At 28.4% G+C, this 71164-nt stretch overlaps 4 protein-coding genes, 1 long non-coding RNA gene and 1 other non-coding gene across 8 annotated transcripts in view; 4 read left to right on the top strand and 2 right to left on the bottom strand.

Moving 5' to 3' along the window:
• Positions 1–109, bottom strand: part of LOC114131096 (uncharacterized) — a 7809-nt gene extending 7700 nt beyond the window's left edge. The window contains exon 1 of the mRNA XM_027996240.2: positions 1–109. This exon is cut by the window's left edge and continues 82 nt beyond it. The gene's annotated coding sequence lies outside the window, so the exon portion shown is untranslated.
• Positions 110–5121: 5012 nt separating this feature from the next.
• Positions 5122–9279, bottom strand: LOC126550964 (uncharacterized). Its single transcript, XM_050203715.1, has 3 exons — positions 9269–9279; positions 6064–6281; positions 5122–5921 (listed from the first exon to the last, which is right to left on the bottom strand). The coding sequence occupies exons 1-3, from the start codon at positions 9277–9279 to the stop codon at positions 5122–5124; spliced, it is 1029 nt and encodes a 342-aa protein (XP_050059672.1).
• Positions 9280–17632: 8353 nt separating this feature from the next.
• Positions 17633–32122, top strand: LOC114131107 (protein lingerer). Its single transcript, XM_027996252.2, is given in 20 exon segments — positions 17633–17790; positions 18603–18805; positions 20261–20338; positions 20401–20505; positions 20588–20687; positions 20764–20925; positions 20980–21237; positions 22449–22663; positions 22725–22881; positions 22951–23462; positions 23698–24054; positions 24870–25008; positions 25136–25305; positions 25376–25549; positions 28046–28165; positions 30362–30470; positions 30473–30621; positions 31177–31347; positions 31411–31440; positions 31511–32122. Coding segments are annotated over 19 exon segments (3264 nt in total). The 5' UTR covers positions 17633–17790; positions 18603–18670; the 3' UTR covers positions 31634–32122.
• A 4206-nt stretch (positions 32123–36328) lies between these two features.
• LOC126551523 (5S ribosomal RNA) lies at positions 36329–36447 on the top strand. Its single transcript, XR_007605456.1, has one exon. It is a non-coding gene; the product is annotated as a 5S ribosomal RNA (ribosomal RNA).
• Positions 36448–40557: 4110 nt separating this feature from the next.
• On the top strand, positions 40558–41358 carry LOC126550963 (uncharacterized). Its single transcript, XM_050203714.1, has one exon. It carries the CDS (start codon positions 40558–40560, stop codon positions 41356–41358), a length of 801 nt encoding a protein of 266 aa, XP_050059671.1.
• An 8481-nt stretch (positions 41359–49839) lies between these two features.
• On the top strand, positions 49840–70217 carry LOC126551194 (uncharacterized). 3 transcript variants are annotated; one of them, XR_007605061.1, is made up of 6 exons: positions 54577–54766; positions 54851–55035; positions 55418–55514; positions 69345–69529; positions 69604–69734; positions 70060–70217. It is a non-coding gene; the product is annotated as an uncharacterized LOC126551194 (long non-coding RNA). The 3 variants fall into 3 exon arrangements; XR_007605062.1 differs by having other exon boundaries at positions 69604–69739; XR_007605063.1 differs by lacking the exons at positions 54577–54766; positions 54851–55035 and adding an exon at positions 49840–49987.
• Positions 70218–71164: the final 947 nt, after the last annotated feature.

Here is a 71164-nt window from a genome sequence, read left to right as displayed (position 1 = left end):
TTTTAAAAATCATACGAAATAATTTGTTTATAACATAAAATGCAATTTTGGGTATTTATTTGGTATTTAATATTTGGTTAATACTTACAAATTACGAAATATTTATAAATGATAATATATAATAGTTATCTAGCATATTATTATATAGTAGTTATCTAGCACTTGTGTTTGAATATGATGATTATTATTTGGAAATTATAAGCAATTGTACAAATAAATATATAACACGATTAGAAATCAACAACGCAATTGTTCTAGACATATTTTTACAAAATTTATTAAAAACATAAAAATATATATTAAATTTGTTTTTTTAGTGTAATTTATGAGCTTAAAATATTGTGACAAAGAATTTTTCATTGCAACGATCACTTTTTGCAGTACTATTTCAACTAGTTTATCAATATTTTTAAAATATTGGCTTTAAATATTTATTAAATGTATCATAGATGGATTGTGTTTTACAAACACAAATATCATTTTATCATTATTACATGTACATGATTTTTGTCATAAATTAACCACGTGTCCGCGAAAAATTGGTACACTTTATCACTTGTAAGTAGCCTGTAAATATTTTTTAATTCTGTTTTCAGCACATCTAACTAGACTAAAGGATCATAAATTTCTATGATTTATGATAATTTTTAAAATCATGTATTTTATGCATTCACAACAATAATTCGTTATTTTTATGACAACACAATTACTCCTATTTTAAATATCATTTTTGGATTAATAGATTTTTTTCAACTAATTTTGATCTATATCAACTTGTATTCTAAATCCAAAATTGAAGAAATTAGAACTAGGTAGAAAAAAATGATTGCGTTTATTTTCCTTCTAAACAACATAATTATACATGTTAAAAACCAATTAAATTACTTTTAATAAAAAAAAAAAACCAATTATTATATGAATTATATTATTATAATGGTAGGTATTTAAAATTAAAATAAGTACCTACATTTTTCCTTAAATGAGATAGGCTACATGTCAAAATGGCCAAATGTAAACTCCTATACTAATAAACTTTTTACATTTTTACCTGAAAATCAAAGATACTGTAATCTGGCTATCGAACGATTTAGAACATTTAAAATCAATAAAGAACTTACCGCTGACCCCAAAAAAACCCCAAAAACAATACGATTGAGAACGAATTTACGTGCAACGTTGCCATATTATTTATTTGGCTTTTGAAAAACTTAGTATACATACACAAAATAAATATTCTTGGAAAATGTCATTAATTAATAATTATGATCATATGCAAATAAGCGCCTAATAATATGTAATATATAATATGAATAAAAAATTTAAAATATGTAGTACTTATAAAAATGTCTAATACCTGTATAGTATAATACACACATTAAGTGTATATGTATAAAAAAAAATGTAAAATAAGCAGAACTTATAAAATTATGATATTTATATGTATAAAAATGAAATAAATATAAAATTATGTAATGACAAATTAATTACGTATATGTATAAAAAAAATCATCGTGTCGTTACGTTTCCGAATAAAACGAAATTTATTACTGTCTAATAATATTAGGTTTTAGGGTTCACTTCTTATAATTTTAATTTCGTTATTTTCCATTTTCAAATTAGTATATTATATTATTAAATAACGAATAGATTGTACGAGGACAGTAAACTGCAGAACTGCAAATCGAATATTACCGTAAATCTCTTGTATCTGGTATCTAAGTTACTATTAACATCCAGAAAATCCGATAAAAATCCGATAAATATCAATAAATTATTGTGCTCATATTATCGATCGATTGCATTTGGCAACGTTGGAAAAAAATAAAAAAACATGAGCGTTCTTAATCGTTTTACCAAAAATAACGTTCTCAATCGTATTTTACCGTGTACATGGACATTTTTCCCTTAAAAAAAATATGGTTTAAATTTAAAATTAAGTCTCTTAAAATACAATGTTTATTATTGTATATTATGTATATATATTTTTATTTATATTCTGTATTAATAATTAATATATAAATAATAGTGCATTACATAATATAATGTATTACGTTCTTTTTAAATTACCTATTGTTTTATTTTTTATCTAAAATGTTTACTGAATAAATATAATATATGCCTACATTTAAACGAGAACAATATGACAATATTGTCATTGTTAACTTCAGCTGAACTCTAATATTTAAATGCTTTATTATTATTTTTTCTAAGTAAGCTTCAGATTAATGTTTATTAAATCATAAAACATTTTCCTGTTTAACCGACAGCAAAGGAGGCTCTATCTTAACAATAAATTATACTCCTTTGCTGCCATCATTCATTAGTGAATTAAATTCATAAATGCACACAATATATAACATACAAATACATAATATACGAAAGTAACATCTTTCGAATGCAGATTATGCTGCATTATCTTACAGTATACACAAATAGATGTCGGTTTCTTGTTAGTTGATTTTATTACCGGCCTGGTCTTGCACGCACCCACGAGCCTGGGTTCCAGTTTTGCTGTTTATCCTTAGATTGCCTCTTACTTCAGCCTCGGATAGCCTAGATATTTAAGGTACCTGAAAATTGAAACACAAACAAAATGATAATGCTTATTTTAATATTAACTTGTCATGTTATATTTAATGACTAATGTCAGACTTTAAAATAAAAATCAAATACAATATTCAGTTAATTGTTGATTTTCAAATATTTCATTTTGTAAACATTTAAAGAAATGTTATTTTAACTTTAATTAAATATTAATTAAAGCATTAATATTTAAATATTTATGTATTTAAACAATACGTTTTATTTTTTGAAATTACAAAATATTTAATGGGGTATGATTAAAGTAATAAATTATTTACCGGTAAATATGACCGGCCATATCTTATAAATTATTATTTTATTTTATTGTTACACATTATGAAATTACATTATTTTTTATAAAACCATGTGTTTTAAAAAAAAAAATTCTAACTTTCTATTTTTTAACAATACTAGTTATGCATTTTTATTCATAATTACAGAAATCATCTATATATAAATCATTCAATAAATTGTTCGAAGGTCCTTCCGTTGTGTACGATGCCACGTCACTTCACTGTACTGATCAGTAGTTGCTACCAGTATTTGATTTTCATTTAAGAAATTACACGCGTTTGTAATTTTATTTTTTAAATCTTGAATATTGATTGGAGGATCAGTATATGCAACATTTTTTAAATGTTCCCACGAAAAAAAATCTAATGATGTAAAATCAGAAGATCTTGAGGTTCACTTTACTGGCCTGTGTGTTGTAATACAATTTTACCAAATCGTATTTTCAAAATATCTTGGACAATTCGGAAATTATGATCAGGTGCCCCATTTTACTGATAATTAGGGCTGGGATTTATATGTATTAGAAAAACCAAAATATGTAAATATATATTGTATGTGTAATAACAAATTGCTTACATGATAAAAAATGAAAATAAAAAAATTAAGACCAATAATTGTCTTTTCAATTAATTAAAACTATTTTGAAATTTATAACTTTCATCTTTATCTCGAAAACAACCATTTCAAAATTCCAAAGTTAAATGATCTGCGGTTTGGTCGTAACACAAATTTGTACAAACTAAAGGAGAAAATATCGAACATATTAAATCGACCATAAATTAAGTTCATTAATTAGTATTATTTTGTTTACAACTTTTGAAAACATGGACAATATTGTTTGTATTGAAAAATACAACCGTATGTAATTAATAATAAATTGTAAATGAAAAAAATGTCCAATAATATGTAGGAAAAAATGGAATTATTGAGAAATATATAAGAACATGTACCTATTTATGACAAAATAATATAATATAATTAATTTCGTTGGAAATCACTTGAAAAAAAATTCACAGTAAAAATATGTATTTACATATAAATCCGAACCCTACTGATCATAGGCGTGTTCAAACTTTGGTGGCCCAAGGGGCACAACAAATTTTTAAATTATGAGACCTATTTTTTTTTAGACATGAAGAAATATTCATTTTTTATGTTACAAAATTCACAACGTTAGGAATATTTTTTATTATAAATGCGTAACTAAAAAAATTACAATTAATTAAAATCTATAGATACTGCAAGGTACAGACCACACGACTTTTTTTTTTATCTTAGCATGATTTTGTTGGAGGCCATGCGCGCCCATTAGGAAGGGTAAGATAGGCACTTTCTTCCCCCCTGGACAAAAAATATTATGAACTTGTAGCTCGATAAATATTACCATAATATTATTATTATCTATATTATCTTACATTAATTGAGATTTTTTTTATTTTGACCCCCCCCCCCCTAAAATGTTAACTATGGGCGCCCATGTTGGAGACACAGTCTGCCGGGGGGGGGGGGGCAGTACCCATCAACACTCCCATCAACACGCCTATGCTACTTATATAATTAATATTTCTATGTGTAACCATTGGTTTTAGAATATACGGATAAGAGGAGATATAGGAAGATTCAGCAATTAGAATAAATTTTGTTCACGATAGAAATCGTTGTAGTATTAAGTATTTACCTACTGTAAACATTTATTTATTTTTATTGAACATTTTCTATTTTTATTGATAACTTAGTGAATTATGAGCATTTTCAAATATTTAGTATTTTTTATACTCATATAACTCATTTAAAAATTAAAATATTGTAAAAAACCAACGAGAAAATACAGATAAAAATTTTTTTTGAAATTATTTGACTCCTGACACCAAAAAGGTTGCCGACCCCTGGTCTAAACAGTAGAAATTTATTCAGTGAAAATCCATATAATTATGTGCATTAACTAAATCAGATTTAGTTTAACCATTTCTAGTACTTAAATGCAATAAATTATTTCAATGATCGTTTAGAATTAATAGTAAAGGTAAAGTAACTCGCCCACCTTACTTTAATGGATTCACTCAAACTATAAACCGAGTTTTGAGGTTTTTGATGATGAAAAAACAATAACACACATTTCCAATTTCAATTTTCCGACAAAAAGACACGTATAAAAAGAAATCCTACGGCGAAAACAACCAGAACTTCATTTAGAAGTACATGCGTATTTTCCTTACATGACTTCAAAAAGTATTAACTGTGAAATTAATCAAAATATAAATGATCCTGTCTTAGTACAAAATGTGCATGTTCACATTTTATTAATTCACCATCTTCAACCCATTCGTGTATATTACTAATATGCTTCAAAATAGAAGTAAATTTCTTCACTAACAAATCTCCATCATCATGGCATGTTTGCGCTGACCACCATAAATGGTTGCTAATACTGGTTTTCCACAAAAACGCATCAGGATATTTTTTGTCTAATGTTTTCATACGTTTCATTAAACTTTTAGAAATATGCCATATGTCGAACTCATGTTCAATATTCGAATGATTTATTCTCATGTCACATCGAATACCCTTATGTCTATCGGTAAGAAAAATATCTATTTTGCAATTTTCTTCATTAACTAATTCGTTAAGTAACGATCCACAAGCATAACGTTCTAAATCACCTTGAACCATTAATTGTTGAACTAATTTAAAACCAATTATTTTTCCTGTCTCCACGTCCATAATTGAATAAGTACAATATTTTGCACAGAATCCAGGAGAGTCAAATTGTCCATCGCCCGCAAGCCAAATCTTATTAGACCCATTTTTAAGTTCTTCTAAATTTTTTTTTTCCTTTTCCCAAACATTACAAATAACTGGCCCAATATAAAGTTTTAAAAATTTATCATATATAGTTCTCGTAAAAAAGTTAAGTTTTAAAGTATTACAAAATGCAGTCATTTGATTGAAAAGAATTCCCGACAGTGTTAATGAAGCAGCTATTAATATATTACCTTCTGGTTGTTTACCATTCTTTTTTTGAGAATTCCACTGGAACGTATGTCCTTTTTTTACATTTTGTTGTAATTGAGAGTAATGCACCTTGAAGATAATGTTTTTTTGCCACTACGGAAGAAGAACATTTACGGCACGTGTCAAATAATTCAGATGAACACTCCCAAAATATAATAAAGCATGAATTATTACTAATTTTATTTGAATTATCTGTAAGTTGTTGTGATTGGTCATTATGATCACTTTCAGAAAATTCCTCAAACTCTTCATCTTCTTCTGACAAATCATCTTCCGATGGAAGATCAAACGATAATTCATTTACGTTGTCACGACGTAAATAGTCATTTTCGATGTCACATTGTATACCAACATCATTTGTACCAAATTTTATTTTTTTTGATTTTATTGTACTTGTAGAAATGTAGAAGCATTATCAAAACTGCCGTCTACAGATTCACTTTCTGATATATATGTTTCGATGTTATTGCATGAATTGTTATTTTTTTTCGGTGTACTTGTTTTGGCAGTTACTGAATTTACCATATTTTGCAATTTTGTTCTAGAAGAACGTTGCGAACGGTTTAACGTTTGATTAGAATCCTGTTGTGAAAAAATAGTAGGGAAAACACCAGCATTTAAATGAACAAGGACCTTAGAATTCGGCATAAGTTTTTGACGAAGTAAATCAGATTGATTTAAATCATTTTTGTTAAAATATTTTGAACATATTACAGCTGATTTTCCTGGAACGAAATTTTTTCTTTTACAGAATTCACTCCATTTTTTAAATCGTTTAGGAGATTTTTCTCTTTTAGGAAATGTAAAAAAATGTATTTTTTCTGGGCCTGTTTTAACACCTTCTTCACTATGATTAGAACAACCATAAACGGAACACAACATTTTAATAGGTGCAATCTTTTATTTTATTGTATAAATATAAACTATACTGCGCATACGAAAACTAAACATACGATTACACGAAACACGATGAGTACGGGACTCGCGACGTACGACTGAGGCCTAGACGACTAGACAGTATTATTTATATTAATTATTACAGTTTTTATTTTGATACACCACTGGGCAAATATTGTTATTTATATAACGATAAACACAACATTATACTAAGTTAAACAATACTGTAAATATTATCTACAAACATGTATAAATAATAAAAATAGTTACATTTACACAATAATAATACGGTGCACAACAGTCCTAAAATAGTCTACAGTCGTATAAATAAATGTTTGTTTAATTTTTAATTGAATCATATGATGAACTTATTATTGTAAAAAACATGCAATAAAAGAAAAATTTGTGAACTTTAAATTATTATAAAGGTCTACATCAATAAATTGAGTATTAGCCGACTTATAAGCGTATAAATAGCGAGAGTCGTATTACTCCCGTAAAATCGTGTACACAGTAATCGGCGGCGGCGAAATTATGACGTCACGCGTATTTTTCAAATGACTGCCGCAGGCTAAATAATAGTTGTAAATATATTTTAATGGTATCTCTGTTTTTATTTCACTTAATACTATATTTTAAAATAGATTTATTTTTTTGAGTGTTATGCTCCTTTAATGAAGGGTCAGAAATCAGAATCGTGTTTGGGCACAGTGTCGTCGTCTTCATTTTCCTCACCCACAAAAATAATATCAGAAAAATGTAACATAAAAAGATAAATGAAACTATTACGTAGAAGATTGTTCTGTTACATATTTTTCAGGATAACTAGCTTATAAATGTATTAAATAATTTAATTGCATTGAATAAAAGATAAATCTTATAATAGAAAAAAGTTTGAGTAATAAGAATCAAATACTGTTAATTCATAAAAAATATTCTGATATCAAAAAACATACAGGACTCATGGCGATGTCGGATCAATTAAATCACTAAAATAATTTTAAAATAATTTAATATTATATATATATGTGAATATAATACTGTGTTTCAAAAGAGACCAAGTAATAATTGGTTGTAAAATGTAGATAAGATTTTGTGCCACCACGAAGCGCAGCGCAATATATTTTAGGTATCAATAAAAATAGGAAATGTTCAATAGAAAAAAAATATAATTAAAAGTTCACAGTAATACTACAACGACTTCTGTTGTGAACAAAATTATAGACACCGAATCTTCGTATGATATGACACCTTATCTGTATAGTATTATTCTAAAATCAATGACAATATTTTAAACACTGCAGTCATGTACCTCTTTTGCCTATAGTATACGCCGGCCAATACTTTACGTTTGTGAAAATGATGTTAATAATAACAGTTTATTATTAATATTTATATATTATACAAAATTGAAATTTGAATTGTAGATTTGTTTATTTTTTATTTAATAATATTATAACACAATGAATTAAACGCTTAAAAAAAAAAAAAAATAACGGTGAGTACAATACTCTAAATATTTAAATAGCGTACATGGAGCATATAACATACGAATTTAGCTGGACGTCCATTTTATTATCTATAGTCACATAGTCACATAGTATTACTACAATCGTTGCATATCAAACACATTATTTTCAAAAAAATAATCTTCCTCGATCAACAGGTGTGGTTTGGATTGTTGAGCTAACACCGCAGATAAGTATAGTACTCTTCGGTTATACACAACCAAATACATAAGTTCATAAAATACTTTGCATATAATCAAATTTATACTATAGAGTGAAATTATTTCGATGAATGAATTCAATAGATTTCAAACACATAAACTTATTTAAAAAAAAAAAAAATATTTCTAAATTTAGTAGTATATGTTTATAAGATATTATATTACCTATAGAATATTGGAAATTTTAATTATGCACCTATAGGTATCCATTTATCCAGACCAGGAGCTAAATTTTTTAATTTGTGAAAATAATTTATTAAAATAATATTATTATAATACAAAACGTGTAATCTTACAAGAATATTGTTCTGTCCATATTACCTAATGACAATTCACTCAAGTATAATATAAGTATAGTTATACTTCATAGTTCGACTATTCGAGCTAAACTAATGTTAAAATAAATTATAATATGTTTTTATTACATATATTTAAAGCTGTATATAGAAGCAGTAGATGAGCTATTCGAGTTGCTGTTATAAGTACAAATACAAATCAAGGAGTATTATTGGTTAATTAGAGCCACTGAGCTATGCATAAAATATATTTACTATTTTACTGTATTTATTTATTCCATAAATTATAAATTGACTGTTGGAATCTCATTCACGATAACAATTTTTTCAGGCCTGTTAATTTTTTAGATTTAATAAGTAATAGATTTCAAATAATTTAGAATAAATTTTAAAATATCAAAATACACTTAAATCGTGTCAATTGCTTTTTTTTTTTTTATTTGCTTTTTTCAATTACCTTTTCCCCATTATTCAGTATGATACACGTACAACGGGCCTAATACATCGACAAGACGCAGACGAAAAATCTACAAATGCTGATATTTAATATTTATATAACTATATCAAGTGTGTGTGTGTGTGTGTGTGTTGAATCTAGAAAATAAACAACACTACAATAAACGACAAAATAAAAAAAACGTCAAATGCATTTTACTTTAAAATTCCAAATATTAGTTTAAGTCTAAGTATATAATAAATAAATTGTTAAGTTAAATAAGTAAATAATAATAAAAATAAGTCATATAATTATTAATAGTATATGCTATTGCTATTAAATAATTTGGTAAATCTCTTTTTTCACTTAAATATTCTGCACATAATATTTATACATAATTCTTTTTATTCCAGATTTATTTCCAGATATTACTATACCTCATGGCCTCAATCTAAAAATAATTACTTTCGGTATAGGAAATACCGGTGTAACCGCGAAAATGTACCTCAGTGATATTTTACCCCACTGAGTTAAAATATCACTAGCGATTATTTACTCCGGTAAAATTTCACTAGCGATTATTTACCCCAAGTAAAATCTCGCTAGGCATATTTTACCCCAGTAAAATTTCACAGGTGATATTTTCAAAAGTGAATATTTACCCCGGGGTAAAAATCCACTAGATTTAAAAAATTAAGTATTCGATTTAGAAACAATATGTTTAGGTATTTATAATGTGTTTAAATTCTTCCTCTTACATTCATAAAGATTGACACTATACTAACAATTTATGTAGGTAGACAATACATAAATCTTTTACTTTAACTTAACTCAATAAATTAAAATTGTAATAATTTATAAATTACTTTTAAAAGACAACTTATAAACCTATGTCTAACTTACAATGGTGGGCATTAACTTATTAAAAAGTTAAAGTTAAGTTAAAAAGTTAATTTTTTTTAACTTAGCTTTTTACAGTTAATTATCATTATTTTACAGTTAAGTTAATTAATTTTTTTTTTATCACGTGGAACCATCAGACAAAACTTGGTTATTCTTTCGATTTTGGTAATTTATTTTTCAAATAAAATAATATTATAATATCATCAATTCATAATAATCAAATTATATTTTAATCAATAGGTACTTTAGTAAATACTAAATAGTAATAATTAGTATTCTATCTATTGTATGGACTGGTTATTTTCATGAATTCTATTTAATGATTTACTCGGTATTGAATAAATCGATTTTTGTTTTGTCTAACTTTCCAATTAATGTAGATCTAAAAACAGGTTTAAAAATAAATAGCATACCTAGTTTTAATGTAAAGTTAAAATTGGATATCAATTATATAATATAATATAGGGATTAGGTACCTCTATTGGTATTTGGTAAATAGTAAATACTAAATACGACAATTCTAAAGGACAAAACAAAGTCGTCCGAGATATATATATTTTTTAGATTTTTATGGATAATTATAATCGTTGTGGTGGTTTTAAGTTTAACACTTTTAACTTAATATATTATATTATATGTTAATTAATATTATATTATATTATAAAATATAAAAGTCTAACTAAGATAGTAGAATGATTGATTAATGAGGATTAAGGTATTTTAATATCATTGATTGAAGTATTTAATAGTGTCTTGGTAAATGTTTTTACAAATCAAAATACTAATGCAATTTATGCCTAGAAAAAAAATTAACTTTTTTTTAACTGAGTTAAGTTAATTTTATTTTCCATCTTAACTTTTAACTTATCTAGTTAATTTTTTTTTTTTTGTTAACTTTTAACTTTAACTGAAGGCAATTTAATTGAATTAACTTAACTAGCCACAGTTAATTATTTTCATTAACTTGCCCACCTTTGCTAACTTACAATATAAGTGGATCTAGTCGGTGTCTTCATTTTAGATTCTGAGTGGAGAGATGAATGTTTTGATATTACAATAGGTTCATTATTTGGTTTCCAAAGCCTTTTTTGTAACTATCAGAAAAAATGCAGCTTCGGTTTCAATTTCAATGCATTTTTTAAAAACAAAAAGTTTTTGACAAAACCGATTTTAGTATTTTTTTGTATTAATTTTTTTGAAAAATTGTGTTTATTAATACTTGAATATTTGAATTTTTACCAAATATAGATAATATTTTTTAGATTCTATTGGTAAATATTATAACTTACAAATATTTTTATAGACATTTGAAGTTTGATGGGATTTGATATTTAAACTTAGATTTACGATTTTAATAATTTTGTTAATTGTTGTACCTAATTCAAAACATATTATTCATAGACTTGAAACTTTTCACCATTATGTGTATTACTATTAACTTAATAGGTACGTCATTGAAATTTTCAAAATATTTATATACATTTTAAACCATATATTAATACAGCTTTATATATTGAACAGTACTAGTATTTATACTTATTATTTACCATTTTTTCCCCACTTTAACCTGACTAAATTTCATTCCCTTGCACTAAAACATTAACTGTGAACACATTCTAAAGATTATGGCTATTTAATAAGTATTATTGATAATATTACTTAATACGTCTTGTATTATTATAGTGACTAGCTAACTGGCTTGGTAGCAATTACCTATATAAAATAATAAAAATACGGCACTAATGCACTATACCACGGGTTACGTTATATTAGTAATTTAACTCCATAACACTCACCATCGGTTATAAAAAATATTTAGATACCTATAAATGTAATATGTATCATATTCATTTATATTTCACAATAATTATTATCATATTTATGTTTTGTGGCATGCACTTTCAGCGTACGGATTACAAGTTTGATAACAGTTGAGAACTGATACTCAAATTGAGTATAATAAAACTATTATAGTTAGGTATACTATAATAGTATAGATTAACTCATAGAGTATATAGAGGCGCCCTAATTGAAATAATAAGAAGCTTTATAATAGTATAAATATATGAATTTGATCTAGAGAATTTTTACCGGGGGAATAAATATTCCCTAGTGAAATTGTACTTGGGTAAAATATCACTTTGGCAATTCACTGGTGATTATTTACTCCCGGTAGATATTCGCTAGGTATATTATATCCCCGGTAAAAATTCACTAGGGATATTAAACCCCACTGGGAAAAATTACCTCCGGTAAAATTTCGCTAGTGTAAATTTACTGGGGGGTAAAATTTAACTGGGTCAAAAAACACGGTTCCACCGGTTATAGTCCGGTGTGTCACCTTCCAATAATGGGCACTTAATAAAATTCATAATTTTGGTTTCTGTTCTAAGCTAAAATTTTGTATTTATTATTTTAATATTTGATGTTTAATTTGTATTCGATGTGTTATCTAACCTTCCGTTATTCCCTTTAAATGTTAATTTAACGATAATTTTGTTTTTTACTTACTGTTCCTATACCTCTTGGGATGTTATTTATTTATTTATTTAATAAATATTTATTTTTATTATTATTATTAAAAATAGAATTCATGAATATTGTGTGTTATGTAATTTGTGTGTGAGAGAGATTTGGCCTGTTGACAACCAAATTTGCCATACTATATTTATATTTAATGTGAGTCGTAATAGGTAATAAATAATAACATAACCTAAGTTATACATTTTCAAGCAGTGCCGCGTTAAGCTATTTTGTCGCCTTGGGGCAAATTAAAATGTGCTGCCCTTAATTTTTTATTTTATGATGATTCTCAAAAATTTGCTACCTTATCAACACCATACAATTTGCCGCCCCGGGGAAATTGCCCCCTCTCTCCTCCTGTTAAATACGGCTCTGTTTTCAAGTATATATAACTAGGTATGTATTTTGTTTATTAATATATTATCTGCTGCAGTGCTGTAGGGTTATTGCAATTGATCTATTGATTTTGAAGTTTGAACAACACAAATCATAAATAATATAAAACTATTCATTTTACTTAATTTTTTTAATAATCATTCAGATACAATATAATATAGTTTAGATATAATATAAGACAACATTTTTGGTACCTATTGAATTAATTTAATTTCTACAACTAACGAGACATAGGTATTTTATAGTTAATCTTGCAGATGTATTTGAATAATCATAAAATTATAATTTTGTACAATTGTACAATTATCTAAATAAATAAAACTGACAAAAATAATACCCATATCACATACTATCATTAAATTAGTGTAAAGACAAATATTTATTTTTAAACATTATTCATTGATTAAGAGTACAATTTTTAACATTTACCAATATTAAGTAAATATTGAATGAACAAAAATGATCTATTTACTTATTTAATATTACTTATTTATAATTAATAATTGTAAACTTATAATTAGTTAAGATTTTTTTTTATCAATATTTAGTACATGTATATTTAGTCAATATTGACTTATATGTATCTAACACTATTTTAATATATTGCATTACTGCAGGTGTATATTATATTTTTATTTATTAATATTACTCAATCATTTTAGCTTTTAAATTATTACTGTTCAGTCTGAGGCGGATTTATCTTTTTTACTCCTCTAGTCAGTAGTCAGTTAACATTTTTGGCTCCTATAATAGGTAAACAATAGTTATAATACCACCTTTAAAATATTCTAAATATTTAATATAATAGACAATAGTAACTATATAAATTCGTTTGAATTTTTAGACATTTTTTTCTGACTTTTAGTTATTTAGACTACTTTAAATTTAAAACAATTGTTTAGAACATTAAATTAATTATTATAACATTTTTTATTATAATAGGTAAACAAAATAATAAATATTTTTTATAACAATATTTTCAATTAAACTAAGTTGACGTCTTTCTTTTTGATTTGCAAAAAAATTTATAATATCCTTATATGATAATAAAAATTAGTAAGAAGGTTTGATTCAATTGTAAGAATTGACATACATTATTTTTTTTATATACATATGTATTATAGTAATAGGTATAGTGTGGGTATTATTTTTGGCTATTCTCCTACTACAACAACTATAACAAGATAATTATAAATTATGTCATCCTGCAGTTGTATTTGTATAGTTTAGTAGTATCAACATTTTGTACAGAAATGAATAACAAAAGCAATTATTATACAATATTATATAAAGCAAGGGTGGCCAAACTTTTTTTGGTCACAATCTACTAAAAATATACATCACCTTTGGGCTCTGGCTCTCTGAGGATCGACTTCCATAGAACATTTTTTTCATTATTGAATACCTAACTATAATTATTAAGAAACATTAAGGGTGAGTGGCTCTAAAACTAAATTTTAACATAATTGACCGGTCGATCGTGATCGACTGTTTGCCCGCCCCTGATATAAAACACCTAAAAAAGAATTAAATGGTTAGACATTTTATCAAAATTATCTATTGGTTGACTGAATAATTCGTATAGTGTAGTGAAATTAGATCGCCAACATTTTCGCTAATAGTGTCGTTATGATTATGTAATATAATAATGTATACGGGATAAAATTAAAGTCTATACGTATAATATGAACAATAGAGTACCTATTTAAAAATATGAGGCGGATTAATTTCGATGTAGTGTTTTAAGGATGAGCAGGCCACGCGAAATTTAAAGGATTGTTTGGTTGGATTCTTTTAGACGGCATCGTGAGAAGGCCGTAGCCCTTTTCCTCCAAAAACGAGATACCGTTTTCCTCCACTGTCCATTTTCCTCCAATAAATAAAATAATAAAATCGTCATTCGTTATCAGAGTGTTAAATTAAAAATTAAACAACAAATCAAATATTTAAAGAATAATTATAATATAATAATATACCGTACGCGTTGAATTTGCAGGCAAATGGCTAAAAAGAGAATTAATATTATAATAAAAAAGTACTCACGCAGGCCCGTAGCCAGATCAAATTTTCAGGTGGGGCAAAGTAAACTTTTTTTGGGGGGCAATATATATAAAATCAATGTCTTTCTTATATTTTTAATATTTTTAGGAGGGCAACGACTGGGTTTAGGGGGGACAATGCCCCCTCTCACCCCCCGTGGCTACGGGTCTGTACTCACGTCGATAAAAATGCATCAATCAATAAATAAAATAACGATAAAAAATTAGTTAATGATAAGGGATTATCACCAACTGGACAATATGTAAAACATAAAATAAAGTAAAAAGAGAATGAATATAATAAAAAAGTACGCACGTCGATAAAAATGCATCAATCAATAAATAAAATAATAAAGTAATTAATAATAAGGGGTGGCAAAATGTGATCCTAGCCATAGTTATTCTATTTTTATAATACTCAAAGCAACACTACAACACTGACTAAAATATTGGAAGAAAATATACATAATTTTATTCAAAAATAATGTGGAGGAAAATGGAAACCAACTTTTTTTTTTGAAGAAGAAAATGGACTGTGGAAAAAAATGGTCCTGCCCTGTAAGACATGAATATAAGTCCATAAAGTTATTATCGAGGTATCTGCGGTTAAAAACAAATGGCCCTACGATACAATAAAACGCAAAATAGAGACTAGGATTTATTTCTGCAAGTTCTGTGAAAAGAGGAGCCTGAGGAGCTGTCATCAATTTGTGTCGTCTCAATATTTTCTCAAAAGCAGAATAAATGGTGAGTGAGAATAATATACTAATTTCTATTTTCTAGTAGGTAGGTATTCAATTGTGTATATCTACCGGTATGTCGCGACAAATGTATGCTCTTTTATACGATGATTTTCTTCTGTTGAAAGTTTGAAATATCCCAGCAATGTTATCATGGTGAAGCTGTTCCATTAATTAAAAATTCTCAAATATCGATCTAACCAGGTATTAAGTAAATGTGATGGATAAATTTAGTCTTCAGATTTTTTCTACAATTTTGCACTGATTTACGTAATATGCTATCTATTACAAGCGGATGGGTACCTACTGTATTTGTGTGTGTGAAATAGGTACTGAAATGTGAATGTGAAACAGTTTATCTAGTGTAAGTGTAATACTACAGTAATGCAGTACCTACTACCTAGTGACTAGTACCTACCTATATTTATGTAGGCGTGTAATTCTTGTTCAAATGTTTATTTCATCTAGTAAAAACACATTATAAAATACTTAGGATCTAATATTTAAGTAATTACAGATTGCCCCATACACAAAAAACATAATATTTACATGACATTGAATGTTTGTTAGTCTTTTGTGTATAAGTAGGTACTTAAAAGCTAATGAACAGCTTTCAATAAAAGTTATATAAATATATTCTCCACTCTGAGGGCATATTTTATAGTTAGGTATTATTTTTTAATTTCCATAAAAGTTAGTAATTGTTAGTATTATAGGGTTAGGGTGGCTCAGAGCCTCAAACATGAACCTAGTATGAGCTCACGAAAATCGAATAGTTTTTTGTTATAATTTGTTACAGATTATAAAACAATTATAATAAGTAGGAATAGGTCATAAAATGTAATACAAATATATTTAAAAGTAAAAACAAATAGGTACTCGTAAACACAATAAATCACGATGATTACTTTTATGATCGTTTTTTAACTATTGACATATTTCTGAAGTATTTATTATCTAACAATATAACATTATACGCAAAACACACTAACACACGGTAATTGTAATTGGATAGGTTAGTGCAAAAACGTTGTGATTGTCTTCTTTTATTGAGTACCTACTGCGTATGAGCGCACATCATACAGTACACTACGACTAGGTACAGTATAGAATAACAGCAAAGCATAGCATAGTAGCATACCTTTTTAGTTTTTAATGTATTATTGTATTATTGGGTTTACCTTTTAAATGTTAGGTAATGTTACATAATAATAGCCATTGTTCATTAGGCAGTCGTGGTGTACCTACTGTCAAAACTCAAAGTGTCAACTGTCAATAGAGTCGGTGGGCCTGTAGCAGCGGTATCTCCATCTGGCGCTGAATGCGCGGACTACCGACAGTGCAACGAAAACTCTACCGTCAAAAATTGAAATGTAAACATTAATATCGCCAAAAATGTTCATCAAATCACGGACCATATTCTGCTTTGGCCGTTCGGCGCCTGATTCACAATTAATCGACAGAGAAATAATATTATATTATAGTAGAATACTAAAGTGTTCAAGGAAACACCGCGGGCAATGTTCCTTAGCCCCCGTGGAAAACCGGTACAGCTATTGGAGCCATAGAGGAAAAAAAACATAGTCTTCCTCGAACACAATACAAAATATTATTGTGGTGGTATCCGGGTCGTGGTTACGTCATGGCGGAAAGAGTTGGTACAGTCTGTGGCGGCAGCTTCGTCGTTTCTTCCACGGCTCATCGCGTCTCTGTCGGCCCGACGGCCGGCCGGTTCGGTCCGTCTCGTTCTAGCCGGCGTGCACACGCGCATCAATGTTGCGCAGACGCACGCACTCACTCCCACTGGCACACAAACACACACACCAATGTATTTTTATTTCATTATTTACATTTTGTGTACAAAAATAATGTTAGTCTGATACCGAGGTTAAATGCATCGATCGCGTTCCCGTGTTTAGTTTTAAATGTGTATTGTATTTTGGTAAGTACGTCTCAAAACATATTATTTCGTCTACCGACGGGCTCCGCTATCGCTGGGCCCGTCGATCGCGGCACCGGCGGACGCCGGACCGCGGGTTTTCGCCGATTTCTCGGTCGTCGGAATGGCGTCGTCCGTCGTTCGTCTCTCCAGCACGCCAGTCCCCACCACATGTTTCACGCGCTGAACGCCGTCGCGTAATGTCCGCGTTACGCCGATCGACCCGTTGCCTTGTGAAGATGTTTGCGCATCGGAAAACCGCGACGGGTTTGCGATTTTCCGTTTCTTTCCCGGAATCGGGAAATTCCGTAATTATCGCGCCAAACTGCACATATGCTCCCTTAGCGTGTTTTTACTCCCTCCCCACCCCCAACCCCATAACCAATACCACTGTCGCAACGCTCCTCACCGCCTCCACCCTTGTCGCTGTCGCCGCCGGTGTGTTTCACACGTATAAATAATATGAGAAAAGAATTTTGGACGTGTGCGACAAAGGGAGTCCGGTCGGTTTTTCACATTTTTCGTTTTGTATCACAATATATACATGTAAATGTTTACATTATTGTTTATGTTTAATGTTTTTTGTTATTATTGTAATAGTTGTAGAGTTGATTGATATTCACCGCTTTATCTGTATTATTATAACCTGTTTATATCTTTTTTTTGTCGCTATTGATGGGGTGGGGAGAGAGGGATGCTTGCAATGTTTGTCGTTTGATCTGTCGTTGTTCAAACATATCGCTTATTTACCGATTTATTCTTGACCTTGTAGCGATTGCGTCAAGTCTATTCAACCGTTTGTTTTGTGATTTCAGATTACCTTGTAAATACCGTTGTACATAAGGAATAGGTGAACCATTAGTGAAAATATAAATACATTATAATGAGCAGCGTTAAAGGTGTTGTAAATCGCAACGCCAAGACGTCTGGTAAGAATAGCACTACCAACACAACTTCACAGAACGCTGATACAAAAGATGCAGTACCTAATAAAACACACGAAAAAGAAAAATTACAGGTAAATTTATTTTGTCGCTTTCATCCTCTTTTATCTATTGAACCTATATTGTATTTGAATGCTTTAAATAATAATTATATAGTATGAAACATGCTAATTATTTGTGTCATTGTCTAAACACTATTGTTATTAAATGTATTTAAATTTGATTCCAACTAGTATTTTATATTTAAATGTATTTAAATAAGTTTTATTGGTTAAATATACTTGTAAAGTTATTAGGTCTCTATCATTGATTACCTATATCTTACAGTATTTGTTAGATTATGTTAAACCTAGAATCTAAAGAAATAATATTTAAATCACAGTCAATTATTTATAAAATGTTTAAATTATTGTTACCAGATATATATATATTATATTTAATTGAACATTATTTATAAATTATTTTATCGTTTTAGATTGTTAATTAATTATTGGGGTCATTTGTGACATTAAAGTTAACCTTTAATATGAAAATGTTATCATTTCTTGTTTTCTCGAGTAATACTTTTATTTGCCTTCAAGTATTGTTATAAATAATAATACCTTCATTACTTTTTTTTTTTAAATATTAAATGAAGACACTTAGGTTATTAGACAATTAAGTATCTATTGTCTTGTAATATAATATCTAATGGAATTAAACTGCTTTTCAATATTTTATTCATAAATAAATTAGGTAATAGTATTGCTTTGTATGATCATTAGTTTTAATCCAACTTATTATGTCCTTTTTCCTTATAGTTTCGTACACACTGTTTAGTGTTTATAGTAGTTAAGATCACGTTTCACATATTTATGTATGTATGTGGTATGTACAAAATAGGCTTGTTATAGGTTGGTTAGACATGTTGAAATAATTATTTGCAAAATTGCAACTTTTCTAAAAATACCTATGTATTGATGATATGGTTAAAATAATATTTTTATCTTATTTATTAGAAATCAATTTATTACAAACATAAATATTGTAATATTATAATAAATAATAATATAGTTAAGTAGGTGGTACCTACTTATAAAATTATTTTATTGAAAACTTTTCAATGTATTAGAAATACAAAGATGTTTTTTTAAATGTTAAGAACTAAACAAGAACAAATGTAGGTGTTCTTAATTTTTTTGAATTCCTTGTGTTTTATAAGGCAGTAATCGAAAAGGAAAAGAACATTATAAATTATATAAGTTTAAGTGATTGTAAATGTATTTTTTTATGATAAATAAAATGTAAAGAAAGTTTAGTAGTGAAAATGTAATTAAACTTCTAAATACTTACTTTTCAAAAACTTTTAATACTATGTAGGTATTAAATAGTAGTTAGAATAGTAAATAGTTTCAATCGAGGTTTCAATATTTAAAATAATGTCAAATAACAGAAATATAATTAACAAGTATTATTAATTTAATTTTTTTAAACCATGTTATACTTATCATTTAATTTTTTAAATATTGTAAAATAAATTTTTATTTCAGCCAACAGCAGAGCAACTCAGAATTGCTAAAATTATTGATCTTAAACCTGATGAAGAAATAAACAGCAAAATAAAACAGGTGTGTGGTTATTTTAGTAATACGATTAGTATATATATCATAAACATTTTTTTAATTGTTAGGTGATGCAAATAACTCAAAAAACAGAAGATGAAATAGTTATTGCACTCCATGACAATGCTTTAGATATTGCATTAACTATTGAAGCACTTTTGGAAGGACCACAGGTATACTTCAGTGTAAATTATAAATCATTATTATTGTATTTTCCTTATTAAACCTACATAAACTATCCATATGTGTTTTTAGGAATCATGGTCAACAACAGGCAAGAAGAAGAAAAATCGTGCTAGTAGTGTAAACAAAAAAGAAAAAGACGATGTGATGAAAAACGGTGAAGTAGATGGAGGTGGTTATTAATATTGTTATTGTTAATTAAATGTATCAGTTAATTTCATATTATAATGATTATTTTTCTTTACTAGATGCTGAATGGGACGAAACCATTACACAAGCAGCCAGTACAACTGCCCAAAACAATGGTGGATTTAGTGAAAGACGGGGTCGTGGCCGTGGAGGCCGAGGAGGTTTTACTAATAGGCCTAGACCAACCGAAGGTGGTCAGAGATTTGGAGAGTCACGTAAATGTTAGTGTAATTTTCTCTTGTTTTGAATACACTTATTTTATTTTATGTTTATAGGGAGAGAACGTGAAAACAAAGAAAATGAAAAGAATTTAACTGAAGATGGTGCTAGTGGCGAAAATCGTAACTTCCGTTCTGATAGCCGTGGTTCAAGAAGAGGCATGAATGGACCTCGTTATAATGGTAGATCTAGAGGTACTCGTATGTTCCAGAATAGTGAACGTGGTAATTCAGGACCAAGTGGTGGCAACAATAGTGGATTTAGTCAACCAATTGATACTTGGTATAATCCTACTGCCAAAGAATCTAAGAAAGGTAATACATCAATTAAATAAAATAATAAATTTTGATATAAATTAATCAAGTAAATACACCGTGCATAAACTTTATTAAAAATAAAAACTTGAAAGTTGTTAATTTTTCATGGTTATAATTATTAATAAATTATTCAATTTTTTATATCTTTTAGTTTAATTTTTCCTTTTATGGTTTAACTGTTACATAGCAGTCTATACGACTAAGCTATTGAATAAGTTAAATATTGGAGTTTTTAAAGTTAATCAATAAAATTTTTACTGTTTAGAGATACCTATATATTATAAATATTAAGTTCTTTTGGAAATAGTATTCATTTTTCTAAACAACAAATTAGTTTTATCATGATATATAGGTATATAATAGATATTTAAGCTGAATAATTTAATATTAAATAATTTATTTAGTATAACATCAAACTAGTTTATAAAGTATTTATGTAGGTACTTCCAAATCAATTATAAATAAGTATCTAAATAAAATAAAAAGCAATAGGTAATCTAGGATGCATTTATAAATGAAAATGAAAATTTTTATTTTTTATTTCCCATAAACATTGCTTTCAAAGTATATTTGTTACCTACATACATAAAAAAATTAATTAAATGTATTTTTTTTGAAATTATTTAAATTTACCCATGTAACAGATAAAAGGGGGGCTACGTAGTAGTGCAGTAGTCTGCAAACAAAATTGTCACATCTAGGTAGATATATATACCCGAGTTTATATATATAAATTATGTATATTGTTTTTCTTGAGAATAATAAAAATTACATTAATGTTAAACTACATTAATTGAAATAATATAAACAGATTTTTATTTAACATTATTTAAAAAAAATTATTATTGAGTTCTTAAACGATTTGTTGTTGGTGTATTAAGTATAAGTTATATTTTTAAATGTATTTTTTTAGTACATTTTTTTTTCATTTCCAAATGTTGCTTTTTTAACAAAAAACAACACATTTTTTTAACAATCCTAATTATTTTATCATGTTTGAAATTATGTTATTCTATGATTAAATCAACTTTTAAAAAACTTGGAAATATTTTAATCTATTAATTTAATGAATCTATTCATACTGTTTTAAATATATGTTGTATTGATTTATGTTTAAAACAACATTCTTCTGAAAATTAATATTTTAACTAATGATTAGTTCCTATTTTTTTTTTTTTAAATCTTTAATTGATTGATTTATTTGTCAGAAAATTGGGGTACATTTCCATCACCTGAAGACTGGGATAATGAAGAATATACTGGTTCATTAGCTGACACTAAAGTATTTACACCTAGTGGTGGTACTGAGAGTACTGTTAATAATGAAGTTGAAGTACCAAAACCAAATGAAAATGCTTATTTAGAAGTAGAAGATTGGAACGATGCTGTGCAAGCACCAAACCAGCAAACAGCAGCTGCTAATGTAGTTATTCAAAAATATTTGTATTATTTATAAAATTAATTTTGCTTTACATTCATTTTAGAATGCAGCATCTGAAAAACTTGCTGCATCAATTGCAAACAGCAAAACATTGACTCCTGAACAGTCTCAATATTTGTCCTCGTTAACTCAAGAAAGTCAACAAAAAAAAGTAGTTACTCTTCCACCAGCCACAACTTCTTATAATTCTCATCCTCCAGGTATAAATATATTAAAAAAAATAACTATTATTTAATAACTAAACTAAAATATAAATTTTTATGGTTTAGTGGAATTCGTTTCCTCACCTTTTGAAGAAAATTCAATAGGTCCAGGGAAAAAACCAACCTTACGTGCTCGCATACCCCCTCCATCTAAGATACCATTAAGTGCTGTTGAAATGCCACCTGATGACCCTAGTGTCAATATCAACTTCTTAGATGTATCGTTTGGCGCAGTTGATCTATCTGGTGATGTACCTCAACTTTGTGATCCATCACAAGATCAAAATTCATTGCCACCTGTTGTTAAATATGATGACTCAGTTGCTCAGAAAGTAGATTCTGTACTAACACAGACTGAATATTCAACAATTTCTAATCAAGCTTCAGTCCAGACTCAAAGATCACCTCAAGTAAATCAAGCACCTCAACCATCAACTAAAATTGGGCCACCCCCTGGTGTTCCTCCTCCTGCTGATTATTTAACTAAACAAAATGCAACAGTTGCCAATCCTTACCAAAATATTAATACTGGACAACCGACATCAATTTATAATTCAGTTTATTCTAATAATCCTCAAGTATGTATCTAAAACTTTTAATCTTGGTTTTTGGTTCCTGTATTGTTTGTTTTTGTTTAAATTTTTACTAATAAATTCTTAACTAATCTTTAAATTGCTAATTATTGCAATAAACATTTTTAATCAAAAACTAATAACACAGGCATAGATTAATAGTGTTTTATACTTGGCCAAGTAGAACTCAGAATTAAATTATTCTTAAATTTTTTGTAAAATAATTTAAACAATGTTTTAGGGTTTGTCCAGCCACACAAGTTTGTATGGTACAACTGCATCGAACATTGGTGTAAATAGTACAAATCCCCACATTCCTCAATTGTCTCAGTCTAATCATTCAATTTTAAATGCTAATTACCCACAAACAGCAGCACAGCCTCAGTTCCCTTCTTATTCATACCCAAATCCTCACTCATATCAGGCATCTGGAATTTCCTACCCTCCTATTGTTTCAGCTGCCAATTTAGCATCAATGTATACCCCTTCAACATACTCTAACTATATACACCAAAATTTACATCAAACTGGGAATACAAACTTGTCTAAGTCAACTGTTTCATTGACTTCAACTACTAATTCTACAAAAGAAAGTTTGGTAAGTAAAAATCAATATTAAAACAAAGAATTTTATTTTTACTGTTTTTATGGTTATACCTATTTAGTTTTGAGTGACAGCATGTGCTTTTAGTTGAATTCATATTTTACTAAGTAAAATATATTTTTAGTGTTCAAATATATTTTATAATAATTGAATTATTTATGAAGAAATAGTTAATTTACTAGTATTAAAAGTTTAAATAGGTGAATGATGTAAAGTGCCCCAAAATATGTTGATTGTTGACTCATTTTATTCACCTAAACTTTTAATACTTTTAACCAGAGTTTGTAGGAGATTAAAATGATTAAGATAATTGTAATCATATTAATGTAAATAAGAGACACAAGCTTATTTAAGTTTAAAATACTGTTAAATAAAATTTCAAATTAATGATATGTTTGTTTGTAATGCCTGCCCAATTATCAATATTTCATTCTATAGAGTCAAGTAATAATAATAATATATTAATAACAAATAATACTACATAATATAAATAATTATTTATACAGCCTATGTAAACATATACAATTAATGCAAAGTATGAATATTCTTTTAGCTAATTTTACAATTGATTTTACAATTTTTACGTGTAATCAATTGTAAAAATAATATAAAGCAAATTCATTAACTTGTTGTAATAAATAAGTATCAATAACGCTGCTTTTTTTTATAACTAAACTACTTATTCAAAATTCAATTTTTACTTATAAAAATGTTTTTTTTAAATTCTATTTTAGAATTTAAGAAAAATTTGAAAGGTTTTTGATAAAGCAAATATTTCACGATAAATTATTATTGTTTTGTTTTTTAAGTATGATCAGACTCAACCTTCAAATAACTCGCTGACATCAAGTGCTAGTAATCCAAATGGAAATAATATAAGTGGTACAACGTCAAGCATTGGACTTGCACAGAGTACTTTATTAACTTCAAAATCGACTACACCAACAAGTAAATTAAAATTGTTTAGTTTGGTCTCTTTCTATTTGTTTGTAAATTCTCTTTAGATTTAATCAAGAAATCAATTTAATTTTTAATATAAATTTAAAATCAATCATGTTTTACAAATTCATTTTAGCAAATAAAAGTGGTGTACTATCAGGAATGCCTCCTGGTGTTGCTCCGCTTGTTGGTGCTCAGTATATATTAAGCCAACAGGGTATTCCTGGATACTATCACCAATCTCATCCTGTAATGTATAGCGAGGAACATTTACAAATGGTGCAATCAAGGTTACCTCATCATATGGTAAAATATATAGCAAATAAGAAGACATTTTAAATTTAAAATACGTATTATGTTGTATTACTACTTTTAGACTAACTTTTATTCGCCTGATCCAATGTATCCTAATGTATCATCAAGTCTGACTGGAAGAGAAACTGCTGGAACTGGTATTTCAAACGTTGCAGGTTATTCATCATTAACAGATTCTAGATATGCACGTACAGACAATAATGCTTCACCAGTATCATCTACTCTTTCACAGCAGGTAATATATTTATGACTGAATATCAATTATATTATATTATTGAAGCCACTTTTTTTTGTATATGTTAGAATTAAATAATAAATATAGTTCAAAAAATAGAACCATCTTGTTTCCTTGAAAATGTTTGATAATAGTTAATATTTTTACTTTAAGAAATTACTAAGAAAATGAATAATGAAATGGACTATTTTTATTTATTTTTTAAAGTGCCATCTGTAACTTTAAAGTTTAGGATATATAATAATACTAAGAACAATAATACATAATAGTTTAGGCAGTATACATAATTGTATTTTGTATAAAACAAATCTCATCAAAATTCAAATTTATAAATATTAATAAAAAAGATTAGTGAACATTTAATTTTAATCTTTTTAACTGATATAAGAACAATCTGTGGGGGATATTGTATTATAATAGTACCAAAAATAAACATCTTATCACTATAAAATGAAAGAAAGGTGGTCAAGTAGGTAACGCTCTGCTGTAGGTACAGTAGGTATCGAGCGAGTAAACCTTGGTCATTGAGCAGGTCACTATAACTTGTGTGAAATTTGAATCCAATGATAAGTATCATTGTATACAAAAACCATTCTGAACAGAGATGATTTGTCAGTGTAGGATATATTTTCCAGTGGGTGGTGAAAAAAGTGGTTTATGTAATAATCACCTGAATACCCAAAAATTAAATTGTGTACAGAAAATGATAATTTAAACAATAGGTGGTGTATATTTCAAGTTTCTACAACTAATAATTTTTAACTATAACAAAAATTTAAAACTATTTCATAATAAATCATTATTTTATGAGTGAATTTTGGATTTTGTAAAAATTTAAACTAAGGATAAAAATTTTTTAATTGGCCAACATTCAAGTCCTTTTATAATTAATTATAATTAAGCCGACTTTATGAAAAACTTAGTATTACATTTTCAACTCTAAGCTACTTATACAAATTTTTTTATAAATATTAACTAGGTGCAAAATAATTTGCAAATATTCATGATTTTGACAAATTTTTGTAAATATGTGAATTTTAATCTCTTATAAAATAAAATTCTGACTAACGATTTTTTTTAAAAATTTTATCGACATTTCAAAAAATTATGCTTATAAAAATCGAAAATTTCAGTTGTCTGTATATGGCTCAAAAATGCCATAATATTTTGAAAATTTAGCTGTGTATAAATAATACTAATTTAAACTTGAGTGAAAATTTCAAGTATTTCATTGATTTTTGAGTTACAACTACATAAAAAAATTGATTTTGTTGAAAACTGGTTGGTTTAGCCTAAACATTTCCGTTTTTCCGTCACTTTCGTGTAGTTTTCCCTGATTATTTTAGAAATCTAGATCATTTCTCACTATTGACCTCTATTATGTACCAAGGATATTCTCATTGCCATCGAAAACCACTCCTGAAGTTTTAAATTGTAATATTATTTAAGTAATGTTGTACACAGACACGAAAAAAAAAAGCACAGATCATTTGTGATAGCAATTCATTCATCACTTCATTCAGAATCTACTATTTCAACTTTTTAATAAATATTTAATAAAATCAATTATATTTTACAGATAATTTTATATTTGTCTAATCACAGTCCATTGATATATTTACAATAAACATTATTCTGTGGTAATAAATAAGATATAAATTAGTTATTAATTGGTAAATGATTTTTGATATTGATGTGTGTTATAAAATCAATAATCACATATTCACATATGTATGTGAATGACTAATTTAGTTTCAGTATTTTTCTCTTCAATACTCTCTTTTTTTTAGTGTTCAAATTTTAAAAACTTATATTGAATCAAAACTTAGTAAAGTATATATAATATAAATAAAATAAATAATTACAAAAATATTCCCTGGTTATTACTATACCCAATTCAAAATAAAACAATGATTTGGTGGCGACCATTTTTCATCCGCGATGGTGAGATGTTTAGTCCCCACCTAGTCTAACAATTTCAATAGGGTATGCAAGCGCTGCGGAACAAGGCCACGCCCATATGGATAACTTGGCTGCCAAGTTACAGTCTTATTTTGAATTGGGTTTATTACTAATTCATATTTTAAGTACTGTGTAATAATTTTTAAAATAAACATATAATATACATCTATTATTGATACAAAAATATCCTAGAAATAATTTGCAATATTGAATCAAAATACTGTTATTATTTAAGATCCTTAATAAATTAAAAAATTGGTCATTGTCTTTACTAGAAAATATCAATCATTTTTAAAATCAACATAAATACAAAATTTAAATGTTAATATTAATTGTAATTTTTACAAAGAAGTACTCTTTATTTGTTATATTTTTAAGCCATAAATATTTATGAACTAACTAATTACTGTTGTTATTTGTATTTGGAATGAGTTAGTATGTTGATATTAATTATATCAACTATTTGTTATAATTAATATAAAATGAATTAATTAAATTACATATGATATTAATTGTTTTTGAATTTATTTTTAGTCTGGAACTTTGGCTCATCAGCAAACATTATTGAATCCACCCATTACTCCCAGTTATACATATTATTATGGACAATCTGTCATACCTGCTAATCCGTTCCAGTATGGTACAATGTACCCGGTAAGTTAATTAATTTATATTCTAAATATTATGAATAATTTTTTTTATTTTTTTATAAATTTAATTTTCAAGATCACAGAACTATTTTGCTTCCTTAAATTATAATTTGAGTAATTACCTAATAAATTTATTATTATTAACAATATTGGTAATCTACCTCATCTGTTATAGTTATGTTAAAAACAAAAAGTTGTTAAAATATAACTGAGTAATTATTTTTATATTCTTTGATATAAACTGCTTATCTCATGATAATTGTTTCAATAATATACTCATATAGAAATGCACTTAATACATTTTAATTCTATTTATATGGCATCATCTAAAGTTATAAACTATCTATTACCTAATAGTTATAGAATGCAATAACATAATATGAATGTATGAGTTGTGTTTGCTCTAAACTAATATGAACTAATTTAAACACTAAACATAATATTTAAGTTGGTACATTACTATTGGGGTTATATCAATGTTTAAAATTATCCTTAAAAATGTTAACTGAGTTTTTATAAGAAACAAATATTTGCTTTAAGTGTAAAATCAAAATACTTGTTTAAATATTTAAAACAAACTGATTTTTTAATAAGGTGAGGGTGTTGTTAATATATTATTCTAAAATTTTTGTACTACAATTTTTTTTTAATCCTAAAATTGCATGGTGATAATTGGGTGTTTGAGAAAATATTGTTTTATGTCATGTAAATTAATATAATATAAAGTAATTATTGAATATTTTTACAGTAGTCTTGAATTCTTGATAACTGAAAATCTACAGAAAACAATAATAAGTCTTTCATTTTTATAATTTATAATTAAATATTTTTAATATTATTTTCTTTTTTTGTGATAATTATTCGATATTTTAAATATATTTTTATTACTTTTTAAATATTAATGTCATGTTTTTAAAAATACCTTGTAATAATTATTTAAAGATTTGGTTGTTTGTGTGTCTTTATTTCTAACTTTTAATTAAACAATATATATACTTTACAAACAAGTAGTCTTCATTTCTTCTTTATAATAAAAAAAAATCTTTTTTAAACTAGTCCTTTGAGAATCTCACCTAACATAAAATATTCACTCAGTTTTTTATGATTTGTTTAATTATTATTTTTATTTTGGCAAGTTAGGCATTTGGAATGAATCCAAATAATCTCAATTTTTCAAGTTATTTGTTTTAGTTTTATTAAACTGATTTTACAAATTATTAGTGTCAATTTTTTTCATCATAATATAACATTTCATTTATATTTTCAACATAAAAATTAGATAAATATTTACTGTTTATCATACTATAATATTTTATATACTTTGCAGAAATTCTTTTTTTTCTAGTTAAACATTCTTGAGACAGAAATAATTGAGTTGAAAAATACCTCTGTATCTATTATGTTTAATGTAAGAAGGAACCTCGACAATCTGTTTATGTATAAATGCAGCTGGTGGGCGTGGCATATCATCTGATTTAATACCATTTAACAGTTTGACAACTTATAGTCAATGAGTTTCCTTCTCATATTGAACTATTGAGTGTTCATACATTATATATATATTAAATCTTATCATATACTATTCACTTACCAAATAAAAAATTATTAACTCAATATATTTATTAACACATTTTAAGGTTCAATTCTAAGAAACAGATTTAAGATGTAAATAAGGGTGTGTATTTGAAATCACCACTTTAATTTTATTGCAACTTCGGTTCTTAAGCATATTTCTGTATGATTTTTTCTTTTTTTCTTTTTGTTAGATCTATTGCTACACAACGGAAGAACAAAATACTTGATGAATGTTTAATCATCCAAATCACCTTATCCAGTTTCAACTTATTTTGACATCCTTTTCCTTAGTATTAGTTGTAAAAACATTGAATCAAAAATTTCTCAGGATTTGGGGGAGCAAACATTTTGTTTAATCCTTTTTCATAAAACCAAAAACAGTAATAAGTGTATATATACATAAATAATAAATATATTGCATATAATTTTTATATACATATATTGTATATATATATTTATATTTATGTATAAATATATCATTTTTTTTCTTTTTGGGTTACAAATTCAAAAAAAGTAAAAAAATAATATCAGTATAAAACTCTTATGAATGTTTATTTTGATATATAAAATAAATAAATAATAAAATGAAACACTGAAAAAACACACCGACGCGGTTCGTTATCAGATGGCGCCAGCAGCAAGTGCAACCAGTCATGGCACAGGAGCTACAAATACAATGTCCGGGTACAATAAGACTGCAGCTGCACCTGCTGGTTATAACAATGTTTATGAAACTCTGGATCATCTTCAGTCACTGGTTCAAGCAATGACTATGGAAGTTCAAGCAAAGTGGGCGTGTCCGGTCAACAGACTTCTCAAGCTCAGGGCAAGACAAATTCGTCTGATCTCGCTGCTATGTATTCGAGCAAGTCAACATTAAATAAGGTTAGTATTAAAATAATATACTGGGCGTTTCATTTATCAAACCACACTATTAGTTAAAATATTTTATGTTTTTATAAAAAAATGTTAGCAATACTTAAACATAACTTAACATTATTTTCAATATAAATAATACAACATTAAAAAATATATTTTTTATCATATTTAATAATGTTTTGACTTTCTTACTTTTTTGTTTGTCATATTTTGAAGTAGAATATTTTAATATTTTAAATTAAAATTTAAACACATAGTTTATAAGTGTTTAAAGATTAGGTAAATGGTGCCCCTCCCCTTCAATAAAATGTTGGGTTTCTATTTCGCTTATCTAAATTTCTAGTACTTTTACCTCATTAACACTGTATTCAAATTTTGATTTTTATGTATTAAAGTATTCTGAAAATATTATGCTTCAAAAAATGAAATTATAAATGTATGTTTCTTTCAAAAATATTAATATATATTGAAATAATGAGTGTTGTCCAATAAATGAATCATTCTGTATATTTTATATTGACTGAATTAAAAAACATTAAGACTAAACAATTTTTTCTTTAGCCTTATGACAAACAACAACAGTCATTTCAATCTCCGCCACCATTTTCCGTAACTTTAAATAATGGCGGAGTTGGCGGTCATCATAGTGCCGGTAGTTATGCTCCAGTATTCATTTCTCCTCTGCCTCCTGGCAACCCACAACCTCATCATATCGCACCCTTGCATCATCAGGTTTGAATTAAAAATATATCTATTATTTTATTTTGTATTTTAATTTTTATTTGTTGTTATTAGATTGATATGAGAGTTTCTAATAGGCAGGGGGTAAGTTAAAAAATATTTAATAAATACATTATGGTGTTAATTACTTATTGTTTATTTTGTATGATTTTAGCAAGAATTAAGCAATGGAACAAGCAATATGAGTCGTAACCAACCCGTGAATCCTACAGCTAGCAAGGTGAATGTTAAGCAGAACTATAGCCAAGGAGCTACTCCCTACTGGAACTCCAACTGACTTATGTCGTGTGCATTTACACTTTGACGACTTATCTATAGTCGTTAATGAGCATTACCCATTGGGAGAAAGGTGATCATACAGACGTATCATTTTCTCCTTTTAAATCCTTAAATCCTTTGTTTATTCAATAGTATCAAATATCATTTTTTTTTCTGAGTAATGTTTCATTTTGATCATAAATACCAGATGTAATAATTTATTATTTTGAGTTAAATATTTTTTTTTTTTTTTTTTATGTTTATTTTATACAAAATGAAAAATGTATTATATGCTCCCCCTCCCCTCCTAAAATAATTTTTTTTTACAATTTTTTTTATGTTTAATTAAACAAAAATGTAATAATATTATATGGGAAAAATGATTATGTTTTTAATATGATTATTTACATCTATATATCTTTTCTTAATTGTAACCCATGGGTGGATAAATAATCATCTGTCTATATGTAGTTAGTACCTTCATTAAAATATATGTATTAAAAATGAACCTAATCGTATATTTTTTTAAATAATTATATATACATGACATATTGGTTATAAAAATGTATATATTATGTCAAAAAATCAAGAATATGGAATGTTTTATAATAAACATTTAAAATAAAAATTAACAATTTTAATCATACAAATCTATGAACTTGAATATAACAAACTTTATAGATAATTTAAAGTTAATGCAATATGATTTGATTGAGTTATCTCGCCTATACATTGCCACTGTTAGTAAATAGTTCTTATTTCTGTAATAACCATTAGTGTGATGAACACTGAGTTTTTTATGATTAATATATAATGTATTTATATTCTTTAAATCAATTTCATAAGTTTTTTTAAAGTAGTCCGTTGCCGTCATATAAAAATTACAAGTGATAGTTGCTCATTCATCTGTTTTGACTATTTATTCTTAGTAAGTATAGATTATAAAGGTTTTATTTTTAATTCTTGGTTGATTTAAAAATTAATTGCTTTATCTATTTTTATATTTTATTTCTGACAACATTGAAATGTAAAAATAAATGTTATCTTAAGAGAATGATGCACTCGTGTGTGTTGTTTCCGTCTTTTACATGTATGACATACATTTTTGTTCAACAGTTTCAATAGTGTGTTTTTAGTTTTGAACTGTGTTAATGAGTGAATTGACTGATTATCAAACTTAGTTAAGAATATTGTGCGTGTTCTCTCGTTGGCTTTTTACGATATTTTAAATTTTAAGTTAGTCACGAATATGAAAAATTTTAAGTATTTGAAAATGCTTATAATTCACTTGAAAATTAAAATATCCATGGTTGAAATATACAAAATATACAACTAATATTTCATTCATGAAAATATTGTAATAAACCTACGAAAAAAATACTGATAATGTTCTTACTTAAAAGTTTGATAATAGGTCAATTCACTCTTAATATCAAAACTAAAAGCACTTTATTGAAACTGGTGAACAAAAATTGTTGTGTCAAATGTATGTAAGATTAAGACAACCCCTCGGGTGCGACATCCTCTTTGATAATATAATCGTTACAATTTATTATTTATAGATACAAAAATAATACATATTCTTCAAATAGCTTTTAACAAGGACTATTGATCAGCCATAAGTTAAATGGCTGTCTCTTACGTTGGGTATTTTAATTTTAAATACCTAACACACCTAATTATGATTAAATGCTCTTTATTGATAAAAAATTACCGTTTAATGAATTTTTTTTTTATATACACTTTTTTAAAATCTAAAAAAAAAATCATTTTGGCTAATTTATACAATAATACAGCTATTTATTTTACCATGTATTGTACCTACTTAATATACAATTTAATCATATAAAATCAATTCCTAATGTTATTAATCTTTTTATTCAACTTAAAATATTAAACATTCACTAAAGGTTGTATGAATTTAAGATTTTATTTTGGATAACCAGTACTTAATTAGTGTGCCTACTTCAAAATATGTACCTTTGATTTTTCATGTCTATAATCTTATATACTGTATAATACTTAGTCTATGATCATAGATAAAATTATAATATACTTGGTTCGTTTAATCTTTATTCTAATATGATAGTCATTGATAGGTATTAAAGATCATGATCAAATTTATTTTTATTTTATTTTCTTTCTGAAAAAAAAATAAATTGTAAATGATTTAATTTAATGGAGAAAATTTTTATTGACTAGAATACTTTTTCATTATTTTTTTAAAATGTTTAACCTTTGTTGAATTTCGATTAAAAACTTTGGGACGTATGCAGGTATAAGGATTAAATTAAAATCGTTTAAGTTTTTCCTAATTCAAATTTAGGCAATTACTTAACGTCCATCTTGTTATTAAAAAAAATAAAAAAACATACAAATATAAATATTATAACAGGTATCAGGTATGTTAATATGTATAATTTATAAATAACTAGATTAACTATAACTTATGGGTAAGTTATGTAAAATTTTATTTTTCAAAAACGTTGTAGATAGATAAATGAGTGTTGTTTGATAAAATTAATCATTATATATTTATATAACATTGACATATTATAAACATTAAATTTGTATTACTTACCTATTACAAACTTATAGGTACTTGGGTATTATCTATAAATAATAATTTAACTGTAAAACAGTTTTCAAAGATATGCGGCATTGTGAATCACCGGGTGGATGAGTAGGGACTAGGGGTACATGATGACATAATGGTTGCAACTTACAGATGTCGTATGACAATAGTTTTAATTTTCTAGACCACTTTAGGTCACATACTCACATTTATAACGAATAACGAACTGATGATTTGATGGTTAGGTCCCCTAGTGGACGAGTGCCACGAATACGACTGACGAAATTCAAAATTTTCCAGATGATTTATCCAGCTGCAGAAGGGTAAGTTTATCAGAATTAATCGACTAGAAATAGTATTACAGGATCGTTTTTTTTTTTTAATTGACCATTATTATTGAGATATAATATAATGTGAACAAATTATTTAGGACAATATTATTACCTACGTGTACCTATCTATACAATCATTTGCTTCAAAAAAAAAAAAATCCCTCAAAATCTAAGAAACTATGATGACAATAATATATTAATTGATAAACATTTTTTTACGAATAATGATTGCTAGGAAGATACGAACAATTTTAACCCCATCAACCAACTTTAATTTTGGTAGTTTATCCAAATTGCTGAAAAAGTGATAAAAAGGAAATATATGTGTTAGGCGTTCGCGACTAAACAACTTACAAGGTTTTTATTAAATTTATATCCTCATTTAGTATTTTTATACTACTATAAGACTACAAACCTAATATTCAATAATTTGAGGGTTTTTGAAAATGACTTCCCCCCGTAGACAATGGTATACACTGTATGTATATCTGCATTGTTTCATCGATAGCGTTTTTAATAAAATTTTATTCAAGACCCCCTCTCCCCGTAAATTTGTTCTGGATTCGCGCCTGCAGTACCTATCTAAAGTAATTAGACTACCTACTTTTGTCCAAGAATAATAAATTAATAACGGCCCATCGAGATTTTCTCGGTAGCTCATCGGTTCAATCTGGGTCTGTATAGTTATAGGCAAAGAACAAACCTATAGGTATAGATATAAAAAATATTGATGGGAAATTTATCCGTAATTAGGAAATACCTATTGGTAAATAACTAGTATGTATTTATGGTACTCGGAAAAAAAAGCCCCAGAAAAAAAATACGGTAAAAAAAGCCCCGTCATAGGAAAAAAAAGCCCCATATCATATTATGATTTATACAATTAATTATAATCATAATATCCATAACCATTTTTTTTTTTTTTTTTAATGTAAAAATGTAAATAAGATGAATACATATTATTAAAATAAATAAAAATATAAATTAATTATATCACAGTTAAAAATATATTATTAATTGTAGTTTGTTGTTTGTTTATATTTTAAAAAATGTTTAAAGGTAAAAAATTTAGTAGCATTGCTTTCTAATGTGGCTAACAGTCATAAGAAAATCTAATATAGGTACTTATATCATTATTTTTGATTTGCATGCATACATTTTTTAAGCGGTTTTCGGTTAATTTTTTTGTACCAAGTTTTGTACTACCATAATCTCCTACATTACTTAACGCCAATTTTGCTTGGTCTGCAGCAACTTCCATTTTCATTTTACCTAACCTACCATACCCACATAGTTGCCAGATAGTGTCTACAATAAAATATAATACTTTCATCATTTATAAGATAAAGTCAAATGACAATAACTTACCTACTTTTATTGCTGTACCTATGCTTTAATCTTTTATATTCCGAATGTATATTTATACCTACCTATATAGTGTAAAATATTATATAATAATATAGATAGGTATATTGTTTAAAAATTTAAAATTATAAAATGTACACTATTATAAAAAAGTAATATGTATTTCGTAGGTATGGGGCTTTTTTTACCGTATTTTTTTTCTGGGGCTTTTTTTTCCTAGATTCGTATTTATAGTAGATTTCTTACCGTATTAATAATTGATACCAATGTAGGTAGCTGGTATAGATGTAATATTATAATTGAATTTAATTACACAGTTGTTATAGTAGTTATACAGTCATAATTTATTGAGGACTGTATTGTGTGTGCATTCATTGCGATAGTTATAAAAAATATTAATGATAAGTACTTTTTAAATAATTTAATTTTTCACTTAGTATTCGCCAACGACCATACCACGTTGAATACACCAGTTCTCGTCCGATCACTGAAGTTAAGCAACGTCGGGCGTAGTTAGTACTTGGATGGGTGACCGCTTGGGAACACTACGTGCCGTTGGCTGTTTTTGTTTTTTTTTTTAAATTAACATTTTTGAAAAAAAAAGAGTAGCAGAGAAAATGCATAATAACGTTTAACCGATTTGCAAAGCGAGGAAGCGGTATGTATAGATTTTGACTGTATATAATATTGAGCATTCGATTAAACAATAATATGTAGGTAGTAGGTATAATTATAGCATAAAGATAAATTATTAACTTATAATATTTCATTCTGTAGACTCATAAATTAAGTAGGTAGGTAGTATTCTAAAATACGCGTATAAAAACTAGGAAATTTGCACGCCCTCGTAAGGCCGTGGTTACTGCGGATATAGGTACATACTAACTATAAGTTGTTTAAAACTGCTTCTTCTATTATGATAAATATTTGATACTGAAGGTTCTGTGATATTTTTTGGCTTGGAAATATAAATTTAATTGGTGAGGTGTTCAAAATTCTCTTTCTTTCCCTTTTTTTTTGTAAAAAATGTGACAACCGTTATATTGTGCATATATTTTGGTAAATAAAGTAACAAATTGCAGAATTTTCAAAAAACAATGATGAATATGATTATTGCAATAAGATTTTACTTTTGAAACTTAAAACATTCTACATTTAATATATATAGGCTATAAGCCTATAACTATAAGCTCCTTGTAAAGCGTTTTGTTTTTTTTATAATTTTTTGATACAAATTAAAAGCTTTGAATTTATCTTTATTGGGTGAATCTCGCAATCAATTTTTAATAACTTTAAAATTGAAAACAAGTCTTGCACTCTTGCTAGCCATTTAATTTTCAACTAGGTATTTAGTTTTGCAAGTGTATTATATTAAAAAGTAGGCAAGTGGGTATAGTGGGTACTGTTCTGCTGTACATTAGGTGTCGAGTGGGTCACTTAAATGAACAATATGTTAAATTTGAATTCAATTATTTATCACTGTACGTATAAAAAATCGATTCTGAGAAGATACGGTCTGCTAGTCAAAATAGTATATGTATTGTGAGTAAATTTCATGGTATTATGTTTTATAGATAATATACCTAACAAAATGCCAATGTCATTTATTTCACTTTTAGTACTACGGTAGGTTAGTTAACTTTTTCTGAAAATATTACATTTGTTATATTATTAATATTTAGTTATTATCATAATACATATTTATATCGTGTTACACTATTATTATGTGTTATACTTATAACTTCTGAGTTAGTACCACCTTATCGTAAAACAGTATAAATAGATAATTTTTTAAGTTATAATACCTAACTGTTTTAAAATTTAAATCATCACGAATTATGTTTTTGAATTATAACAAAATAATTAATATCGTTATTCATTGTTAAAAATATATGTAATCTCGTCAAAATTTGAACTTCAAAATATATCTATAAAAATATTATTATTAGTATTTAGTATTTATAGATATTATATTTTGATGTTGTAGCTGATAACCAATTCGGCGATGCTGCATACTTGCGTATTCATACAGTTCGGAAAACACTGAAGCAGGCAATAATTATAGGGAATGTAAATTACGAAATTCCATTTCGTGTGCATTAATTAAAACATTCCGTCCAATAGACACTGTTAAAATTGCTGATGTGTTCCGTTGATTGGCGACGATTCTAAAGAATATTTTTTCGAGTGTTCAGCTAAATTTGTCCTGAGCTAAACATAATATTATATATTCAGTGCTTGAATATTTCGTGAGGACGTGCAGAGGATGTGGACGAAAACTCTTCTTTTTAAACAATATTTATGTGTATCCTTTATTATTTTATCTTACTCGATAATACATTTTAATATTCAAGTACGCATATTTTTTATAAACTTTTGCATCTCCCTTTTAATTTTTTCTCGATTCAAGCACTGTATAGTTTATGTTATATTATATACCTATTGGTAGACTAGTCGTCAGTTAATGTTTTCACAGATATTTTGAAGTGAATTAGTACCTATATATACTTACCTTATGTAATGGGATAATGATTATAAACTCATTAGTGAGCGGCGGAAGACGGTATTATAACTACAGATGAATTGTCGTCGAGTTAGCAACTGGGAATAACTACAATAGGTACCTTTGCATTTCCCCTTAAGTTCCAAGAATTAGATCCGTTAGGATAATCTATAAAGGATGTCTGAAATTGTGAACAATGAGATTGTTGCATTCATGATTCCAGTATATTGATATTGTATATTGACATAGTATATAATACATAAGTATTTAGTAATCTTTTAGCACAATTTATCAGATTGTTGCGCATCTCAACTTAGCAGCGTATATTGTCAGTAGTGTACTAGTGTAGTATGGTGGAAGAAAGTAGATAACATTGATTGAGAATCTCTAACGATTATTCCAAATGTAATTATACCTAATAATATTGAATGGCCCTTTTGGCCACTGTTTTCTAGGGTCATTATTATCATTAAAATATATATGCTAGTCCGATTACTCTGGTCAAGTTAGTTTTAAATTTTAATCATTAATAAAATACAATTGATTATTTATCGAGACTTGAACTAGTACGAATGAGTTACACAATATAATATTAAGTACAGTGATTTGACAGGTATGTAGTCTAAGACCTAAGTGACCACAAAACGAGGGACAATTAAAAGTGAAGTGTAAAATGATAAGGTGTTACCACCTATAATCTATTTATATTTACACGAGTAGCTGCAGCTAGACTGCATCTTGTTTTTTCTATAGTAAATATTGCAAGAACATGAGAGTATAAGGAATAACATCAATTATTCAACCGAAGACGGATTCTTTCGGCAGTTACGTTCAAACATTGGTAAGTAACTTTTGGCTCAAAAATATTAATATAATAATATATAATATGTTTTATCTCACATATTAGTTATTACTAATTACTTAACTGTGTGTAACTGCTCGGTGTTACAAAAGTGCATTTTTAATATGATTTTTTGCAAAGTAAAATCATAATAGTTTTATCTAACCGGGTAATTGATTTCAATTCGACAGCTATATGAAGATATTGAACATTGTGAACATAGTAAAATACAATAGAGGTACCTCTGTATGTAACGTTTGATATTTTACTCTTGGATCTTGGGCGGTGATGATTACCATCAGTGTCATATATGGTTATAGCCTATAGCTTTTATTGGTCAGTATGTATTAATACGAATGTGAACATTAAAATAACTTACATTATATGAACAACAACGTAATAATATGTTAATTCTGGAATGAAATACAATCATTTCGAGTTTTCTACTGTTTATTTTATTTTTTGATTATATGAAATAGTTTTTTTCATTGTTCATGATTTCTTTGGAAACATTGATATTTATTATTAAACTGCAATATTAAAAAAAAAAAAAAAAACTATACATTTAAAAATTTGGTCATATTATATATAAACACGACCACGACTATACGATATCTGCATACTAATTGGGTGTTATAGTTTTATTTTTTGAATCTATTATTGAATGCAAACACAAAACGTGAAAATGTTTAAACAAAATCGAAAAATAAGTAATAATTATTGACGAACTATATTTAAGATGAATATTATGGTTTCGGTCCGAGTGCTATAGCTTTTCCGGGATAAAGGTCGGCACACCGACGTGATATCGGCAGATATGTCGTTGCAGTAAACGGAACAACAAACACAAATATTCAATCATCAAAAAGTATTCTTTAAAATTATATAAAACCGTAAGACTTTGTTTTTTGTTTTCCGTCCTCTTAAATAGTCACTCCGTTACACGGCGCTGATTATACTTGTGGCGACGTGAACAATACACAACGAGCCGCCCAAATTATTTACGATGTCGACAGCGTACAATAGGAAAAACCCATGTTCTAGAATATTCCACGATGGTCTCGCTAGAGTATACTCGGGGATGTTCTAGAACAAAGCGGAGCCTATAAATACCAGCTGATCAGATGCTCAATTTTCATTCCGTCAGTGACTACGTATCGCGACTTACCGTGTTGTTCAGTTCGCAGTAATATTGTACGCGTAATTGGTATTTGTTTGTTATATTTCATTCTTGTACATACATATCACAGTAATATAGTGCTTAATATTTTATAAATTGTGAGTGATTATTTATTACCATAAACCACAAATTGGTGACCTCGACGTGATGGAAAACAATGAATCGTCAGTAGCAAGAGTCGCGGTGAAAATTCCCGAGTTCATTTCGTCGGATCCCGAACTTTGGTTCGCCATGGTCGAGGGAAGTTTTGCCAGCGCAGGTATCAAGATCGACAGTACGAAATTTGGGTATGTTGTCGGCGCATTACCACCCAAATATGCGGTTGAAGTGAAAGATATCATAATGGCACCACCATCGGAAAACAGGTACGTAAAAATTAAACAAGAATTGGTCAAACGTCTCAGCGCATCCCAAGAAGAAAAAACTCGCCAACTATTGGAACGGGTCGAAATGGGTGATAGAAAACCATCGCAATTTTTACGCCATCTTCAAAGCCTAGCTGACACCTCCATTCCTGAAACACTGTTAAAAACGCTGTGGATGGGCCGACTACCGAAAAGTATTCAGGTAGCGCTGGCGATCGTCAAGGACTGCGAACTCGAGGACCTCGCAGCACACGCAGATAATATTGCAGACGCGTCTGGTCCTATGCTACCTCAGATCGCGGAATCAACTGTGAGTAATACTCTGGAAGCTACGTTAAATCTTAAGCTTTCACAGCTAGCGCTAGGGATTAATCAGGAAATCACGGCGCTGAGAAAAGAAATCGCTGAGATCAACACCCGTCCTGCACGTGGGCGAAGCCCCGATCCTAGTGCCCATCGTTCAAGATCTCGATCACGAAGTCGTAATTCACACGGTGTCAATGGAATCTGTTGGTATCACTGGCGTTTTGGATCCAACTCCCAGAAATGTGTAAAGCCATGTACATATAAGTCGGAAAACTAGAAAGGCAATCACTGATGGCGGCCAGTGAGCCAATGTCATTTCCACGCCGCCTATTTCTAACCGATCGTGTCTCACGAATACAATTTCTTATTGACACTGGAGCCGATTTATGTGTATACCCACGCAGTGTGGTTCAAGGTCAACGAGATAAATCGGACTACTCCCTATCAGCAGCCAACGGGACGACCATTGCTACGTACGGAACTATTACACTTGCTCTTGATTTCGGACTTCGTCGAGTTTTCACTTGGAGATTTGTGGTCGCGGATGTATCCAAGCCTATCATTGGTGTGGATTTTTTAAACCATTATAATCTTCTGGTAGATATACGTAATCAACGTCTCTTGGACGGTCTCACGCAACTCACTGTACAGGGTCAAGCTGCGAAATGCGACATACAATCCATCAAAACAGTTGTCGGAACGACAAGGTACCATGACTTATTACAGGAGTATCCTGAGATAACCCGACCTGTTGGAGTAATCAAGGACATCAAACACAACACCAAACATTACATCCAGACGACACCAGGATCTCCCGTCGCGTGTAAACCAAGGCGTCTAGCCCCTGACAAACTCAAGGGAGCCAAAAAGGAGTTTGAGACTATGCTAAATTTGGGTATAGCTCGACCTTCTAAAAGCCCTTGGTCTTCACCACTCCACCTGGTTTCAAAGAACACTACGGACGCATGGCGACTCTGTGGAGATTATCGTGCACTTAATACTCGAACTATCCCAGACCGCTACCCAGTTCGTCACATCCAGGATTTCACACACTTCCTTCACGGAAAAAACATTTTCTCAACAATCGATCTGGTAAGAGCCTATAATCAAATTCCTGTAGCAGAGGAAGATATCAATAAAACGGCCATAATAACACCATTTGGACTTTTCGAGTTTCCTTTTATGTCTTTCGGACTCAGAAACGCAGCTCAGACGTTCCAACGTTTTATTGACGAAGTACTCCGTGGACTTGAGTTTTGTTTCAGTTATATCGATGATATACTGGTAGCTTCTACTTCTGAAGAAGAACATATCAAGCACTTACAGATCATTTTCAATCGGTTACGTGAATACTCTCTAGTAATCAACCCTTCCAAGTGCATTTTCGGACAAAAAGAAGTCAAATTCCTAGGTTACCTTATTTCCACAGATGGCACACGTCCTTTACCTGACAGAATCGACGACATCTTGAAATACAAGAAACCGACATCAGCAAAAGGGTTACGACAGTTCCTGGGTATGATAAACTTCTATCGACGTTTTATACCCGGAGCTTCAGAAGCACAAGCACCATTGAACGTCTTACTGGTTCCCAATCTCAAAGGCAAAACTCCTATCAACTGGACACCTGAAGCTACTGCTGCTTTCGAAAATTGTAAAGAAAAACTTGCCTCAGCCACGTTACTTGCTCATCCTCGCGACAATGCACCATTGGCCATTGTAAGTGATGCTTCTGACACCGCAGTGGGCGCGACTCTCCAACAATTCGTCAACAAGGGATGGCAGCCTCTCGCATTCTTTTCAAAAAAACTTTCAGTAACTGAATCTAAATACGGAGCCTACGATCGTGAACTCCTTGCTATCTATCTTGCTGTCAAACATTTTCGACACATGGTAGAAACTCGCAATTTTACCATTTTCACTGACCACAAACCCATCACTTTCGCCTTTCAGCAGAAACTTGAAAAGTGCTCACCACGCCAATTTCGTCACCTAGATTATATCTCACAGTTTACTACAGACATAAGATATGTGCCAGGTAAACAGAACATCGTGGCCGACGCTCTCTCTCGAGTGGAAGTTCTTTCGGATACACTGGATTATACTGCCCTGGCTAAATCTCAACAAGAAGACGACGAATTAAAAACGTATTTACGAAGTGACACTGGACTACAGCTTAAGCAAATTCAAATGCCCGGCATGGATGTTCCTGTGTTTTGCGACACCATGACACCAACCGCCCGACCTTTCATTACAAAATCTTTTCGACGTGCTGCTTTTAATACTGTCCATCGTCTTTCACATCCAGGCATAAAAGCCACTACCAAGTTGGTAACACAACGCACCACTTGGTTCATTTCCTCAACCATCACAAAGATTCGAACATGTACATTTAGACCTCATCATTATGCCATATTCAGAAGGATTCCGCTACTGCCTTACGTGTATCGATAGATTTACTCGATGGCCGGAAGTGATACCTTTGGAGAACCAAGAAGCAGAGACTGTCGCCCGAGCATTTTATACACATTGGATTTCAAGATTTGGTACACCTCTTATTATAACGACTGATCAAGGGAGACAATTCGAATCAAACCTTTTCAAGTATCTAGGATATTTGACTGGTACAAATCACCTTAGGACTACGGCCTACCACCCTTCAGCAAACGGTATGGTAGAACGAAGCCATCGACAGCTTAAGGCCGCTATCAAATGTCACCAGAACAAACGGTGGACTGAAATACTCCCAACAGTCTTATTAGGCATACGAGCAGCTTGGCGCGAGGATCTGAAGTCCACATCCGCAGAACTTGTATTCGGAGAACCACTTCGTCTACCTGGTGAATTTCTCTCAACAAGATCAGATGACGCTAAGTTTGAGAACGCAGCAGAGTTCATCAAGGATCTTCGACACCAGATTCGCCAGATACAACCGGTAAATGGAACCTGCCACGGAGAAAAGAAAAATTTCATATTTAAGGACCTCGCCACCTCCAAACAAGTGTTTATTCGTCATGATGGACCGAAAAACTGTCTACAAATGCCGTACGACGGCCCATACCCAGTTGTAAGTCGCAATCGGAAAACCTTCTGCATTGACGTGAAAGGGAAAAAGATAACAGTGACTATTGATAGACTGAAACCAGCCTACATAATTGCTGATGACATACACGAGGAGGTTAGCTCCAGAAACATGAAACATGCCACACCCGAATCTATCGCAAATAAGGAACCAAAAACAGAAGAACCGACACCAGAAACAAAAGACAGGAAAACGCGTTCCGGTAGAAGAGTCCATTTCCCCGAACGTCTTCAAATAAGTTCCTGCTGACTCCATCACTGGTAGGGGGGTGATGTGGCGACGTGAACAATACACAACGAGCCGCCCAAATTATTTACGATGTCGACAGCGTACAATAGGAAAAACCCATGTTCTAGAATATTCCACGATGGTCTCGCTAGAGTATACTCGGGGATGTTCTAGAACAAAGCGGAGCCTATAAATACCAGCTGATCAGATGCTCAATTTTCATTCCGTCAGTGACTACGTATCGCGACTTACCGTGTTGTTCAGTTCGCAGTAATATTGTACGCGTAATTGGTATTTGTTTGTTATATTTCATTCTTGTACATACATATCACAGTAATATAGTGCTTAATATTTTATAAATTGTGAGTGATTATTTATTACCATAAACCACATACTTATATAGTAAACACGAGGCGATCTGTGTTTTATATTTTCGTCTAACATTTATTATATCTATATTATTCTATATTATGTATATGTGGGCATTAGGAATTTATTATTCCGTTCAAGCGTTATTTGTAGGTTTTTTTCGACGACATTTTTAGAATCAATAATATCGCAAACGACAGAATCGATCATCTGTAAATAATAATAAGTAATAAATACGCATGAATTACTATGATATCCTGCAATACTATAAATAGGTACAGCAGATATATCGCACATTATGTCGAATAATCGCACACGACAGTAAAATACACTTTTAGCGATTAACAACGTTAATAATCGATTGGCGAGGGTCGCGGAGAAAAAGGTCGAATTTTAATTTACTTTCTTTTTTTTTTTTTTTTTTAACTCCGTCTAATTGAGTTTCTGGTTAGATTACCATTTTAGCCCTATATATTCTATCTAACAAGTTTATCCAATTCGTTTTATATTCGTGCCCAGACTTTCAATTATACTATTATAATAGCAGCTATATTGTATACATACTATTACACAATATAGGACAACGCGCCGCGCTACAAATGTGCGCGTTCTCGTCGGGTATTATATGGTTGACCCACCGTTCATTGGACCGCTGGGCATAATACCACACAATTTTTTAAATGTTTTATCTAAAATAATAATATAACTGCGGTCGTGCTGTGGTATAGGTATACCAATACAAAAAACGGCGATTTCGTAATATTACGTTTCCATCTGGGGACGTCAATAATCGTCCGTAGTAAATGATGATGTCGTTTAGTCGCAATGTTGTCGATACCTATATTATTATACCTCTTGAAACTCGTCGTCATCTATCACGCTTCCAAAGAATTCGTCTATTCGTTAAAATTCGGTTATTGAGCGTAAAACACGGCGTCAAGATATATTATGTTTATAATAATTTTACATGTATTATAGTCGCGTAACTATGCGAGAATGCCATGTGGCCTATTATATACATGTAGGTAAAAGCACTACACCCCCAAAATCGAAACTGTGTCAACGCGATGATGGAACTGAAATCGATACAGTGAATATTAAATAATATAATATATTATTATTGTATAATATTATTGAAACGGGCAGGACGGATTGTGATGGTATATACATTTGTGTATGTATATTATACATAATATATAGGTATAATATGCATGTAATATTGAATATTACAAATTTTGTAAATTGTAGCCATATGGAATTTTTTTCTTAATTGATAATATTCATTGATATTATGTTTTTATAAATGTGTCAATATTATTGCTATAGGTAGGTACCTACTTTAAGTATAGACTACTTACTTTCTTAACAAAGATATAACGATTATTACACCTTTGTATCAATTATATTGTAATAGGCGTGTCTTGAAAGTGCATTTTGGGTTTTAGATTACCTATTATATTCAATTATTAGAATTGTTTATCATTTATTTATTGTTGTCTACGATAATTGAAAAAGGCGAAATCGAAAATTTAGTTATTATATGTTGATATAATAATTTAATAATAATTGATCGGTTAACATTCTGTATAATTATGTATAGTGTATTTATGTTGATGAACGAATCGTTCAAACGTTTTTGAATTTCAGCAAACAACGGCAAACATATTGTAAAACAACAGATATTTTGAGAGAAAATAAATAATAATAATAATACGAGATCGCAAAATTAATGGTTTTCTTGGAGTTTTCTCGTAATTTGAAGTGAGCCGGAATTTGGAACGCGTAGAATTATTCTCATGGGTGAACGTCGTTTCGTTATTATTATTATTATTCTTTTTAAATCAAATTAAATTCGTGTGGTTTATTGAGTTTTTAACATTTCCTTGGGTTTTGGAGAACCGAATTTCCAGAAAAGTGTAATACCAGGGAATGAAATTTCGACTATAATTCACCGATTTAAAACTTACCTTAACAATATTATTAGAATGCTAAAACAAAAAAGTCAGCGTGTGTGACTTAACCAGATGGAAAAGTGTTGATAAGTCGAAAATTAGATTAAATATTAATATGTATAATATATATAGTTGACCAGATTTATTCATTTTCTGTTTTTCTCACGTATATTTATTTATTTTTATTAGGTAGAGCAATGTATACATTATTTAACCGGAATATTATACAGTACAAACTAAAAAATAGTATTATGTAAACTTGATAAAATTGTTTAGAGTGTGCATAAAATGCGTCTTGTCTGTATAGTAGTAAACAGCATGAATTAGTTAAACACGATTATTCTTAACGTTTTTTTGAAAAAAAAAAATAAACAATTACCTTCTCGTTTATCATCATTATAAAATAAAAATTGTTTATCATTTTTGTCATTTGTCGTTTTCGACTATTAGTTATTTAATTCTCGCTTAATATGATGAATGATGATAAGCAGTATGAATATGCCAAAATTCGATTTTGCATCGTTTGATAAATATTGCATGTGGTTTGCAACAATTCTTGATGTATCATTTACTTTTTCGCCATTTTCATTTATAATATTTAACGGTTAAATACTACACTATACTGCTTCACATTAATTTGAGCTGAGTTCATTCTCGATCATGTTTGTTGTGATTCAAAATTTAATTTTTAACATAGCTATATTTTTAAGCTGGGTACAATGTTAATTTTTACTAACATTTTTTCTTTACAGTACTTGGGTTGCCCCTAATAGCCACCGATGCATAATATAACTACTACGTGTTACCTAGAAACTTCAGTTAAATACCAAATTCGTAGACAAATGTTTGCATAAACATGTAAACTTTATAATATTATCTATTCAGCTAAGAAATGTAAATATTTAATGCCATTTGTTGTCAAGCTTTCATTACACGAAGATTTATTTTTAATACAAACCCACCTGACTCCAATATTTATTATTTTTATTTTTCTCGTGTATAAATAAGTGCATTTTTCATCATCACGTGATATGTCTCTATAATTTTTATTTCGTTTTATTTATTTAAAAATTAAATCTAATAATTTTTAATTAAAAAAAAAGAAATTACACAGTCACAAAACAAGCATTTTTAAGTAACTCACTGGTGTCGGCATTAAATAGTATTCGCAAAAATGTTCCCAATAAGCACTATACGAACGAACGAGCGCATGTTCAAATGAACCACTCTGCAGTATGACTAAAACAACCCTATACGGCTATATGTTGTTCGGATAAATTACTCTGCTGTAGATAGTATAACGGTGGCTTAGGCCGGGAGAGAGTGGCTGTGAAACGTTTTAAATTCGGAGAGTTTCGCATATTATATATATTTTTTAAATTAAATCTGCGCCGGTGCACAGAGGTTTGTTGCTTTGTATTTACTTTAGCAAACAAATGAGCAAAGGAGGGCTAAACTACCCGACTAATTGCAATTCACCCGCGCACACACCTTTATAATAATAATTTTGTTATCATATGTATATTATACAAACTAACCTATAGGAATGCTAGAAGACGATGCCGAATATTGCGAGCGCACGTCTCCGGTCTATTATATATACGTCATATTATTATTATTATTTAATAATAAGCGGCAGTGGACAAAATGCGGATCATGTGACGTAGTATTGTTATTATATACATTTATACCTACAACTATACGGCACTGTATAATGAAAATAATATATATAATAGTATATTATACGGTGTTGCGTGTTTGTAGTAAAAATTAACAAAAAAAAAAAAAAAGAAAAAAAACTGTATCATTATTTATCGCGCTCGGTGGCGGGGTCGGACGGCCACTGTGCGTACCTACCCATAGCGGCTACTACCAATATATAATACGATGACGCGTGAAATTTATAACTCGACACCTATACAGACACGACGATGGGGTGGCAAGGGGGTGGTTTACCGGGGGAAAGTCTGAGGGACCCGGAAACGGTGGAAAAAAGTATATATATATATAAAAAAGAAAAAAACAAAATAAATATTATACGCTTTAAATCCTCTATTAAAAACTCAACGGTTGGATTAATGGTTGCCGAAATAATTGCCGAACCTCCACCGCCGAGTCGGGCCCCACGCGGCGGTATTCCAGGAATCTTTACCCGGCACGGTATATATATATATATATATAATATATAATATAAAATGTGCAATATATATAAATATATTATATATATAATATAAATAGTCGTATATCAGAGACGGGAGCGATACGGTGGTCGAAATATTTTGCGCGAGAGTGTAAAGATGCGTTTCGTCTGAACCTATGCGCAAAAACGCGTCTGTTATGGCCGACGAGGTGCACGATTTGGGTATATATATATTGCACCGCACTTTTGCAGAATCGCGGTACCCAGTTTTCGCCACGCTCGCGTTTATAATATTATGCTATAATATAGGCATGTCATATATTATATTATTATTACACGATATAATAGTACTACGAATATTTACAAGTGTGTTCGGTGCGTCGACAAAAGCATTTTGGCTACGGGTCGGGGAGGAGTATTAGTGTAAAACGAAAAGGTCGGAAAAGGATAACAACGTTTTCCTTAAGTAGTAGGTAGGTGGTGCTTACTTATATATATATATATATATGTGTGTGTGTGTGTGTGTGTGTGTGTGTGTGTGCGTATATACACCGAAAACCGGAGCCCGCACACTTATGACAGCTGGAAAATTGCCACGTAATGCCGACGCCGCCCTGTAAACGTGCATACGATTTGTCGGCGTATGTATGCGATGATGACGCAAATTGTTATTTTCCCGCAATAACGTCTTATATTAAACAATGAAAATGGAAAAAAATTTTTCTCAAATGTTTTTAAATAAAAAAACTTATGGACGCTGCAGGGGATGACAATCTGAACGCGTATTATAAAGATATATACATATTATTTAGGCCGTTTGTTACAGAAATTGAATAGAAGAATAATAGATAAAATAAATAATAACACGAAAAGAGGAGTGAAGATGCTTCTCAGGGAGGTAAGTAGGCACTTCGTTGTGAAATAGTAACTATAGGAACTAAGTTTTATAAAATATAATAATAATAGTTTTTTTTTTAAGAAGTGACGAGACCACACTATCTTTTTAGACGTTTTGGAGTTGGTTGTGGTATTCCATAATATGACAGATAGTCAAGAGCCTTAGAGGTGTACAAGTTACTTAAGATTTTAGAATTCGATATCAGTTTAGAAATGACATTGGTCAGAACTCAGAAATGTGAGTAAAAGATTTATAGACAGTTTTTTTTTTTTTAATGTATAATATGTTATAATTAAATCTTATGAATTTTTTTTAGGAAATAGATTTAGTATGATTTGTTAATCCACTATAATTATCAGAATAAATAATTTTGGGATTTTTGAATCCGGAAAAATGCATTTCAGTAGAAATTTTTTATTGAAAATGTTGGTAATATTTTACTACTGTAACACACTCGGGGGGGGGGGAGGGCTTGATTCGTTTTTTATCAAATGTATACATGTAGATGCATAAAATAATTATTATATATATTAAACGTTTTATAGTATGAATCACAATATTGACCATTTCGATTTTGATATTTAACCCTCATTATTGTTCCAGTAATATTATGACGTTTTGTTCGTTTAACGAAATATCAGCTATTAAATAAACCGTATAATTTCAATACGGAATTTTGATCGCAATGGTATTGATATTATAATATTATTTTATTATTATGACGTGAAGGATAATAATAAACAATAATCGAACACGTTGAGGATAAATAATGAAAAATTATGAAGTGTGGTTTTTGTGATGTACTTGATATATATGTTTATATATATACAAATATATCAGTCGAGTACATATTGTGTTTTTCGTTTAGTGATAACTGATATTACAACATAATAGCAGCTGCGTGTAGACGTACGGTACAGACGTACAGCTTAAAGATGTGAAGTAAAGAAACTACTTATACCGAATAACTTAAACAATAATAAAAACCGTATGTTAAGTACTTACACTTTATTCCGTCGATGCTTGTGATGGGATACATTATTATTAGGTAGGTATGGTAAGTATACAAACTGTTCTATATTATCACTGTTATTATTATTACTATTATTATTGTTGTTATACAGTTGTTAATATTGTTATACCATTGTGTTATTTGAAACGTTTTAATAAACGGAAAACCCGTGTTACGAAATAATTAATATCAACGGAAAACAATTTCCGTTGTTTTGGTCCGTAAAATATTATTCAAGATAAGATTAATTACAGCGCGATATTGTATACCTATAGTTTAAAATAATTAACAGTTTCTGCTAGTGGATGTATTATTATTATAATACGTCATATTCGCAGTACGCTGTATAGGACTCGGCCCGGGCACAATGCACGACATAATATTATACACCGAGTACGAGCCAACATTTACCCTCAGAATGGTCGAGTTATTTAGTCCCCCCCGTGATCTTTATTTGTTGATTCACCAGTCAGACTAGTCAGCACAGGCTTAATTTGCGAGATCTCTCTGGCAGTAGGCTTTTTAGAACAACAATACAACGGAAACAGATTGAAATTAAACACAATAATTACTGTCCAGTGACTATAGTTTTATTATTGCCGGAGTCGACGCGTTTTATGGTATATTGGTATAATATGTCCTTAGTACCACACTCCTACAATAATAATTATAATGCATTAAATCAGAATTTTCGCATATAGGTACAACTGACGTTATGCCTTCGAATCAGAGGTGTTTATTATAATATAACAGGCAATATTTTTCTTAATCGTTTGCTTGTTACATTATATTAAACGTTACACCTCTTATGCACAAAACAAAAATATACTAATTATATGTATCAGCTGATTATTGTTAAAATAATGTATTCTATGCACATAGTCGCCAAAGTATTTCATTGGTTCTTTTATTAAATGTTATTTAATATTATAAGTTATACTAAATAAATGTTTTCGTTGAGTAAATTAATTGGTATTTTTTTTTGAATTTATTATTTATGATATATTTACTAAAAAAAATTAAATTAAATATTTAACAACGCGAAAAGCTTTAACTATGCGTCTAAACAAAACATGCTTCTGAAAAGTCTTTTTATGCGCTTACATAGTGTTAGGCGTCTCGGTTTTTCCTTTCCAACGGCTAAATGATCACTTTCAACTTCCAGTTCTTCCTACACACACGCTTCTTCGGTCGCTATTACTAAAGAATGCGGTGACTTTGTTGCGAATTCATAATTTGCGAATGCCATGTTTGACAAGGATTGAGCTCGGTTTTTTAATTGTGAATTCATGCTGCAATGTGATATTTTTATTTTATTTATAACACTCCGAACAATAATTATATATGCATGTTTATTTTGTGTTTATTTTGTTTTTATTCTTTTCAATTTCAATTTACAACAAGAACCTTTCGTTAACTACGTGTAAAAATGGCTAAGTAAAAAAAGAACATTAAAAAGCAAAAAAGCACAGTAAAGATTTGATATCATAAATAAATGCTAAGTACATTGAATTTAAGTAAATTTATTTTGTTTCAAGAATTTATTTACTTGGCGAGGAATTATTTAGAATTGTATATAAATATTAATAATAATATTTTTTAAATAATAATAACTTATATTTTAATAGTGCTTCGTCATTCAATTTTTTTGATCATCACACTTTGTTTCTTTTAAGAAATAATTCCTTGCCAAGTAAATAAATTCTTAAAACAAAATAAATTTACTTAAATTCAATATACTTAGCATTTATTCATGATATCAAATCCTTATTTTACTTAAAGATCTGTTTTTAGATTCTGAGCGAAGCGAGGAATATATTGGTTTTACATTGATGTTTATTTCTTTTTTATTCTGTAAATACTTTTTCTCTCCCTAAATTTGCTCAAAAGTACAAGTGTAGCATATTTTCAAAAAGGTAATGTTCTTGAGCTAGTACTTTAAGAGATCATTTTTCGATTTTCGAAATCATACTCGACATAAAAGCAGTTAAAGAAAAAAAATGTACAACTTCATGATTATATAATATAAAATAATTACGGCTTTGTTTATCACCATATAAACGAATAAAATTAAATAAAAAAGATCCCCTCGCCCGTTCAGAATCGTTTTTTATCGAATGCAATCATATTGCATTCAAATCGAATACCTACAGTAAAATTACACTATCCTGTCCGAGAATCGAAGGGACGATGGACAAACATCACCACCGAAATTCGCTGTCCTACTTTTTTTTTTTAATTAGCCATTTTTACATGTAGTTTACGAAGAGTTTTTGTTGTGATATCACTAATTTTTATCATCAATGGAAATAATAATGATAATAATAATATTAATGATAATGTTTGTTTTTTTGTTATTACCCATGGCAACGACTGCAAACGACTAGAAACGGAAGCTGTGGTTCTAAATTTAATATAAATTTCCATTAAAAAGTTCGCACTTTTTCATTTATAACTTAATTTCTAACGGTATGATTTTGATGATTTTTACAAAAGCACGTAATACAAAATATTTTTGATGATTTGGTGTTTACTAGGAGTTAATTTATGTATTAGAAAATCAGTTATGTCGTAGAACAAATTTGTCTGTATTTTACTACAATTTAAATGGGCAACTCCTGCTTCGATATACCTACCATACACACACCTTCGTGTAGTTATTTCTTCATGTCGCTGGATAATATTCAAAGAAAAAACTGAAACATTTTGTGCTCCGCACTCGTATTTATAAGCTTGGTTTCGCACGCTGCGGCGTTGTGATTGGATATTGCGCGGCGATAACGTTGGTTGCCCGTGGAATTCGTCACCGCTGCTCTTCTAGTCTCATTCTGGTTAGGTTATTTTGTTAATAACTTTAAATTTTATCTATTGTGCTATAAGTACAAATTGTACATATATTTTTAAATACATTTATATCTATAAATCAAGTTAAAAAATTAAAAATTGAATCAATGATAGTACACGATTCGGATGAAATTAATAATTTTTGAATAGTAAGTTTATATCGAAGATCCATGCGTGTAATTACATTAGTCCTGTTAGGTACTAAATTTAAATTTTTAAGAAATTTCTGGGAGAAGTTAGTGGCATTTGAAATTGTTTGCGGAAAAAGGTGAAAGCAGACGAATGACAAGCTTTGCTTGCGTGGATGGTAGTGCTAGTAGATTATGTGCTCCAGTGACTTGCAAAAAAAACTAATCTAGAACTTTTGTTATTAATTTGTAAAGTATTTTACGACATTTAATGAGTTTCTTATGAAAGTGGTACACATGGATCTTTTTTGGTAGGTCGCGTAGACCAATCGGTGTTCCGTTCTGCGATTCTATATAATATCGATTTGGCGTTTCATGAAGTTCAAGTTTACCGTGTAAAAGTATTGAGTGAACTTGGTGAAAATGGTTATGTATAATAATATTATTATTATAATAAGTTTAATATTAATAATTCAATTTATTAAAACATTGTTTTTGTGCGTAAGGTATAACTATGTCTTATACTTATACCTATACAATTGATCATTAATTATGTTCATCCATTTAATATTCAAGTGTGTTTGAAATGTTAGGTTTAACGTTTATACGGAAAACTTCATATTTGCCTTACCATAATACACGCACCCGTTCGAAAATGGTGTAACGTAGGTATAGTGACGGCGCTGAACACTATGTTTAAGTAAAGCTACAGAGTGAAGTTATACTTATCAATTTTTTTGAGTGTGGTAAGGGTCGAATTCTAGTTCGCAATAATTAACACCGCGGAGATTATTCAGTGTATATATTTTTTGTTTGCTATATTATGTAGGCCGTGATCGGAGTGGAGGCAACTGTATAAGTCTAGTTTTGGATAATATTCCAAGTTTCATTCCATGATCAAAAGTAAGGTGGACTGTAGTTTATCGATTCGTATTTAGTATTAATAATCCTCATATGGAAGGAAGCATGTTGTAGGACGAAGAAACCCTATGATAAAATTAACTATTCAGTCAAGACTTCAACGGTGTATCCGTAAGTTAACTCAGGGGAGCTTGGTCTCCTAAATTTGTAAAATAATGCGATGCACGTACTATTGTAATACATGTTTCTACATAGATTAAACCATAGTTAATAAGGTCAAGTCAGAATGAAGCGAAAACCCAACAGTTATGCTGTGTGTTGGTTCAAAAAAGAATTTTAAAAAGTGGGTGTAGCTGAATTGCCTATTTATAACGCCGTGTGTTTGTAGTTAAGTTATTGAAGTGTACCCGTCCAATGAAATAATATATTACATTAGTTAGGTAATAATATAATACATCGATAAATTATTATAATAAATGTGTACATAATATTACCTCATCATAGTATTATTTTGAAATACAGATGAAATAAACCCCGTGGATCAATATATAAGTAGTATAATGTAGTATCGAAATTAATCATTGGGTATACTTAAGTCAATTTCTATGGTTAGGTTGAGAAAATATAAACATAGAAAATAATAGAATATTATGTGTGTTAATTACGTATATTGTTTATTTATAAGCAAAAACCACAATGCTGACACTATTATATTTTAATAAAACCGATATTAATTTCAAATTAATAACACAAATAATTAAAAAATAATTTTTGCACTGGTGTATTCTTAAATATTTACTTATTCTCTTGTGATTTTGGTAGGATGAAATGATTGAAATTTGGTCCGTTACTTCAACAAGGCGTGCAAAATATCACTACTACCGATTTTCAAGTGTCTGTCATCACTATACGCATTTCGGTAAATATTACTATAGTACTACATTATTACCATAGAATAATAATAATAATAATAGTAATAATAATATTTATTATTATATATGTTGTATTAATGTTAAATAAAATTAAATATTTGCATATAAATTTGATATATTATATATATTATTTAATTGCAGTTGTGTAATTCGTAGGATTTCTATTAAAAAGCTCAAAGTTAAATTATATTTTACGCGAAAAGCAAAAATTAAATTAAATTTTACGTGATGGTTTTACATGATGCGGGCGTATTACTTGGGGTGTCTTACAGAAGTCACAACATTGTACTTACCTAATCAATACAAAGTCGTTAGAGTTTTGTTCTTTAAAAAGTAAAATAATATTTTGAATAAGTATACAGTGTGCCTCATGAGGATTTACCCATTGCGATATCTTCAGAAGTAAAGACAAGGACTAAAAGTATTTCATATTTTCATTTAATTTAATACTTTGGTGATAAAGTTAAAAAAACATTTTTTAATTATATTTTTCAAAACAATTGAAGATAGCCATTTTTTAGAGTTTATTTTTCTGAACATTTTGACGTTTCAACTTTTTATTTTCATTAACATCGTGAGTTTTAATATATATTTTTTGTACACTGAAACTATTTTCCGGCCGCACGAGCTTGCGGGTCACGTCATATTTGATATCACTGGCACTATGGAATTAAATAATTCAAAATTTTTCTTGGGACTAAAAAAATTTTAAAAATCACGATGTTAATAAAGTAAAATGTTGAAACATGAAATTTTTTTTTGAAAAAATTAAATACAAAATTATTTTTTTAGCTTTTAACTTTTTTTTTATCAAAACATCAAATTAAATCAAAATATGGAATACTTGTAATCATTGTCTTTATGGGTCTTATATAAAAAAAAAAAAACAGCATTTATTATGATATCTAAATTATTTCAGTAGAATGGGGGTAGAATGAGTAAACACTCCTTACAGTACATTCCGTATAAGGTATAGATTTAACAAACACCCATTACAAATGTTACTATATTTGTTAAATAGTCATGGTACACCCTGTATAAAAAAAAACCTATCCTGAAAAAATTAGTCACTCACTCGGTGCTTTTTTATTGCAATAATAATTGATCGTCCCATCAATTAATTATACTTGTACCGTGTAATTGGAACGCTCAAGCGCGGGGGCCGTTTTAGGTTTGAATAGAATTTCGTTTGTCCGATTTAATTACAAAACACTTTAACCTGTTGCCTACAAATTTGCGTGCTTTTATGTTATTGTAATAATTTAAATGAAATATTCAATAACGATCGGTGGCAGAAATTTTGAAATTCTGGTTTATTATTTATTGACAATATGTTGCGAATGTTGTTTCATTTTGCCACGAGGGTCTGAAAATTCGTAATCGGAGAACGGAAGATACATTTCCGAAAAAAAATATTTGTATTCAATATTCGTTATCCTTGGATTATACAGGGTAATTCATCAAGCATGATCACCCACATTTTCACTTAATAATGAATTTATTCGAATTATGGTTTTTGGAATTTACCTGAAAGTCCATATTTTGAAACACTTGAAATTTTGTTTAACTAATAACCTTACCTTCAGGGTCGTACTACAGCTACACAAACTTCTGTTCTTTAAAATAAATAAAAACCCTTCTTTTTTATTATTAACTAAATAGTGATCGAATATATTTTTTTTATTAAAAAAAAAAAATTAATTTACCTACTTCAGAACTCGAACAAGTAGTTTTCTGGTACTCTAAATGTTAATTTCTAAAATTATAAAACATATGTTACGTATATCACATTCAATATTATTTAAACTTAGAACATTTTATAAATTATAAATTTTGATAGATTAATTTAAATTACTAAAATATTCAATTCAATATATCTTCTATATCTTTCAAACGTTTAACTATATGGAATTATTATCTTTAGTACTTAAAGTTGAATAGTTGAGAAACTACTTTTTCGTATATTTAATTAAATATATAAAAGTGTTCGAAAAATGTATTCGTTAAATGCCTAAATATCATATAAAATATGGGGGAGGGGTTATAATTTAAAAAACAGAAGTTTGTAGCTTCACAATTTTGAACAACTGCATTGAAGAGATAAAGTTGGTGCGAATTTTTGGTGAATCACTCTGTATAGTATCATGCACTACCACTGTATTATAATTATATTATTAATTCATTTGTTTGTGAGTAGCGTTGAAATAAAGTATTGGGAAGAGAAAAAATATATTGATTCTATATAATACACACATAAAAAAAAGTAGGTAATAAATTCGTTTAATAATTTCCTAGAAGCTCGTAAAATTCGAGATCAAAGTACGAATAGAAACTACGCAGAAGGTCCTTGTCGGTATACTTATATGCTTTTCCCTCCCAAGGGAATAATATATAGAATTCACTTTTTATTCCTTCGAAATCTGTATTAAAATATATTTGATTACTTTAAAATGTGCTTGAACTTTTTATCTTAACCTATTTACGTGTTACCCGTACTCTAATCAAATGTGTTATACAGTAACTTTATATTGAGTTAAATTATTGCTATACGATATGCACATTTATACAGTTGCTTTTTATTTATTTATTTATTCTTCGTTTAATCACAAACTCAAAGAAGTTCGATTACCGTGTCGACCATTATTTAAACGCATATACATTAATACATTATACACATAGGTACTTGTATAACATGTGTGAAATTGTTATATTAAAACAAATTTCTTGATTTAAAAAATATATTTTATACCTAAATCATTATTTTCATCACGTTTTTGTCGGATCCGAATATTGGTTTCCATGTTAACCATGTCTATATTTAGTGCAAATATCCCATATATACATACACGTTATATCAACCGAACTAGTAACTACGTATTTAAAAGTATCAATTCAAATATTATAGTTTCCTTTATGTAGGATATTTTGTCGATTGTTGATATTTAGCTGTTTACTATTGATGTATGTCATATATACACATCACAGAATAATAATAATCTCTATATTATAAAAGCAAAATACATATTATATATTATTTATTAATTTTAAGCGTTCACGATTGGTTCCATTATCAAGCTTTCAAACTTCAATTTTTTTCTCATAATTTACTTGCTTATTAAATGAGGATATTAATATTTTTCAATTAACAATTCATTTCATTTAGTTTGAAACTATAAAGCATTTAAAGCATTTATCTATATAGTAAATTGTAATTTAATACACAATAGTAATTTATTGTTGTAAAACAAGAGATATATTTATTAGTTGAAAACGTGTATAGATTAGTTAGGTACTTACCTACAAAAATACTGGAAGCTCATAATTCAAAATTATTACCTTTTAATGGATCTAAGATCTAGACCAAATCAGAGATATCGAAACTATATGAAATTCCACTATTATTAGCAATAATATATTACTATTATTGCGTAAGCTAATATTGCATGTGACCTAAACTATTCCATGTGTTAGTAACTCGATTTAGGTAAACTCGTATTGCACAATAGAATTAAATTATTTCAAGTAGTTAGTTGGTAGTATACTATTTGAAGTAGTGTCATTACAAGATACATCCTTAATATAATCCTAAATGTCTATAATATATTTTTTTTTTACCGAACATAAAGAATATCAATAACAAAGGTTATTAGTTTTTATTTTTCAGATATAAAATGAATATATTATCATACAACAATATTAGTTAAATTTAATTGTATAAGTTGGTTTTTCTTAGTAAATTTAATAAATTTGAAATATTTTTAATTTCTGGTCCTACATGTCTATTTATTTTTAACATAACTCTTATATTGTATTCTATATATTTATATTATTCATATTGAAAATATATTTAAAAAAGTATGTGTAAAGTGAATGAGCAGATGTTTTCATATTTTATAATAAATTGATATCTTACTGTATGGTAAGTGTTTTATGCTTAAATGCCTTCGTACGCGTTTTTCAGTTTATATATAGTATCATGTTCTGTTCATTGTTCAATAAAAATGAAACGTATACTTTATATTTGCAAAAATATTATGCATCTCAACGAAATTCTATTGAGTTTTGTCTTATTAACTGTTAGCAAAAATAATTTTCGAGAAAAAAGGGTTATGGGTTACGACCCTATAATGTTTTTCAAGCCTAAATATTTTTGATACCTTACATGTTGTATCATTTCAATATACGTAATACACAAATTTTATGACTCCATACAATTTAACATATGGCAATATATTTTTTAGTTATAAATATTTTAAGTTTAGATTGGCATAATAGTGAACTCCTCTTATTTTAACTTCGAATATTATAAGTATTACATAACTCATAAAATATTAGTTTAAATGTTTATTGTATTATTTATTGATGTATTTCATTATAGTTAAACGTAAAAGTATAATATTTTCTTTAGTATTATACCAATATAATACGAATTAAATACAATCATATTATTATATCTACCTGTACAGATATACTTTTTCCGTGTAGATAGTATTCGGTATTTCAAATGTATCATATAGAAAGAGATAAAAATAATTTTGATTATTTACTCGGGATTATACGGGTTATTATATAAGTCCTCGTGTAGGTAATCCCCGTGGTCGGCCATGTGCAATTTGACGGAGATACTGTTTATGAAGTCAACACGTATACCCTTATATTGATACCAATACTGACTACCGGTGCGTGAAGTGTGAGCGTAACGTCGATAAGAATATTAAGATAAAAAAAAAAATAATAATAAACCGCAACGACAACGTTGATAGAACAGTATAGGTATATAATAGGTGGGATCTAGTACGGTGTACGATATAAAGAAAAACTGTCTGTGCCAACTATAACATTGATACATTATAAATAAATATATATACTCACAACTCACGTCATGGTTACATCTCTCGAGAGTAGGAAATGGCAGAGATGAGAACGGTGTATTACCAATCGTCCGTTTAACGTCAAAGGATTTTTCCGTTGGACGGTTAAAACCCAATGCACACACACACACACACACACACACACACACACACACACATCGCTGCGATGGATAACCCAAAGTAGGTATATAATAAAATAATATGTGTAAGATGTATAACTTTAGGCGAATATGATCGTAGGAAAATCGATCAACTTTTGCTATAGTACACAAATGAACCGAAAAAATAAAACGATGTGATGTGACGACACGACGAACAAATCCGTTTCAATATTAATAATAGTGTTAATACCATTTGATACTGATGAGATGTCGAGATTTAGGGGTGTTTCGTGAAAGCAAACAGACAGCAGTACTTAAACGTGTCGGACGCAGGTGAAAAAATAAATTAATTGAAAAATAGAAAACCGACATCCGTGTACAGAATTGCAACGTGCGTGCTCAAAATGGACTTATCGAGAAGTTGCTGCACAGACGGATGATAGAAAGTATTATGTGGCTGGCTGTTAGGAGTGAGTGGGGGGTGGCATCCCTTTCCAGCTCTTTTATCGGAAAGTCTGTCGTTAAAATCCGTTCACGTAACAGCAGAGAGCACGTGCGTCCCCGCCGACTTGGTCGCGTATTATTTCTTTTAAAAACTTGTTCGACATTCAATTTTGATACGGCCGACGACGCCGCCGAAGAGTGATGGTGCGAGAAAATTATCCTTATTTCTCGTAAATATATAATATGTATATAGATATATATACTCATATATTTGTTACCATCCCTTATACCTTACCCCCTATACACTTCCAACGGCGTTCGAGTCAATGTCTCGTTTCTTTTCATCCCCTCCTAACACCACCACCGCGCAACCGTCGGCCAAGGTATTACTCGTATACATTTATATAAAATATATAAAGTCGCAGTTTTTTCTTACCACACACACGCGCACATATATATATATATATATATATATACATTATATTCAGCTAAATATATTGAACACGTCTCGAGTTGAGGTCCGTCCGGGACCATACGTGACTTGAAAGATATAGCCATCGTCCTTATTCCTTCCATCCGAATATCCAAGATATTCATTTATATATATATTGTACATAATACATAATAATTACGTTTAAATGTTTTTGAACAAACTTTTTTCTAGTTAAATTCACAGCCCCCCGCTTACTTATTATATACTTATTATAACAATTATAATATGTTAGTTATTGCATACATTATAAGTTGTAACTGTGACGTCTGTAACAGACGTCCTCCATCCTTATAATAATAAATATAAGTTACTACTATACAAAATTCGTGGAAATCACAAACATTTAAAAATTACATTATAGTCAAAAACGTATAAAATATATTCTATAATATATGATGTGAAATCCAAAAATCGTAAAAATATATAAATACATTTCTTTTTATAAAAACTTGAAGTTCAGATTTATACAATAATAACGATTTTGGCTCTTTCGTTGCAATTCAAGAATATTCGTGTAGACCATAAATTTGTACGTACTTAATAGGTAGTATTATATTTGATAAAACGTATGCCGAATGATATTAAAAAAAACTAAAGAGTATCTACACTACACGCAGATACATTGGTACATGTATATGTCTTGTTTCTACTGAATATAGTTGACATAAAAATGTCGATGTTAGTTTGGTATTAGAATAAAAAAAAATAAAAAATAGTTAAAAATAGTTAGATTAAACTAATAATATAATACATTTTTTTTGTTATTTTTTTTTTATACATTTTTACATAGCAACCAGTTGCTATAACAACCAGTTGCTATAAACAATCACCGTCTCGAATGGCAACATTTTTGGTGTCGTACAAATTAACAGAATGACCCCCAGCCATAAGACATATACATGTCCAAAAAAAAAAAAAAAATGTAGGTTATCTATTTATAAGATATTACTATATTATAATAGTAAAATAAATTATTTAATAGCAAATTAAAAGTATTATAAGCATTTATAAATACATGTTTATTTATTTAAATCTTCTATGCGATATAATGATGAATATACTTAGTAATATAGGTCGTCTCCGCTCACTGCTCAGAATGGTTTTTCATATGTAATGAATAACGATGTATCATAGAATTCAAATTTAACATACCCATACACATCCAATTCAATGACGAGGTATATTCTATTTCTACTATAGAGTAGAGTGGTTACATTTTTTTTACCACTTTTTTTTATTAGAATATGCTCAAATGGTGGTGTGGGGGATAATAATTATCCTATATTCCTAAACCTAGATAGTATAAATATCGAATACTTCTATAGACCACGATGAAAATTCAAGTATCGAATTATAAAAGTTTATAGGCTTTCAGATGGATTCATCGGCCAATTTCTACGTAGGTGTTACGTTTATTACATAGTTAATAATAAGGAATTTAAGCTTTAGTAAGAAGATATTCAAAAAATGAACTGCGATTTTATCCCTTTCATTACAGTGATATTAGACCTTTAACCTTCAAATATTATACTAGCCTCGCGGCTGTTTCTTATCCTTCTCATGTGTAAACCAAAATTATAGTTTATGTGGTGGGAAAATCCCTAAAAATGTTTATGGAACAAAAAGCTAGTTATATTTATATCTATAACAGATACAATTTAAATATTTAACCTTTAGAATAAACGTGTTCTTGTAAGTATAGAAAAAATAAATTCTTTTGAATAATACTCTATCCAAATAAAGAATGGTTAGATAAAAATATAATATTACATAATATACGTTGAATAAACTAAGAATATAAAAAACTAATATAGATATTTTTAGTATAGCACGAGTGCACGAGAATATAAAAACATAGGTAGGTACTTGTAAGTTTAAGCACGGAACAACAACTAATAATATGCATCACTATATATTATAAAAAACGTACTTCAAAAGTATGTTGTAATTTATAAAAAAACAAGTTAAAAGTCTATTCATTTATATTTAACTGGAACAAAAAATATAACTATTGGTCTTAAAATGTTATGCATATAATATTATAATAACGTATTTTGTTAAGCAGTAAATCAGCATGATTTCCGGTTTCCTACCAAGCATGTGCATCACTGCTTGTAAACTTAAGCGAATCTCAGGAAGATAAATAAATCATGCATGATGATACGTGTAATATGTAGGACGTAGGTACTTACTAGATTATAATATACTATAGAACTTTGGAAATCAGTAAATTATTTTATACTAGCTGATCCTTCATGGCGTCGACCTGAACAAATTAAATAATATCAGTGGATTTATCCTGTTTTTCTATTAAAATTAAACTAAAAATATTTTTTAACAAGATCGTTTCAGCAATTTTTACCAAGTATGAAATACTTGTTTAAAATAAAGATAAAAATTGTAATAACTGTTTTATTTCATGTTGCTGATGACAACCTCGCACAGACAAAAAGAAAAAAATATTTGTTAATCTCAGAGCTAAAAAATCCACGTATACCTCTCTTCAAATTACAAAAATTTTAAAAATTGGTTTCGAGGTGCACATTATTGTGTATAATTTGGAATCCGCGCACATTGTTAATTCATCCAAATGATTTTCAGTTCATAACGATTTTAACTATATATAAATATCTTTGATATATATATATATATATATATATATATATATATATCTAAATATTATACACATTTTCAAAATTGAAATAAAGAGAATAATATTATTTGAGAACTATATAAGTAATTAGTATTTAACTATATAATATAATAGTTGTATGTTGTTATAACTTATTATACTCACATACTTGCATTTAAAAATAATTTATAATTCGAATAAATAAAATAAAATACTCATACCCACGTGGAAAACTGTACTTTAGTTTGGAGACATGTTTTTATATATTTTGTATACTAAGATTTAAGGCGACAGTATGAAACTATTGTTACTTTTTACTATTTTATTTATATTAATTGTTAAAAAATATCCTTAACACTAAGACATTGCGCACAGTATATATTTAGCACTAGTACAATCTATTATTAGCTATGGTATTGTTGTTTGGGGAAATGCATCCAAGTTTGCCTTAAATCTACTTATTATTACATTAAATTCAATGTCGAGAATTATATTAAGGAAATTGTATGATTTTCACGTAGATGACCTTATAGTAACTTCAATGTAAGAAACCTCAATGTATATGAACTATATATATGGAATATTCTTAATTATATCTTTAATGTAGATTAAAAAAATTATTACACCTAAAACAGTCAATAAATCTGAATATGCCAGTAACCAATAAAGAATTTGGTAGAAAAACCGTTATTGATGTTGGTATTCGTTTATGTATTAAGCTTAATATTAATGTAACGTTATATATAAAAATAAATATCATTATAAACATTTTTTTAAACATCTAAATTTGAATTATGTTACATTATGAATAAAATCCCGTAGTTGTATTTTCTTTGCATTATGTTAATCTAAAATATAAAATAGATATTTTTGTTATTCAATATGTAATACGTAAACAATAATATAGATATTATTTGTATCTTGTATGTATATTTTAAATAATTAAATGTAACATGTAAGTGTTGTTTTGAACTCGCTGCACCCACCACAAGCTATGCTTTTGGGGCGGCGTCATAAATTGTATTTTCAGTCTTGTTATCCTTATATGTATGATATCTTTTGACAATAAACTTATTATTATTAAATTATTAAAATTATAGTATTTAATCAAAATAACAATATGATACAACATTAATTGTTTTTGATAAGGTACAATAAGGAATATGACCACAGGTTTAATTTTAAAATATATACATCTAAAAATATTGACTACAATATTAAATTTAAAATCGTATTTTATATTATTAACATATATTTTTATTTCTTAGCCTAAAATACTTCAAATAATTCTATGAAAAAGGTTCTCTTAAAACAAAGATTTAAACTCAAAGATGGCGATGTAAAAATAAAAATAAAACTCAGACTTTTAGTCATCGTATAAAACGTTCTTAGAAAAAAAAAAAATTATAAAAGTGTTCATATCCATTTAGAGCAGAACAATACAGATAATGATTGCAAGTCTTGTCTTCATGTGAAGTTTAACTGCTGTCGTTCATTAAGCGATGTGTACATATTTTCAAAGTATTGTCAAAGTATAGAAATGTATTTGTAGCGAAAAAAAATAAGGCGTTTCAGCATTTGTATGTATTTAATATATAAAGCCGTAAAAAATAAAGGGATGAAAAATAAAAAATATTTCATCCTAGAATATAGAAATTGTGTTCCTATTTTTGTTATATAGCATGAAATATCCATAAAAAATAAATAATAATACATAATAAAAAAAAAATAATAATAATTTTTTTAACGTAATTTTCATAGTTTTTGTATTATACATATATGTTTAAATTGTTTACAGTAGTATTACATTCCACGCATATTATAATAGTAATAAGACCATTATATAATATTATAATTAAATGGTGTGTTGATTTATTTGTTAAAATAATATCACCAAAAAAAAAAAAAATCATTTGATTCATATTAATATATATTTTTTTTTATTACATAATATTATGTTTAAATCAAAACCAGAGGGTTTTCATTGTTTTCAATAACTAATAAGATATTAAAATATCATAATATAAAACTACTAGTTGGTATGATATATTAGAAATAATTTCATAAATACTTTATTTTTATTACAAACATTTACCATATACATTTATATTTATATAAGACATTGAAAATGTATTAATATTAGATTTGTTCATGAGATCCCTGTCACTGTTGAGTTGAAATTTACTCTAATCTACTATGACTATATTATATTATACGCTTTATTGACATTTGCATTATTTATTAAACTTATGTATTATAGTATCTTTCAAAATGACAAAATAAACTTCCTTGTTAAGAAATGTTGCTATCGCTAGTTGTAGCTGCTAAAGAAAATGTAAATATACTTATTTAACGTTTCAATGTTTGTTAATCTATAATTTTCTTTTCATTTGAGCAAATCGTGCATAACATAAAGCTAAAAGCAATAATGTTTCTTCTGTTTTATTATTTTTTTTTTTTTGTTATTGTTTTAAATTTCATTGCTAAATATATGAAATAAAATATTAAATGCGCTTAACATCTTTATAACATAGGGTGCTGCTTGAGTTAGAAAAAATGGTTTAAAGTAATTCGAGATTTTTAATACATATTATGATACTCAGTAACAGATATAGGTACTATTTAATTGTAAACTGTTTGAAATCGATAAAAAAATTAGTGATATGATCATATTATGTTATTTAAAATATTTAAAACTTGTTACGTTATTAAATTATTTAGTACGTATAATGTGGAGGTTTATTATCATCGATAATATGCAGACATTCTATTCATTCTAGTATACATTTTACAAACGTATAAATTAATAATAATATATATTTTTTGTTTAAACATAATTGATAATAATTGACTTACTATTGTTTATAGATAAAACAATTATAATATTTAATATTTTAATCTGTAGATTAAATTTCGCTCTAGCTAAGATTTTTTATAGTATTCGATTTAAGTCGATATTGTGAAAATGCGGGTACCTATAATATAATATACTGCTATAAGGGCTTCTAAAAATGCAGTATATTCTTCATTATAGATAGTATAGTAACCTCAGTATAGATTATTATTAAAATATTTTTTACGTATAGCATTTAAATATATAAAATTCACAAACTTGAAAAAAATAAAATAAACTGATCTGCCGTTCATTTCAAATTGTATTGTGTCGCTAAATGTTAAATGGCTGTGCGAGCATCAAATTATTGAATTGTTAACTTATAGTGTAGATCCATAGTCGTATTTTCTTAATTCAATTTATATGGTTTATAAATTTTTTTAAATCTTCAAATCAAACTATAATAAAATATTTGCAAAATAGTCTTTGAGTGCCTTAAATAGAGTAAAAAAATGTTTTTAATAGGTTTATGGTCTCAACACTAAGCATCTACTTAGTCTTAAAAATTTCCATTATTTAGTGTTTTAATAAATGCATAATTTAAGCACAACGATGAGTTGAATGCGCTTGAAAATCAATCTACTGTAATAGCTACATTTTACTATAGGACTTAAGACGAATTTACATTTTTCCATTTATATTCGTCCATATTAAATATTGTAAAAACAAAAAAACATCGTGTCTCGAGTACTACTGTAATCATATTCCTTAATAATAAATGTTGACATACATAGGTATAAAAAGAGTATAAAATGTCATAAAGGCGTGAAAATTCCGAGTACGATAAAATAATATCTATTACCCACGTACTATGATATTCCATTATATTCATATTATTTTTATAGCGATAGTGTAGACAGGGCTATAATACAGATAAATTATTAAATATGTGTAACGAACGACCTCATTTATATCATAACATATTATAATTTATAATATGCACAAAGTTTATTTTAAGTATCTACTCAATTATAGGTATACAGATCAAACTAGTAAAATCTAGTGTGGACCTATTAGGGCCGTGCAGGGTGGAGTTAACCTGATATCGCTGCAAGGGTTGCAGGCAAACATTATCCTTACACCCACGTTGTTGTGTTAATATTATACTAATAACAGCTCACGGTGACATCAACGCGTTGTTTGAAATGTTTATCTTTTTAGGAACGCCACGATGAACCTCTGAGCTCGGTCAGTGGCAGGCCACATCACTAGTAGATCAAAAATATCATATCTAATCTACGGGATATACTGTGTTTGTTTTAACGCTTTATTATTTTATCTCAATCAAGACGAAAGCTATCCTTCTGTTATGCGAATCCTTATAAATATTAACTTTTTTGGACTACCTCTACCTAATTTAAGTACATGGTTATAATATGCTCCGTGTAATATGTATCGATATTAAACGATACTTTGATACACGAAATCTTCGTTATTAAATGGCAGCTGTAAACAGTTTGACATAAAATATAAAAATAATATTGTTCACGTCGATAGGTAAGGTAATCCTAACAATACCGAAGAGAGAGCACGACGTTGGTCTTTGTTACAGCTACTAATGCAATAGTATTACGCTATATTGTTGTGACGGGTTAAAAAAAAATATTTTTTTCTCATCCTCGCCATTGAAATAATTTAATATAATCTATTTTATAAAATTGTGTGTATTGTACATAAACAGTGTAGACATTTGAATTAAATCGCGATAATATAATATGACTGCTGTAGGCACGTCGTCGTTATCGATTCTCGTCATGGTCGCAGCGTATTATTCCTCAATGGCTCCTCAATAATATTATGGAACCGTGCCACCGCTATATTTTATTATTATATTATGTGTATTATGCTTGTAATTAACATGTAATGTAATGTTATAGGCATGCATTGTTCATATTATTTTACTAATATGGTAAATTAATAATAATAATCGACGATTCTGACTACCCCGTCGAAATCGGCCTCCTGTATTACTTTTATTTTGTATAGGTATATTCTGTTGCACACATGCTTAAAATGTGTACTCACTTTATGTGTCGTGTTTGACTTAAATCTACGGGAAGGAGGAAAGGACATAAGTAAAATTTTGTTTTATTTATATTATATTTATTTAAGAAGATTTTACTGAATAAATTCATATGAGGGTCTATGAGTTCAAAAAGTACGATAGAATATGTAATTACATTATGTTAAGCCTTAAAATTATAAGGGAAGTACGTCATCCACAAGTCGTAGAATTAGTGTGATCGAGTATAGTTACTATATCATTATTATACAAAAACTTATAAAACTAAAATTAAAACTTAGCTAAATTATTAAACAAATACTTTGTTTAAACGTGTTAACATTTATTATTTTAATAAATATTTATAATTTGTTTTTCCAGTGTAGCCAAATTGAAAGTTTGTTTTTAAAAACTTATGAAAACGTCAGATGGTCGAATCTACGTTTAAGAAAACTGATTGAATAGTATTCTATGCATAAAAGTATAAAAGTTCTGAGAAGAGTAGCGATGAATGTATATGGTTTTATAATGATGTGTGAAAAATACCCTAGATATTCAACTTCGAGGTTAGTTTCTGATAGGTGAATGGCTATAACTTGAAATGGTAAAAGGTAAAGTACAGAAAATTTTATTTTCACAGTATACCCTTTAAGTAAGAAGTGCAAAATATCTGAAGGATTTGAAAATATGGCCTTACAGTATGTTTGTTAAAATATCGAAAATCAGATTTTGGAAAACTGCATTGTTGAAGCGAATAAAAAGGGTTTAGTAGTTTAGTACGCTTGTTTAAATATTCTGTATAATACGTTATGTAACATATACCTAATGCGTTTATTTATTTATTTATATTTACGATTTATGGTGTCCAAAAGCATCAGAAAACGAGATATACGTGATTTAAACATCTTCGTATTTATTAATACAGTTAATATTTTTTGTTAAAAATGTCGCTATTGGTTGGCTTCTTTTTTTTACGCGTTGCATGACGAAATTAATATATATTTATCAACATACATGATTATTGTACATTTAAGTTATAGATCATTTGTTTTAAAATAAAGTTAAAAAAATAAATAAAATATATTCATTGTTATAGGTGAAAGGCGTTGAAATGTGTGGTCAAATGGAACGAACGATTTACTACAACATCGAAGTTTGTGAAAGTATAGTTTCAAAATTATTGGATGTGTGACTTTTGGTATTATTGACTGTTTTCACAAAGTTTCAGAGTTTAAAGAACTTTAAGAAATTTTTTTCTTCGATTTATTACCATTAAAGAGTATCAATAAATAAAAAATTGTTGTAGGGGTTTTGATTTATTGTATTATAGACAACAGCATCGGTATCTTATCATATCTTACTTTAAGAAATGTTTAAAACACCATCAGTATATCTCTACCTAATGCATAATTTAAAATTACAGCAATTTGTTTGCCCCTGTTTATCAGTGTATAATGTATTATGTGTATGTATAATGGCTTTTCTACAATTCTACTTTAATGTTTTTGTTTAAATAACAGAAAACCGTCTATGCGGATGTCTGTGTACATCAAGAGCTAGGAATCCCCACATTAATTATAATGTGTTGGAAGGGGGTAGAGGTGATTAAATATACGTGTACTCTAGAACGGTTTAAGAAAACACTTAAGCGTATGCATTAATGACACGAAACGAGCCATTACATATAGTAACCAACATTTATTGTGGATAATAATTATAGTTATAAATTATTATAAATTATTTTTATTTTATGCACGTTCTGTAACGAAAACAAATTATAACGCCTGACGAATATTTCCATCCACATGTTATGGCCGTACATACAATTTAAATTTAAAAACATGACAGTTAATAAAAAAAAAGTTTTTATTTTATTAAAAATATAATAGCTAAACCTCTATTAAACGAGTTAGTTGGAGACAAAAAAAAAAAAAATAGAATTGTAGAAAATATTTTATTTTACAATACAAGAGTTTCTGTATTAAAAAAAAATATTCTATATCTATAGTAATGTATAGTAATAACTACTATAGTAGTAGTAGAAGTATAAAGCTATTTATTTAAGGAAGAACTATTAAAAAAAAAAAAAAATCGGTAATTTTTTATTGTTTTTATTTTTCGACTAGGACCTATATATCTACACAGTTTTCAATCACATAGTGAGCTCAGAAAAAATCTATTCCGGAATATCTGATTGTTCA

This window comes from Aphis gossypii, chromosome 3 (assembly GCF_020184175.1).
Source record: "Aphis gossypii isolate Hap1 chromosome 3, ASM2018417v2, whole genome shotgun sequence".
In the NCBI taxonomy this organism is placed as follows: Eukaryota; Metazoa; Arthropoda; class Insecta; order Hemiptera; family Aphididae; genus Aphis; species Aphis gossypii.
This window is presented reverse-complemented; position numbering and strand designations above follow the sequence as displayed.

Bases quoted from the DNA above. Each gene is read 5' to 3' on its own strand.
- LOC126550963 (XM_050203714.1), top strand. From the start codon at position 40,558: ATGGAAAACAATGAATCGTCAGTAGCAAGAGTCGCGGTGAAAATTCCC.
- LOC126550964 (XM_050203715.1), bottom strand. The intron at 5,922-6,063 runs GTAATAATTCAT...ATGTAAAAAAAG, and splicing joins AGATAATTCAAATAAAATTA to GACATACGTTCCAGTGGAAT.